This window comes from Coenobita brevimanus, chromosome 41, assembly GCF_032717465.1.
Source record: "Coenobita brevimanus isolate Jiangsu-jjx chromosome 41, ASM3271746v2, whole genome shotgun sequence".
NCBI classification, from domain to species: domain Eukaryota; kingdom Metazoa; phylum Arthropoda; class Malacostraca; order Decapoda; family Coenobitidae; genus Coenobita; species Coenobita brevimanus.
This window is the reverse complement of record NC_136994.1, coordinates 19,141,903-19,202,850: the sequence shown is the minus strand read 5'-3', so window position 1 is coordinate 19,202,850 and position 60,948 is coordinate 19,141,903. Positions and strand designations below refer to the sequence as shown.

General features: G+C 42.3%; 2 protein-coding genes and 1 non-coding gene across 5 annotated transcripts in view; 2 read left to right on the top strand and 1 right to left on the bottom strand.

Moving 5' to 3' along the window:
- The first annotated feature begins 966 nt into the window (after positions 1-966).
- Positions 967-17,062, top strand: LOC145397444 (solute carrier family 15 member 4-like). Of its 3 annotated transcripts, XR_013896989.1 has the most exons (15): positions 967-1,055; positions 3,505-3,632; positions 5,391-5,512; positions 5,743-5,837; positions 6,244-6,386; positions 6,842-6,963; positions 7,933-8,095; positions 8,331-8,493; positions 9,187-9,337; positions 10,430-10,588; positions 10,992-11,118; positions 11,674-11,755; positions 12,636-12,760; positions 13,703-16,172; positions 16,992-17,062. XR_013896989.1 is itself a non-coding variant. In XM_080270503.1 (14 exons), exons 2-14 carry the CDS (start codon positions 3,590-3,592, stop codon positions 14,143-14,145), a joined length of 1,938 nt encoding a protein of 645 aa, XP_080126629.1. In that variant the 5' UTR covers positions 967-1,055; positions 3,505-3,589; the 3' UTR covers positions 14,146-16,452. The 3 variants fall into 3 exon arrangements, 2 of the variants coding, with proteins under 2 accessions (XP_080126629.1, XP_080126630.1); XM_080270503.1 differs by lacking the exon at positions 16,992-17,062 and having other exon boundaries at positions 13,703-16,452; XM_080270504.1 differs by lacking the exons at positions 3,505-3,632; positions 16,992-17,062 and having other exon boundaries at positions 985-1,055; positions 13,703-16,452.
- On the top strand, positions 11,886-11,957 carry TRNAM-CAU (transfer RNA methionine (anticodon CAU)). The gene has a single exon. It is a non-coding gene; the product is annotated as a tRNA-Met (tRNA).
- A 31,289-nt stretch (positions 17,063-48,351) lies between the features above and the next one.
- The window catches only part of HDAC4 (histone deacetylase 4), a 93,965-nt gene continuing 81,368 nt past the window's right edge, over positions 48,352-60,948 (bottom strand). The window contains exons 15-25 of the mRNA XM_080270505.1: positions 59,530-59,656; positions 58,117-58,241; positions 57,025-57,241; positions 55,918-56,100; positions 54,740-54,903; positions 53,176-53,295; positions 52,602-52,724; positions 51,522-51,662; positions 51,016-51,186; positions 50,311-50,450; positions 48,352-49,302 (exon numbers count right to left, since the gene is read on the bottom strand). Of these exons, the coding sequence (XP_080126631.1) occupies positions 49,212-49,302; positions 50,311-50,450; positions 51,016-51,186; positions 51,522-51,662; positions 52,602-52,724; positions 53,176-53,295; positions 54,740-54,903; positions 55,918-56,100; positions 57,025-57,241; positions 58,117-58,241; positions 59,530-59,656 (1,602 nt within the window). The 3' untranslated portion in view covers positions 48,352-49,211. The remainder of the gene's footprint in view (positions 49,303-50,310; positions 50,451-51,015; positions 51,187-51,521; positions 51,663-52,601; positions 52,725-53,175; positions 53,296-54,739; positions 54,904-55,917; positions 56,101-57,024; positions 57,242-58,116; positions 58,242-59,529; positions 59,657-60,948) is intronic.

The following is a 60,948-nucleotide window of genomic DNA, read 5'->3' as shown; positions in this document are numbered from 1 at the left end:
CCACATGTCCGAGCCACCTCAAAAAATATATTTTCCTTAACGCTTTCAATCGTGTGGTTGAGTGTAGGCGTGTGGGTGAGTGAATCTGCAGATTTCAGCTGTTCACATTAATATACAGCAAAATTCATTAGTCTTGTGAAAGAACCTTACATCAGTAAGCCAGAAACCTTCGTAGTCTAATAATGCTAATAATTAATATAAACAAATCAAGCCATGTACTTCACCAGCAATAAAATATTGGGGTTGTGCAGGCAAAAGTTAATTAGTTTAAGCTTCCCGCCGATTCTTTGTAGCTTTCATAAACGCCTAAGAATACTCTAAGATAAGTGTACGGATGACTTATTTCAGTATGCTGCACATGTTGATTGATTTGATTTGATAATTTTTATTGTTGAGAAAGTTACAGAGTTCTTTTACAAAAAAAGAAGGTGATGAATCTTGCCATACACACCTCCTTCAGCAAGTAAAATGATATACTGTAGTCAGTGATTTAAAAAATATCAAAAGAGGGTGGTGGGTATATACATAACATTTTTAAAGCATTATAGGCCGTAATACCTAAGGAACCTATCACTTTCAAGTTAAGTACATTATTCCACAGAGTATATTACGACACATTGAAAGTTGAAACGGTGACTACACCGATGAATGTGTGTTTAACCATTAAATATAAACTGTATTGGCCAAAAAAGGTGTGTGGCAAGACTCACCGCCTTCTTTTGTTGGTTGTAAGTACTCTGTATACCTTTTACAACAATAAATATTTCATATCAAATCAAGTTTGTCAGCAATTTAAGCAAATATTTCAATCAGTCACCCATTCAGCTTTTTTTTTTTTTACAATATTTGACGCCCATATCAAAATGGAGAGAGCAGATTTATTGGATGTATGATATATTGTCGCAAAAATAATAAAAATTAATATACTTTCATTTACAAACTAACTCAGGTAAATATTGTGAGTATAAGCGACGTATGGCATGAAGTAAACAAGAGGAGTCACTCTCACGGGGTCTTTGCCTTGTGTCACTGATATTTCACTTCTACACCGTATTGTAAGTATATTTTCTTAATATCATCACCTTTTGGGGGATTTCTCATATATTTTGGAGATGCTTACACGTCCAGATAAAGTGAGAGGCTGTTGATTCGGCTAAATAACTCGGGGACAAAGAGGAGGCATTGTATATTTCCTGTCGTATCAAAACTCTTGTAAGATATTGAGTTGTAATAGTTTTGCCTTTTTTTTTGGGGGGATGGGGGCATTTGTCAGAGTTTAACGAAGGATAATGCATCCCACCAAAGTTTAATATAATGGCCGTGGGTTTATTGTCACGTGAGTTAAGTTAAATACAGTGGGGTGTGGCTTGAAAATTCTTGGAGTGGGCTGGAAGGATGTGACTAATGTGTATGTGGGAATTAAAGTTGCCAGGTGTTGGAGGGAGATGCATTCATATGGTGACATCCATAAAACAGCAATGACCAGTGTTCTTTTGCTGCCATGTTTTTTTTTTTTTTATTTACTGTTTTTTTTTTGAGTAATCATAGGCTTTATATGGGGTAGTAGAAGCATCTTACCAAGTCAGTTCTTCTTCCTGATAGTCTGTTATATTTTTCTGATTATTTCTAGGGTGGTAAATAAATGTCATGTATTATGTTTCCCCTGTTGTTTTTGGCTATGTGCCGCTGTCTCAGTTCATTTGATTTTTCAAGCGGAATGGCGGAAGGGAAAGTCCTAACCTTAGTTTAATTATACCCAACTCAACTTAACCTAACTGGACCTGATAATAATGTAATAAAACCTAACCTAACCGAAACTAGCATCCGGTTAGGAAACAAAATCCACCTTTCAGAACGTTAAGATTCTTCCATCACGAAATCACGCTGTAAACAGACAACCATAGTTAAGGAATGCGATGATGAAAACATTGGGAAATATTCAGTAGGAAAAGGTAATTCACCACCCCAAAAATAGGCAGACAGATACAGAACACAAATTGGAGGAATATGATTAAGGTGCTTCTACTCCCTCAAGTAAAGCATATGTTAATCTTTTTTTTTTATTGTGGCACTGATATAACCAGGTGGCTTTACTGCCTCTTAAGAAAACCATTAACAACTCCCCTCCGATATTCCAGTAGGAGGATGCTGGCCAACACAAGAGGACCAGCATCAGCCTTTAGTCCACAGGGTTCACATTACCCACATGAGACAGGGTTCACAAAAGCAGCAACCCAAGAATCTAATTAATGTATTTTTGTTGCTGTCAGATCATTTGATTCAACTTTGGTTTATGCTTAAATGAATTATTATGGAGATTGCAAGAATACAAATCTCATATTGTAGTGTAATATTTGTGATATTGTAGTATACAGGTATTGTTTGTGATATTCTTTGTGACACTGTAGTGTTTTATGGTAGTATACTTGGGTACAGTAATTATGGTACTAACCTTGTGCTACTAAAAACTACTGTGTTAAGTGAAAATCATGTATGTATTTTGTGTGTGTGTGTGTGTGTGTGTGTGTGTGTGTGTGTGTATGCGAGAGAGAGAGAGAGAGAGAGGGATAATTATGTTCCAGCAAGAGATTGATAATTAAAAAAAGATCATACTCCAGGCTACAGATATTACAGACTTGTTGTATCAGTTTCTATTAAAATTATATCAGTTTGTATTAATGTCCATAATCTGAAACTCATGGACCTCGGAAGGCTTCACATTGGTAAGAGAATATAGCCTAATTTGGAGTTTATCAGAGTGGCAGAGAGGAAAGTTATTGTAGCATTTGTAGTGGTGATTTATTTTTTATTCACTTTAGTACCTGAAGTGGTTATTATTATTATTTTTTTCCACTTAGTGTAGTGATGTGATCTGGGTGTAGTGTGAGGTGTGGAGTGTAGTGTAAGGTGTGGAGTGTAACATGGTGTTGTGGAGTGTAGTGTGGTGTTGTGGAGTGTAGTGTGGTGCTGTGGAGTGTAGTGTGGTGTTGTGGAGTGTAGTGTGGTGTTGTGGAGTGTAGTGTGTTGTGGAGTGTAGTGTGGTGTTGTGGAGTGTAGTGTGGTGCTGTGGAGTGTAGTGTGGTGCTGTGGAGTGTAGTGTGGTGCTGTGGAGTGTAGTGTGGTGCTGTAGAGTGTAGTGTGGTGTTGTGGAGTGTAGTGTGGTGCTGTGGAGTGGAGTGTGGTGCTGTGGAGTGTAGTGTGGTGCTGTGGAGTGTAGTGTGGTGCTGTGGAGTGTAGTGTGGTGCTGTGGAGTGTAGTGTGGTGCTGTGGAGTGTAGTGTGGTGCTGTGGAGTGTAGTGTGGTGCTGTGGAGTGTAGTGTGGTGCTGTGGAGTGTAGTGTGGTGCTGTGGAGTGTAGTGTGGTGTTGTGGAGTGTAGTGTGGTGTTGTGGAGTGTAGTCTGGTGCTGTGGAGTGGAGTGTGGTGTTGTGCGGGTGTAGTATATTGTAGTGTATAATGATAGGTGGGTGTAGGGATGTGGAGTGTAGTAGGCCTTTGTGTTTCAGGGTGTACTGGTGTAATGTGGGTGTAGTGGAGGGTGGTATTACCAGGCCAACCGTGTAGTTAGCCTAAGTTGAGGGAGACAGCACCATGCCTTCAGAGACAACACCACTGCTTGTCCGCCACCCCTCAGGTAACGTACACCTTCACTCTCCACCACTTGGGTACTGTAAGTCTTTAACAATACTCTTTTTACTCTAACTTGGCTCAAAATTACCATCTCTCTGTTTTGAATTAAATGTACACCTTGCTTTCCACCACTTGGGTACTTTAACAATCCCCATTTTACTCTAACTTGGCTTGAAATTGCCATCTCCCTGTTTTGAATTAAAGTTGTAGGAAGAAATAAATGTACACCTTTACATTCCACCACTTGGAAACTGCAACAATACCCTTTTTACTCTAACTTGGCCAAAATTGTTGTCTCACCATCTTGAATTAAAGTTATAACAAGAAATGAACCTAATAACACAGCATGATGTTCATCACTGTTATACTCCCTAGCTTACTCACTCTCTGTCTCACTTTCTTGAGTTTATCTGCAGAGTTTCCATTAGTTTGTACAAAGTGGTTGTGACATATGTGAGAGAGGGATGGGGAGACTAAGGATGATGTGGAGGGGTGGAGAGGTATATGAGAGATGGGGGTGTAAGTTGGGGAGAGGGCAGCAAAATGGCAGGGGGCAGGATAACATGGAGGTGATTTATTTTTGGCCACCCCTTATGGGATTCAGGTGACTGGCTGTAGATAGAGAGATATTTGTACAGTAGACTCATATTACTGTATCTGGAAAGAATGCAGAGTAGTAGTAATAGTAATATTTTCCTCTGCCATTGAGCAATGGGAATGAAACTGCAAAATAATGGGAATTTGTCATATGATGGACAAAATGAAGTTCTGTATGTGTTTCTACTACCAGACTCCTCATCGTGTAAGGCAGGGCTATTCAAGTACTCCAGAAGTAGGGCTGAATTATGAGTCACATGGAGAGACAGGCTGACGAATGAGGATATAAAGGAGCGTTGTGGTGTGGATGTGGATGTGATAGGAAGCATTATGAGGAACACACTGAGGTGGTTTGGCCATGTGGAGAGGATGGAGGGTGAAAGACTGACGAAGAGAGTGTATGTGAGTGAGGTGGAGGGGGGAAGAGAGAGGGGGAGGCCGAGGATGAGATGGAGGGATGGGGTGGAGAGGTATATGAGAGAGGGGGGTATGAGTTGGGAGCAGGGCAGTGAAATGGCGGGGGACAGGGCGACTTGGAGGCGATTTGTTTGTGGCCACCCCAAACGGGATTGAGGCGTCTGGCAATAGATAGATTAACAAGAAGGCCATACATTATTTTACCTCCATTTTTTCCCTCTGTTTAAACATTTATACATAGAAAGAAAGAAAAAATCTTTAATTACAATACTTTGTACTTGCATTTACATTTTCCTTTGAATGCATGAATAAAATGAAAAATGTTCTGTTTTATGCATGTTTATTTGTTTATTTCCATTCTTCTGGGTTGGTCAAAGGGCCAAACAAAAATTACTCAAGGGCCGGATTTGACCTGCGGGCCTCCAGTTGAACTGCTTTGGTGTAAGGAGTGACTACAAGTGATTTGCCTCAATATCACCCTCTCCTTTGCCAACAGACTGTCTTTTCTCCAGAACCTCCCCCTCTTATATACCTCTCCACCCCATCCCTCCAACTCATCCTCTGTCTCTCCCTCTTCCTCCTCCTCCCTCTTCCTCATTTACATGCACTTTTCTAATCAGTCTCTTGCACATCCACATCTACACCACAGCATTCCTTCACCACCTCATTTGTCTTTCTCTCTCCCTTGAAAAAACAGTAAGTGATTGTTAATGTTGTTGTTGTTGATTGTTAATGTTGTTATTGTCAGCGATGGATGCGCGAGAGGGTCGGCGGCAGACACTGGCGACAGTGGCCATATTGGTTGTGTTGACGTTGGAGAGACTCGCATACTACGCACTGGCCACCAACTTCTTCCTCTTCCTCAACAAAGTGGGTACAGAGAATACCTCTCTCTCTCTCTCTCTCTCTATCTATCTATCTATCTATCTATCTATCTATCTATCTATCTCTCTCTCTCTCCTCTCCTCTCCTCTCCTTTCCAGTGAAGTCAGACATTAATGTATATCTTAAGCATGAGTTATTGCTGAGCCACAGTTTGTTTATGCCAACATCTTGTTAACGTTTGTTGTGATGTTGAAATGTTTGCCGATCTTCTCCAGGGCCCGTGGGATGGACCAGCGTGGAACTCCCTTGATGCCATGAACGCGGTATTCGTTCTCTCTGGGGTCTCCTACATTTCTGCACTGCTTGGAGGGTGTGTGTCTCTTTATATCAGAACTAGACCTGTTTTACTCTAATTTCATCTTGTATTGCATCTTTCCATCTTGAATACTGAGTTATAACAAAAGATTAATGCCTCTATATGATACAAGTCATGAAGAAGTGTTGAGGAAAAGATGTTAAAGCCATAGTGTTGTCTTATTCTGCTACATAACTGCCTGAAATAAGCTGTAAAACAACAAATATCTGAACCAGGTTGAGGTAAAATGACTGTAGAGGCATAACCACCAGTGATTCATCCTGCCATCATCATTATGTAATGGAAAATAAGTTTAAGATAATGATGATGATGATATTGACATAATAGGAATGAGTGATAATGGTAATAATAATGATAATGGTGATGATAATAATGTTTACAAAATGAAATCTCAACACAGGTACGTATCTGATGCGTGGCTGGGTCGGTTTCGCACAATGGTTGTTGGTTTTTTCCTGTACATCTTGGGCTACATCCTGCTGACTCTGATGGCCATTGACAAACTGCCTCGTGCTGTGTGTGGACCCTCTGATACCGTTCCAGGTCAGTCCCACCCCACCTGTTATTGCAGAATCATTTTTACTTGTCCACATTTGGTTTATTTATGTGCTGTTAAATTAGCTGTAGTACTGGGATGCAAGAGGTCCATTGCAGGGCCAAACCTCCTCCTCCGCAGAAGGAGAACGATACAATTTTGAGAATTACCTTGTTATTTCCCATTATAGTTCCATTGCTAGCTGTAAAACTGATTTGCCTGTTTCTGTGTCGTAGAGTATGACCTCAGAGATAAGGGACAATTGGGAGGTTACTAGAAATTGAGTAGCATGGAGAGCTGCCAATAAGTGACCAAGGCTGATGCACACAAGCATGTTGGAGCCTTTATAAACAATACAAACTATACCAAACTGATTCCCTAAATGTACTGAGAACTGACTGTATATATCACAACTGTGCTTCCATGTTGATGAGAATTTTAACACGTCTCTCTTGTCCCTCAGAGGACCTCCTGGATCCCCACACCAGCCCACCGTGCCGAGCGGCTGTGTACATCTCTGTCACCGTGGTGGGTCTTGGCGTTGGCACTGTCAAAAGTAACATTGCACCCTTTGGAGCCGAGCAGGTGTGTATGTATTGTATACTACTACTGTACCTTTTTTTTTTATCATAAATTAGCTAAGATTTTCATACCTTTGCAGCTTTTTTCGCATAGCATAGTGACAGAATGGGGCAATACTGTGGCCTGTATATTCAACTGTTAAGGAGGCTCCCCAACACCTCTTCCCAAGTGATTTATTTTTTATTTTTTTTTTTATTTTTTTTTTTTTAATGCGAGGAAGAAGGAACCAAAGGCCATGAGCCCGCAGTAACAGTTCCCTCCAAGAGAAAAACAAAATACAATATAGAGCCAAATTCAAGATCCGATCATTACACCTTGCCATCCTCTTCCTTGCATACATAAATGATTCTAATATTACCATACTCAGCTTAAATAGCATACATAATTATATTAGCCAGCCATATCCAAAACTAAATTGATAAGGAAGAGGTGTTAGGGAGCTTCCCTATCCGACTAGAATGTGAACCTATTTCTATATTCTTTCCATAGCACTTCTTCATGACAAGCATCTGGCTTGATATTGAGGTATTAATCTCTTGTTACCTTAATCCAGTACAGGGTGGTCACAAACAAATTGCCTCCATGTCGCATTGTCTCCTGCCATTTCAATTCCCTCCCCCCAGCTTATGCCTCCCTCTCTCATATACCTCTCTATCCCATCCCTCCAACTCCTCCTCGGTTGTCCCCTCTCCCCGCTTTCCACCTCGCCCACATACACCCTCTTAGTTAGTCTCTCACTGTCCATCCCCTTAACGTACACCCACACCTCCCTCTCTCATATACCTCTCTACTACACCCCCTCAACTGACACCCCCCTCTCTCATATATATACCTCTCACTCTCCATCTCCTTAAGTTACACCCCCTCTCTCATATACCTCTCTACTACACCCCCTCAACTTACACCCCCCCTCTCTCATATACCTCTCCACTCCATCCCTCCATCCAGTAACCAAAGCCTCTCCCCACTCAGCTAAAGACAGCCAATCCTCAGAAGACCCGATCCTTTTTCAACTGGTTCTACTGGTGCATCAACCTTGGCAGTCTGGTGGGGGTGGGAGCCATCACCTTCATCGAACAGGACTCCCCCGGCGTCTGCACCAATGGATTCTTCTGTGGATACCTTATTGCTACCGGTTAGTTTTTATATTTTAGTGATTTTTTAAAAGTATAAACTTGTCATTTTTCTGTTGTTGATTGATTAATGATGACAACGACGACAATGATGATGGTGATGATGACAGCGACGATGAAAGTGGTGATGATGATGATGACGACGACAGTGATGATGATGACGACAATGATGATGATGATGATGACGATGACAACAGTGATGATGATAATGACGACGACGATGATTTTCTTCCGCAGTGTGCCTGGGTGTGGCGTTGGTGGTGTTTGTGGCGGTGTACCCGTGTTACCACATTGCACCACCAGAGGGCAGTGTTTTGGGCAACATCGTACGCATCATTTGGGAAGCGTTGTGTGCTGCTGTTAGACACTGCAGATATGGCAGTAGGGAAACTAATGTCAGGTTAGTAGCTTATCAGACCTTTATTCTTCTTCTTCTTCTTCTTATTATTATTATTATTATTATTATTATTATTATCAGCCATTATTCATCTGTCCATCCATCTTTCAATCCTGTGTCGTGCCATGAGGAGCATAGGAACCCAGGGCTAGGGAAGTTGGTCCTGACATTTAAGTTGAGAGTGAATTGTTATTATTAGTATTATTATTGAAGGTATGTCATTACAGTATTTTGATGCTCTTTAACGCACAGGCTTACATAACTTACTCTCTGTCTGTCTGTCTATCTGTTTGTCTGCCTATCTGTAGTCAAACACCTTAATCCTTGAAGGTATGGTCTCAAGTACATCACCTCCATGTCATCCTATCCTCCATCGGTCCATCCTTTCTTCAACTCAAACCATCCTTATTCATATACCTCTCCACTTCATCTCTTCCTTGGCCTCCCTCTCCCCCATCCCCCCTTCACCTGACATATGCTCTCCTAGCCAGTCTCTCATTCTCCATTCTGAAATATAACAAGAAATCAAGAAGGGCGTACCGGTATATTCTTTCCAGTCCACCGCCATCTTTCCAGCTCGTCCTTGGTCTCCCTCTCCCCATCCCCCCTTCACCTCACGTACACTCTCCTAGCCAGTCTCTCATTCTCCACACTGAGTCATAACAAGAAGTGCGTAAATTGATCTACTTATTCCAGCCCCCTGCACGTCGAGCCGCGCTTCCTAGACCGAGCCAAGATCCGATACGGCGGGTCTTTCCACGAGTCTGCAGTGGATGACGTGAGGGCGCTTGGGAAACTGCTGTCTGTGTTCACCGCCCTCATACCCTACTGGCTGGTGTACTTCCAGGTGGGCTGTCTGTGGCTTGTATTATCTGTGGTTAAATCACCTTATGTAATTTTTTTTCCTTATTACACTTTACCGCCCTCTTCTTTGTCATATAAATCCTTCTAATATTGCCATACTTTGCAGAAAAATAAGTAAACTCCCCAATACCTCCTCCTAAGCGATTTATTTTGCTTATTACACTTTACAGTCCTCCTCTGAGTTATATAAATCCTTCCAGGTGGGCTGTCTGTGTCCTGTATTCTTATTGATTAAGGAAGCTCCGTAACACCTTATCTTAAGCGTTTTTTTTTCCTTATTACACTTCACAGCCCTTGTCTGTGTCATATAAATCTTCTAATATTACCATACTCTCCATAAGGTTGAGTAAACTCCCTAACACCTCTTCTTAAGCAGTTTATTTTGCTTATTACACATTTCAGTCCTCTTCTGAGTTATATAAATCCCTCTAATATTACCATACTCTCCATAAGATAAATAAAACTCCCTGACACCTCTTCCTAAGCAATTTACTTTCTTATTACACTTTACAGTCCTCTTCTGAGTTATATAAATCCTTCTGATATTGCCATACTCTGCATAAGATTAAGTAAACTCCCTAACATATCTTCCTAAGTGATTTATTTTGCTTATTATGTTTTACAGTCCAATTCTGGGTTGTAAAAATCCATCTGATATTGCCATACTCTGCATAAAATTAAGTAAACTCCCTAACACCTCTTCCTAAACAATTTATTCTGCTTATTGCACTTTACAGTCCTCTTCTGAGTTGTACAAATCCTTCTAATATCACCATACTCTGCATAAATAATGTACAAGTGTATATAAACCAGCAATATCCAAAAATAAATCACCAAGGAAGAGGTGATGGGGAGCCTCCATACATGATGTGAATACAGGCTTTTAAGTTGGAGCCTCCATACATGATGTGAATACAGGCTTTTAAGTTTTTCTGGTCAATATATATATGTACTTTAGCTTTGTAATCATGCATACTTAAGCTAATGCTGTAAAAGTTAACCACATGCAAACTTAATCTAGTAATGTAGCCTATAACAGCACTCTGACATCATTACATCATTCTTTTGTTCACAGATGGAGACCAGTTTCCAGGCACAAGGTTTACACATGCGCTTCTACATACACGGCGACAAATCCACCAACGCAACGCTCACAGATGCAGCACTGGCAGACGCAACACTCACAGATGCTGCCCCTTTCCAACCCACGCTTCTTCGCGTCAACAGATTCAGTGTGAGCCTTACGTTGTTTATACAGTACATAGTTTTTGTGGTGAGCAGTGGTGGTCCGGTGGTTAACATCACTGACATTGAAGCCACTGATCTGATGCTGCCAGGGTTTGAATCCTGGTGTGGGCAGCTGGTGTCAGTCCACTCAGGTGTCCGTCCATCCTTTGTGGGTTAGTTGGTAAAATGAGTACCCAGGGTGACACCTTGGGGAGGCAGCTGTAGATGATGCAGTGGCCTTGAATTCCAGGATAGTGAATGAGTAACCCACCATAGTCTCAAAGGCACCATTGCTAAGGACATCATGGCTTCTGTCTTCTTCTTTACATTAGTTTTCTTGTTATAGCTTCATTCTAGTGATCTTAGGGGAAAAAAAAAAAAAAGCTCATTCTGAGATTGTATTGTTTCAGGTTCCTGCTGCGTGGCTGACCCTGTTCAACCAGCTGTTCCTGATCGGTGCCATCCCACTCCTGACCACCTTCCTGTACCCCATCATGGACAAGGCCGGCATCAGGCTATCCATGCTTTTCAGGATCGGTGAGAGACGGATACAATATTTGCATTACCACTCCACTCGATTGATATAATTTTCATTTCCTTCATGCTTTATGGATCTTACACTACCTGAAGAGGAGAGGAAATACTGCAGTTCTTTCACCTGAACTTGGCCTAAACTTTCCCTCAGGTGCAGTTTATTTTATGAGGTTTACTGGTTAATTAAAGCACCATTGGTAATTTAATTAACCATTTTGTCAGGCATACTAGCCCTAACAACGTGAAGTTTAATGGCAGAATAAGATAATACTAAAGCACTGCATCTTGTCTGTAGCACTTCTTCATGATTATCGTATGTTGTTGTAACCTGATGAGAATCCCTCTTTCCTTTCATCTAATTGGAATGATTTGATGGCCAGTTGTAGTCAAACAGCAGGGATGCCTTGACTAGTAACCAAGGAGATTTATTCCTTCCTCATAACTAAGGCCCAACAAATGTCATGCAACCACAACATAGCACAGTGATAACGTTGCAAGTATCCCAGTTCCATCAGATGAAAATAAGGCCACAGTAACTACCCTCCCCCCCACACACAGGTATTGGGATGGTGTTCAGCATTCTGGCGGTAATGACGGCCGGTGGGCTGGAGTCTTACCGCGTCTTCCTGTGGAGAACTGAGTGAGTGAGATTTTCTGTCCCTCTGTCTCTAGCCAGATGCCATAATCCTGTAACGGGTGACCTCAAACAAATCATCTCTGTGTTGCCTTGTCCCCTGCAATTTCTCTGTCCTCCCCCCAGCTCACAGGGGGGCGCGGTAGCACAGTGGTAGTGCGCCGGACTCATAATCGGGGGATTGCGAGTTCGAGCCTCGCCCGGGCTGCCGTGCCGGGAGTGGTAGCTCGCTCCTGTAACCCTAGCGGGGCTATATAGTCCAATACAGGGCTTAGCTCGGGGGAACTCCATTTCTCCCATTTCCCCCCAGCTCACACCTCCCTCGCTTCTATACCTCTCCACTCCATCCCTTTATCTCATTCTCAGTTTCCTCCTACCTGTCCCCCCCTCCTCCTCCTCACATGAATTTTAACTCTTTATTATTATTATTATATTACTGATGACATGGCCATGTGGAGAAGACAGAGGATGACACTTGGTGCAGAGGGACAGAGATTTCAGCTTTAGGGGTGGAGTTCTGAGAGGCAGATAAAAAAAGAAAGAAAAAGATTTGGGATTAGGTCATTCAGTGTGGCCTCAGATATAAGGTACTGAATAGAGAAGTTGCCAGAGATAGAGCGGTGTAGACAGCAGTTGTTAGGTGACCTAGGTTGATGCATGCAAGCACATTGGAGCATTTATAAGCAAACAAATGAATGAACAAACTGATATTATTGCTGTTTTATTTTTATTATTACTACAGTATACTCCCATCATCATTACTACTACAGCTGTTGTTAGTTTTATTATGATGATTAAATGTATTGCTAGTACCAGGTATTAATGAACTACCAGACTTCACTGATATCCACAAACATGTAAATAATTCTCATTCATCTTTCCGCAGCAACTCCTCTCACATAGAACAGGTAATCGGCAACGTGACCTACAACGGTGTGGACATCTCCATATTCTGGCAGATTCCACAGTATGTCCTGGTGGGGGCGGCAGAGTTTTTCGCCAGCATAGCGGGTCAGTGTAGTACAGTATTAGCTTATCTGTGGACTCTACGTCTCTCTCTGGCTGTCTGTATGCCACTCTGTCTCTGTGTCTGCCTCTTTGTCTGTTTGTTTTCTGTCTCTTCTCTGTCTGTCAGTCTGTCGATCTTTCTCTCTCTCTGTCTGTCTGCTTCTGTGTCTGTATCTGTGTGTGTGTCTGCCTCTCTATCTGTTTGTCTGGTGGCCTCTGTCTCTGTATGCTTCTGTGTGTTTGGTTGTCTCTTGGCCTGTCTGTTAAGCTGTCTCGCTCTCTGTCTGTCTGCCTCATTGTCTTTGCGAGTCTATTTCTTTCTGCTTCTGTGTCTGTATTTATCTGTCTGTCTGGCTTTCTGTCTCTGTTTCTCTCCTCCTCCTTTCCCCCTTTTCAGCACATCCCATAGTAAGTCCGTGTGGGAGCATCTGATTATTATTATTATTATTATCATTAATGTACTTTTATATCTTGGTGTTAGTATTATGCCAAGATGAGACTTAATGATGCAGAAGCTGTTCATTGGCCAAAAAAAAATGCTGTAGTTAAAAAAAGAATGGGAAGAGGTACTGCTGTATGCTTTTGTATAGTCGGAGGAGGTGTTTTGTAGTGTGTGTGTAGACCATCCTGCTTGCCTTGGTAATGGTGTCAATGTAGATGATCCAGTATGGCAAGTGGAAATGTTGGGTGGGAGAGAGACTCACGTTAGAGCTTTCATTCTTTATCTTCTCTAATGTTTTGGCCACAAGAGAGACAGGTTAGAGCTTTAATTCATTATTTACTCTTAATGTTTCGGGCTACACAGAACCCTGAAGACACACACACTCTTAAGATGAGTTCTGTGTAGCCCAAAACGTAAGAGAATATAAAGATTTCAAGCTCTAACCTGTCTCTCTCTCTCCCACCCAGTGTTGATCGTATTAAACACGTCATCTACTTCCGCAGGTCTGGAGTTTGCGTACTCAGCAGCGCCCCGAACCTTCCAGGGTATGATCATGGGGCTCTTTTACACCATGGAAGGGATTGGCTCGTTACTGGGCATCGCATTGCTTCACCTCGTTAGTCCATTCTGGCTTAACAACACCACGGACTATGGTAATATAAACGACAACCATTTGGACTTCTACCTGTATTTCCTGGGCATACTGCAGTTCACAACATTCCTGATATACTGTGGGTCACTCTACATGCAGCGTTTCAGCCTGCGACCCATTGCTATGCCACGACGCAGGGGCAGAAGGAGACAGGAGAACAGGGCATCCGGTGCACCTCTAATTAGTGATGGTGTGGATAATGATGATGATGATGACGATGATGATGAGGAGGAGGATTCTGGGGATGACGATGATAACAGGCCTGGATACAGTGGTTCAAATGTTCGGTTGTGATGATGATGATGGCGATGCATGCACGCTGAAAATAATGACACTTGATTAGACAGTAGTGGTTTATATATATCCAGCTGTGATGATGATAGTTTGGAAAAGAATGGCAGTAGATTGGACTGTAGTGACTGATATTTGACTGTAATGATGATAGTAATGGTGATGATGATGATCGTTTGGAAAAGAATGGCAGTATTTTGCACTAGACTGACTGATACTCGCGTGTAATGGTGATGCTAATGATGATGGTAGTGTGAATGAAAAAGAAGTGAACTGGGATACACTGGTTTGCATGTCCAATTGTGGTGATGGAAGGTGATGACAGTGATAGTGATGATGATGAAAATGATGTATAGAACAGAAGTACAGTATACAATAGTCCTTTTACCTTAACTTGGACCAGAGTTTTGTCCTGTTGCAGTTTGTTTTACGTAGCTCAGTGGCAGATGAAGGCGATACTAAGGCTCTACATCCTTTCCATTGCACTTCTTCCAGTGTGTGTCTCTTGTTACAGCCAAGCATGTAAAATGGATAAGGGTAATTGTAGGCCAGGTTGAAGTAAAAGGGGTATAGAATACAACACTTCTCATGTCCAGTTATGAGTCACTGCTTCAGTTATTGTAAATATTGAATCTCTTCCCTCCGCACTTTCTTCATTCAACCCCCACGCCAAGAGGAGGTCATTTGTATACTATAGTCAGTTTTTTTTCATTTGATAGAGATCCTAAACTCTTAAATTATGCAAAAAAATTATATGTATGTCCCCTGTGATATGCAAAAAATTAACAATCAATCAGAATTATCAGTTGAGGATAGTAATTGCCTGCCACTAAATCAAGATCTTTAACTGTTGAGGGTAGCAGGTAAAGAGTTAATCCTTTTGAGTTCAGTTTATGGCCAGGTGTTGTTAGATTGGGGAGTGGATTTGACTAGTAACCAAAGAGATTCATTCCCATCTTTTGAGCTCAGTTTATGACCAGGTGCAGTCAGATTGGAGAGTGGATTTGACTTGCAACCAAGGAGACTCATTCCTATCTTTTGAGCTCAGTTTATGGCCAGGTGTAGTCATATTGGAGAGTGGATTTGACTAGTAACCAAGGAGATTCCTATCTCTCTAGTGCCCATGAAATTTCACCCACTCACAACACAGTACAGGAAGGCCTATTCATGTTGTGGTGTGGCCCCGTTGCATCAGATGAAAGCATGCTGGCTAAAATTAATTCTTGCTGCCACCAAGCTATTTTATCCCGCCCACAAGAGCCCCCCTGTCCTTGAAGGAGTCATTTTGGTGTCCACTCTTGCTGCTGCCTCGTGATTTTATCCCGCCCAACACTCTAAACCTCGTATTCTCCCCAGCACCTTTTCATTAGCAATTTGTTTTTACTCATCCTGCCCTGGGGTGGGAAAGGAGGTCCAGATGATGATGATGATTTATTTTTGGATATGGCTGGTTAATATGCTTTTGTATGTTATCAGTGGAGAGTACGGCAATGTTAGGAGGATTTATATAACACAGAATAGGAAAGTAAAATGACAGAATAGGATAGTAAAATGTAATAAGCGTGGGGATGGCAGGACTAACCAAAAAAAATGTCCCCAAGTTGTACGGGTTTATGAAGGTTGTAGCTAACCCCTCCCGCTCCAAGGCTCCTTTTTGCCAGTTGAGTAAGCTTCCTTAGTGCTTGATGTTTGGATATGGGTGGTTACTATCATTTTGTACCTTACTTATGCAAAGTATAGTGATATTAGGATCATTTAAGCAGCACAACAGAGGATGATTGTAGTGTGTAACAAGCTGACTAAATTGCTCAGGAAGATGTGTTAGGGAGCTTTCTCAGTCAATGAGAATGCAGGTCCAACAGTCTGCCTCAAGCTGAATAAACTCATTAGGTGAATGCAAGGAGAAAAATAGGGGTGAACTGGTCTGGAAAAAGCAAGAATTAAAAGAGAAAAAACATCCTCTGCCAAAAGTGTTGACTCTTGTCTCTGCACCTGATATGGTGGTGTTCAGTCCCAGGTGTTTGTGTTGAGTCTTTTATAATGGTGTTGAGCAGTGTTGCTGGTGGGGCCGCACCCACTCAGCCGCATACCATTCTGTCTTCTTGGCAACCATAGAAAAGTACCTATTTAATGGGTAACATAAAAAATGATGCATTGGAAAATATTGTAATTTGTATGTTATTTTACATGTACACTGTGTGTAATGACAACAGTCATCAACTGAGTGTATATAGTTATATGAATCTAAGTATGTACATAAGGGTTATGTACTATGACACAGTTTACACATTTGCATCGTGTTGCGCACTCTTAGTCATATCGTGTGTTGGGTTGACCGCAACTCATCCACCTCTCTGACGTGCTGTTTCAGATGTTAAAACAATATTTGCTTGTTTGCGAGGAGAGAGTTTATTCCTGACCTTAGTGTTATTGAGGTTTACCTTGAAGATCCTGCCTCAGCATTACTAGTAGGCAATGACAGTATTCTGACAGCAAACACAGGAAGTAATTGAAATATCATAGTCCCTTTGTCACACGTAAGAGTTGAAAGACACTCAGAAAACATCTATGGATTTTGTTTTTGCATTTTCAGGGACATTGAGATATAGGAGATTGCTCCACTCATCATTGAGATGTAATAACTAAAACATTGTATTATGTGGGGATGTGGCAATGTAAGCCGCATCCCGCCACTGCGGCTACCTTGGCTGTGTTCATTCATGGTGGTTGTGACCGCAGTGTGTTTGGGCCGCATAGCATACAAAGAAGCCGCACTTCGGCAACATCGGTGTTCAGTCCCATATATTTGTGTTCTGTCTTTTATAATGGTGTTCAGTCCCAGTGTTCAGTCTTTTATAATGGTGTTCAGCCTCATATAGTGGTGTACATTTGGTTGTATTCAGTGTTCCACCTAATGGCCTCTGGGTTATATTGTAGGTGGCTCTGAACATTGCTTAACACCTCTTCTGATGTGATTTACTCTTCACTTTACACCATTTCTTTACACTTTTTCCCATGTGATATATTATTCACATTACACCATTTCATTACACTTTTTCCCATGTGATATATTATTCACTTTACACCATTTCTTTACACCACTTCCTATGTGATTTCATCTTCACATAACACCTCAATATCCTGTTGTATATTATAGATTTATACGATGTCAATATTAACGATGTAAATAAATAATAAACAATGCTAAAGTGTTTATTAAAGTTTTTATTATTGTGATTTATTTTGATTGCTATTATGCATTAAAATGATGTAAACTGGGCATCAGAGGAAGTGAAGGTGTAATAGGTAAAATACAGCATGTCCTGTAAGATTTCTTATATAAACTTAAGGATGCTGTAATACTGAGTAAATGATATATCAAGATGTCTGAACGTCAGTGGTAATGGCGCTACTTTATATATTAACCCCTTCTTTACTGCAGTACTGTTTTGTGGTACCTGTGTGCTGTGGAAAAGAAAAAAATTGTCCATGGCATGCTGCAGAAACCAAGCGTGGTACATGGTAAGGTTAAGTATTTGAATAATAAGGGTCTGAGAGCACCACATAATCTCAATACATGATGCCAGGTAGCTTGGGCACCACCCCTGGATCAGTCCATGATTAGGTCTCATGGTGAAACAGAAAGAAGTGGAAGTACACGGTGATATAGGCTCAGATGGTGAGATAGAAAATACCGTTAGTTGACAGTGATATAGCACGACATAACACGTAGGCAATAAAACAGGATAGTGGTGGTAGACGATGGCATGATGTAGGTATGGTTATTTATTGCAGATACCAGTACATATGTATGAATGGCACAGTAAAATTAAGTACATTATTTGTCAAATAGCCACTGTTTCGTCAATTTGTGAGGTTTTATTAACACCTCTTCCTTACCGGTTTAAATCGGCATATAGATCATGGGTTTCGTCCACCCTTTGCTATTGTTTCCCCTATAATTTCCCGTTTTCTAAGAAAAAGGCATTAGAGAGAACGGTCAATTATATGGTTAACTTAGGTATAATTCACAAACTTAGCGAGGATTGTCGTCCTATTTTAAATTATTATCATTATCACAAGCATTTTAGGTAGAAGAATTAAATATTACTGTGTCCGCATCATTTTCATAGAACTTTTTTATGATTAAAGCCATATTTTGGTGCTAATCTTTGACATTCCTCCATATTGCTCGTCATTCGTTGTGGTTTATATGGCTGATGTTCCCTGTTTCAGGTGTCACACTATCCATTCACTCTTTATAGCCTTCCACAATGTTTACTGGTCTACTGTTTCTAATATCCATCGTGTTTGTATGGGAATGGCAGGACAGGCTCGTGAAATATTGATCACAATGCTCGGCAGTCCCAGGGAGGCAGCCTTTTCCCTTGATTATTTAAGTGAATTTCACGCACTTGTCACCAATGACCCTTTCATGGTTGGAAGAACAATTACTATATTCCCGTTAATTTCATATTTCACTTAGATAAGAGTGAAAATAGGGACGTGAGAATGTTAATGGTGTCACTAGTAGGGCTAATCAAAATTCAAATCAGCGCGCTGCAAGAGTATTCGTGTAATATAGTGAAAGTGTTATTTTAGTAATATCTTTATACGACTGTCTTACTTTATTTTAATGGCACTGATAGAAGCAATATATAAAATAATAAAATCAGGGTTTGTGAAAGTGACGCTTACATTCACCACGTTCGGTTGCCCTGGACCTCAAGGGACGCCGGACGACAAAAAATGAGAATAATTTGTGTTTTTGGCGGTTTTGCCGTTACCTCGGGCTCTATATTCACAAGCAAAGGTAAGTGTGTGTCTGCTGATAACTTAGAGTATAGTTAGAATATGCTGTGATGGATATAATGGCCCAAATAAGCATCAAACCAACATACCCAGGCAGAGTTGGCGGGGTTACAGTAAGGCAACTCTTTGAACTACAGTAATTTAACACATCTTCCTTGATATTAATTATAGCCTGTCCATATTTTACCAGCAGGAAGAAGTGTGTGAGGTGGAAAGACTTCAAATCAAGCTTAGAAGGTGCCAGAAGAGGAGATATGACGGCGGCCTCCAAGATGGCGTAATGGAGAAATCATCACATCCTATTTCTCACCCTGATTAAGGTAAAATATCCGTATTATTTCTGCAATACATTGATCATAGTAGTGGTAGTAATAGTAGTACATTGCAGTCCCTAAAATATAAATTCCAGATTTCCAATGGCACTGGTTTTCCAAAATGTGTTTAACGTCAGCTTACAAAAAAAAAAAAAAAGAGAGAGAGAGAGAGAAAGGATATATATACTACCATAACACTCCTGGTATAGTGTCAGTTATATATATGTACCCGATTACCAGTCAGTTCAGCCAAAGCCTTATTTTATAGAGTAATTTATTTTTTCGGAAAACACAATGCTACCCCCAAACTCTTTTACAGGTGATATAACCACTACAAAAACCCTATATTGTATTGTATAACTATTCCAGTATACAAAAAGTAACACCAAATTGACTCTGATATCCAATGACTGGGTAAATGTATGTTTTATATTAAGTAGCAGAAGGGCCTGACCAATTCAGTTATTATTCCTCCTGTTTTTCTATATTTTCTGGCTATTATTATTATTATTATTATTATTATTATTATTATTATTATCATTATTATTATTATTTTCTTCCTGTTGGCATTAATTCTGCCAAACGGGTCCGGCCTTTCCTTATTTCCTGTTTCTTTTGTATTATTGCGAGTTCAGTTCTTATTCCTCCAGTTTGTTTTCTCTTTCTGACATTATTATTATTATTATTATTATTACAGTATTATTATTATTTTTGTGGTCAGCAATTGTTTTCTCTCGATGTTAACTCTTTGCCAAATGGTTGCAGCCTTTGCTTATTATCTGTTGAAGTTAGTCATTCACAGGTTGTTTTTTTTGCTTTGTAGATTGCCATAGATACAGGGTTTTATTAGATTCTACCTGTGAAATGCGTACCTGTCCTTATCACACGTACCGTCACCCTAAAGAAGCTACCACCAAGAGCAAATCTTTCTTCCAAGCTCCAAATGCACGTCTTACTCATGATGTTATATCTAAGTTCTCTGCCAGCGTATTAAGTTTGGATAATTTCAGTTGACTAAGTTTGGTTAGGATAGGATAGGTTAGAAAAGGTTAGGGTAAGTAAAGGTTAGTAAGCTGGGATATAGACTAGGATTAGGCTGATAGGCATTCAGGGGCCCTCTAAGGTTAGGTTTAGTAACAGTCCTAGGTAGTTTAAATGAAGTGGGGTAGGGAAAGGTAGGTTAGGTTGGGCTGGATCATTGAGTTTCCTGTAGATTTAAATATTTGATGCATTGACGTGGTTTAAATGAAGTGGGGTAGGGAAAGGTAGGTTAGGTTGGGCTGGATCGTTAAGTTTCCTATAGATTTAAATGTTTGATGCATTGACGTAGCGCATCAGCGAGATCATCAATGCATCCCATCGGTTACAGGCAGCCGCAGGTGAAGTGACGGCTTCCATCACTTCCCCACAATAGGTGTATGTTGCTTATTCCATTCACTTTTTGCAGTCAGACGTCAGCACTTAACCATCTCACTTGCATAATTATGTACCTCAGTTACTTTCCGTCTGTTCATGAGCTTGTAAGAATATACTGTAGTTGGAATTGCCTTGCCAGTTTGGTAAAGAATTGCCTTGATGTTTTTCCTGCTTGTTATTATCATGTTCGTTATGCCTCACCAATGTTTTATTATTTATTTCGAAGGCACTCAAACATATTCAAATCTGCCTGAATACATTTACTTCTGTATTTACCCATTCTGCTTCGTTTATGATTTTTAAATAATTTTATGGGTGTTAATGATGTTTAGTGTTGACTTTGTTTCTCTGATGATCTTGTTCTCTTGATGCTTTATTTCAAGGGCATAATGGCAGACCTACTAAACCTTACTCAAATTTTGGGTAGGGTAACTTAGGATAGGTTAACCCTTTAACCGCGGGTATTGTTTTGGTCTGACTGTCCTCTCCCGCGGGGGTTTCAGCCAAATGTAAACAAACCTTTACACCTTAATAACTCTGCACAGAATAAAGCTAGAGAAAAAAATAAGGTACCATTAGAAAGTACTAACCTTCAGCTTTCCATTGATGTAGGTTTCATGACTTTGTTGACTTTCACAGGACGGGCAGTGCCGTTAGAAGTGAGGGGTGTAAAATCACTATTTTTCGCTCACACATCATTACCTTCGCTCATACACCATTACCAAATGCCAACCTCATTCTGATAATAATACTATAAACATATATGAACACTGCACATACGATAAACACCCACTCTGTGTTCACTGAGGCAGGTAAAAGGCACTGTAATTACCTGCACTTCACTGCCACATCAGCGGTGTTGTAATCACTATTTTTCGCTCACACACCATTACCAAATGCCAACCTCATTCTGATAATAATACTATAAACATATATGAACACTGCACATACGATAAACACCCACTCTGTGTTCACTGAGACAGGTAAAAGGCACTGTAATTGCCTGCACTTCACTGCCACATCAACATGTGTTGTCACTCACACAGCTGGACAGATACTGATGCGCGCTTGGTCAGGGGTGGGGTGGGGGGCCCAGGGGGTGGGAGGAGGGGCCCTGGGGGGGGGAAGAGGGAGGTGGGGGTCAGCTGGAGTGAAAGAACTTAATAGCTACTCTCCCTTGAAACAATTGGCGCACGGAAAAAACGCGGGGTATTCAAAATATTCACAAACATTCGAGAATGACACCCGCGGTTTGGTCCAGTTTTTGCAACGTCATTCTGGAATGACACCCGCGGTTAAAGGGTTAATTGGGTAGGTTAGGTTAGGATAGGTTCATTTACTAGGTTAGGTTAAACTGTAAGTTAGTAGTTAACGTTACGTAATTTGTATAGTGTAATTATCTGGTACATGAATAAACAGATATAAAATTTGTGGGCACTCTGACAAGTGTGAGTGAACCAAGTCGTTCATGTGAGTAAATAAACTTGAAATGTGCGTGAAAGGACATGTGGATGGACTGACTGGTAACCCTACATACCACAGATTGTATTGATACAGTTCCAGTTTTTTTTTATTTAAAAAAAGAGAAAAAAGAAAGAAAAGAAAATCCTTTTGATTGTCAGCCATTTTGTATTTATGGATTAACACTGTAGTGGTAGTAGTTGTAGTACTGGTAGTAAGTCAGTTGTTGCAACCCCAGGCTGGTGTGAACATGAACTTGTTGAACTGCAGGTCAGAGAAACCTGTCCACCACAAATATCCTTTTGCTTGTGTGTGGCTGTCTGACCAGGGTCCATCCCTATAGAGAGGTTCAGGGAAATATGTTCCTGGTGATTGCCACACCTGCCTTGTTAACCTGAAGGTGTACAGCACCACCATGAATATACTCTGGTAATAATATACCAGAGGATGGATGCAAAGGATGTACAGGTTAGCTGTGAAGCATGTTGAGGTCACCTTCAGAGTATACAGCTTCTTCAGCTTAACTTAGCTTTTTATCATTTTACTCATTTCATAGTTTTATCAGTATTCAGCAGGTTTGGTGTGTGGGTTGTATGTTTCTTGTTTTATGGCATTTTTGTTGCAGTGTGGCTCAGATATGGCATTGTTGTTGCAGTGTGGCTCAGATATGGCATTGTTGTTGCAGTGTGGCTCAGATATGGCATTGTTGTTGCAGTGTGGCTCAGATATGGCATTGTTGTTGCAGTGTGGCTCAGATATGGCATTGTTGTTGCAGTGTGGCTCAGATATGGCATTGTTGTTGCAGTGTGGCTCAGATATGGCATTGTTGTTGCAGTGTGGCTCAGATATGGCATTGTTGTTGCAGTGTGGCTCAGATATGGCATTGTTGTTGCAGTGTGGCTCAGATATGGCATTGTTGTTGCAGTGTGGCTCAGATATGGCATTGTTGTTGCAGTGTGGCTCAGATATGGCATTGTTGTTGCAGTGTGGCTCAGATATGGCATTGTTGTTGCAGTGTGGCTCAGATATGGCATTGTTGTTGCAGTGTGGCTCAGATATGGCATTGTTGTTGCAGTGTGGCTCAGATATGGCATTGTTGTTGCAGTGTGGCTCAGATATGGCATTGTTGTTGCAGTGTGGCTCAGATATGGCAGATATGGCATTGTTGTTGCAGTGTGGCTCAGATATGGCATTGTTGTTGCAGTGTGGCTCAGATATGGCATTGTTGTTGCAGTGTGGCTCAGATATGGCATTGTTGTTGCAGTGTGGCTCAGATATGGCATTGTTGTTGCAGTGTGGCTCAGATATGGCATTGTTGTTGCAGTGTGGCTCAGATATGGCATTGTTGTTGCAGTGTGGCTCAGATATGGCATTGTTGTTGCAGTGTGGCTCAGATATGGCATTGTTGTTGCAGTGTGGCTCAGATATGGCATTGTTGTTGCAGTGTGGCTCAGATATGGCATTGTTGTTGCAGTGTGGCTCAGATATGGCATTGTTGTTGCAGTGTGGCTCAGATATGGCATTGTTGTTGCAGTGTGGCTCAGATATGGCATTGTTGTTGCAGTGTGGCTCAGATATGGCATTGTTGTTGCAGTGTGGCTCAGTGTGGCTCAGATATGGCATTGTTGTTGCAGTGTGGCTCAGATATGGCATTGTTGTTGCAGTGTGGCTCAGATATGGCATTGTTGTTGCAGTGTGGCTCAGATATGGCATTGTTGTTGCAGTGTGGCTCAGATATGGCATTGTTGTTGCAGTGTGGCTCAGATATGGCATTGTTGTTGCAGTGTGGCTCAGATATGGCATTGTTGTTGCAGTGTGGCTCAGATATGGCATTGTTGTTGCAGTGTGGCTCAGATATGGCATTGTTGTTGCAGTGTGGCTCAGATATGGCATTGTTGTTGCAGTGTGGCTCAGATATGGCATTGTTGTTGCAGTGTGGCTCAGATATGGCATTGTTGTTGCAGTGTGGCTCAGATATGGCATTGTTGTTGCAGTGTGGCTCAGATATGGCATTGTTGTTGCAGTGTGGCTCAGATATGGCATTGTTGTTGCAGTGTGGCTCAGATATGGCATTGTTGTTGCAGTGTGGCTCAGATATGGCATTGTTGTTGCAGTGTGGCTCAGATATGGCATTGTTGTTGCAGTGTGGCTCAGATATGGCATTGTTGTTGCAGTGTGGCTCAGATATGGCATTGTTGTTGCAGTGTGGCTCAGATATGGCATTGTTGTTGCAGTGTGGCTCAGATATGGCATTGTTGTTGCAGTGTGGCTCAGATATGGCATTGTTGTTGCAGTGTGGCTCAGATATGGCATTGTTGTTGCAGTGTGGCTCAGATATGGCATTGTTGTTGCAGTGTGGCTCAGATATGGCATTGTTGTTGCAGTGTGGCTCAGATATGGCATTGTTGTTGCAGTGTGGCTCAGATATGGCATTGTTGTTGCAGTGTGGCTCAGATATGGCATTGTTGTTGCAGTGTGGCTCAGATATGGCATTGTTGTTGCAGTGTGGCTCAGATATGGCATTGTTGTTGCAGTGTGGCTCAGATATGGCATTGTTGTTGCAGTGTGGCTCAGATATGGCATTGTTGTTGCAGTGTGGCTCAGATATGGCATTGTTGTTGCAGTGTGGCTCAGATATGGCATTGTTGTTGCAGTGTGGCTCAGATATGGCATTGTTGTTGCAGTGTGGCTCAGATATGGCATTGTTGTTGCAGTGTGGCTCAGATATGGCATTGTTGTTGCAGTGTGGCTCAGATTTTGAGTTGTTTGCATATTTCCAGTTTTGAAAATGGCATGGATTTTTTTCCCCTGTACATTTCTAGTTTTGAAACCTTGATGGTGATTATTCTATTGTGTAGGGTTTCTTTCCTTTGTAAGTGACAGGGGAAGGTGATCTGCAGCAGGGAAGGTCAATCCTGTAGTCCACTGTGTTCACATTCATATGAGCCAGGGCCGTTGAATGTAGTGGCAAGGTGCGTAGGTAAAATAATGATGAACATTTGATATTTATTGTGTTTATATTTTACAGGACAGAGCAGTGCAGGATGCAGGTGGTGCAGTGATGATGTAGTGGGTTGCAATGCTGTCATCTCAGGACCCATGCTGACTCACCTCAGGATGGAACAGCTCTAGGTAAGAATGGAATTTGGGGTTTCTTTTGACATATGCCACTCAAGTAAAGCTGGTCCATGCCTGAATTGTTGAGACATGATAGCCCAGCTGTGGCCTCCTGTTTGTATGGGGCAGAAAGGGATTAGTGGTGGATGGATGGAGTGAGTGTGCAGGTGAGGGAGGGATGGTAGACCAAGAGGACAGTGGATAGGTATAATTACATGAGGGTGTAAGTGAGGTGTACAGGTGGTGGAATCATGGCAACTAACAAGGGGTCAAGCTCATTAATTAGGCTATGTAAGCAGGAGGTTAGGCTAAGGGTTTGTCATCCATGTAAAACGTGATAATTAACTGATTGCCTTTATGTCCCAGAAATACTATTATGAAGCATGTCTTAAGAAATAAAAAGTGCAGATTGTTAGGCCATTGAGATGAAACCAGGAATCCAGGGCTTGAATGATGGGTGGGTGAGTATGTGGCCCATTTCACTGGCCAGGGGGTTGGTAGTTCCTGTTGTGTGCTTTATACCTTTGCCTTTATTCTGGAACCTGCCTGACACCATCTTTACATAGAATAAAAAAATAAGTTCAGGATGATAATGATGATGATGATGATCAGTAATTCTCTGGCTTTAATAGTTAGGTGGAAGATTAAAAGTTCAAGATGGCAAATCAGATGAAGAGGGATAATCGGGATGTTGTAGGTGAGCAGTGTGTGAGGACTGATGAAGGAAGGGTAGTGGTGAACAGTGAGGATGTTAAAGATGCGTGGAGAGAGCATTATAACCGGTTGTTGAATGAGGGATTTGACTGGGACAGGGAAGGTTTGGAGCCAGCAGATCCAGTGTTAGGCCCTTGGTCTTTGATTGATGCTGCTACTGTGAGTGAGGCAATAGGCAGGATGAGGGTGGGGAAGGCAGCAGGTGTGTCTGGGTTGACCGCTGAAATGTTAAAGGCCTCAGGAGATACAGGGGTGAGGTTAGTCACTGTCCAAATATGTATGATTTTATATAATGGTGTGTTGTCCCAGATGATTGGTTGAAGAATGTAAATATGTACAAGGGGAAGGGTGATGCCCAGGAAAGAGGATATTATAGAGGTATAAAGCTTTTAGGTAATGAAGGTAATGGAGAGAGTTCTAGAAGGTATGATTAGAGAAAGAGTGAATGTTGATGAGATGCAGTTTGGGTTTATGCCAAGCAGGGGGACCACTGATGCCATATTCAGTGTTAGACAGCTTCAGGAAAAATATATAGGACAGAAAAGGGAACTGTACTTTGTTTTTGTTGATTTGGAGAAGGCCTTTGACAGAGTCTCTAGAGAGGTGGTGAAGTGGGCAATGAGAAAGCTTGGCTTGGAGGAGTGGCTGGTTAGGGTGGTTATGGCCATGTATGTGGGTGCTCGCACCCAGGTGAGAGTGAATGGAGATTTGAGTGATGAGTTTTCCGTGACTGTTGGTGTGAATCAAGGGTCAGTCTTGAGCCCCTTGTTTATCATGGTACTTGAAGCCCTCTCACGTGACTTCAGAAATGGACTTCCATGGGAGATGTTGTATCCTGATGATTTGGTGTTGATTGCAGAGAATGAAAGGGAGGCGGAGGAAAGATTTAGGAAGTGGAGAGATGGTATAGGGCACAAGGGCTTTTGAGTAAATGCAGGGTTGGTGGCAGTATTGTCAAAGAAGAGGGAAAGTGGCCATGTGCAATTTGCCACAAGGGCATGGAAAGTAATTCCATCTTATGCAGTGTTTGTGATAAGTGGGTGCGTAAGAGATGTAGTGGTATTAGAGGTAGACAGCGAGATAATGCTGATTTTATGTGTGTGGCATGAAAGGATTGAACTTGCTGGTGAGTCTCTTGAGTGTGTGGCATAGTTTTGTTATGATGTTATGTGCTTGAGCTAGCTGTATGGCTAGGGTGAGAAGTGGTAGGAAGAAGTTCAGGGAGCTTTGCCTCTCCTGACATTGAGAGGACTCTCCCTACGTGCTAAGGGGTCTTTGTATGCAGCATGTGTTAGGAGTGTGATGCTATATAAAAGTGAGACCTTGGCAGTAAAGGAAGAGGATATTCGCAGGCTCAAACGTACAAAAACGACAATGATTAGGTGGATGTGCAGTGCGTTCCTGCATGCAAGGCCTGGGGGGGCTGGGTTTACAATGGAAGTGTTGAGAGATAGGAAGGGACTGGAGTGTATTGGTGTTGTGATGAGGAGAGGTAGATTGAGATGGTTTGGGCATGTGGAGAGGATGGGGGATGATAATTGGGTGCAGAAAGCAAAAAGCGTTAATATTGGGGGTGGGGTTGCGAGTGGTAGACCGAGAAAGACGTGGGCCGAGATCATTAAGTGTGGCCTCAGGGTTAAAGTACTGAACATGGAGGCTGCCAGAGATCGAGCAGCATGGAGAGCCACCATTAGGTGACCAAGGCCGATGCATGCAAGGATGTTGGAGCCTTCAGAAACGAAACGAAACGAAGATGATGATAATTATGATGATGAGCAAGTTTGTGGCATTAATACTTTCTCTATGTCCATTGTCTACCTTACCACACCCCATCCGTAGGTGGGAAAGAATGTCATGATGATATGTTTCCTTTTGTTGTACTTTGGCTTGCCTTGTGTTCTCTCTCTCTCTCTCTCTCTCTCTCTCTCTCCCCCCCCCCCTTTTTTTTTTTCCATGTTAGTGACTAATCTGTACAGGTTTTGTTGACTTTGAAGATGATGATGACTAATGTTACTGTTTTATCTTTACAGGTTGTGTTGCATGTCTTACGAAAAAGGACCCTTAGACCTGTATACACCTGGACCTGCGTGCCCACCTGCCCAGCTTGACTGACGTGTGGCATCCGAGGCGTTGGAAGAAGCCGTCACCTGCGTATAAATTGCTGTTTTATGTTGACTTTGTAAAGGATGAATCAACACTTAAAGCTGTATGCCTTTATTGAGACTGTATTGATGTTGTTGTCGCCCCAGTCTTCTTTGGATTTAAACTTGCTGGCAGAAGTTGCCCCTCCCTTGCAGTTCACCATCCTCCTGTTAGGGTATAGGGAGGGAGTTGAGGTAAATTTGTACGGTATATATAACGTGTATTGCCCAAGCACACAGTTACATAGTGCCAGCCCATGAAAGCTGCCCCTCTCACACCACCATTGCACTCAGAGAATTAAGAAACATTTTATTGCTACAGATCCAAGTTAACTTTGTGTATATTTGTGTCATTGTGTGTTGATTCATCTTCATAATCCATCTCGTACTTGTGTTAAATTTTTAGTATCGGCAAATTTGCTGCATTAAGTCTTTGAAGGAACACTCCAGCACTATGGTGAGTTATAACTTGCTTTTCTTTAGTATATGTACAGTATAGTAACTCTTTCTTTAGCAGTTATCTCCACATTACTCAGTTAATGCACCATTTTGGAATACCGTAATCGCTACTTACAGAAAAAGTTAAATATTAAGTGCAGTTGACCATAACCATTTAAACTGTAATCTCATGGATGCTAAAGAAATAGTTAACAGAATAGTATCGTGGTAGTATTAAGTGTTCAGGATAGGCCATTACTGAGATAACTTAGTATGCCTTCATCTGATGGAACTGGACCACTCACACGAATAAGTTTTAGCAACATAAAATTTGATGAACCCCTAGTTTTGAGGTAGGAATGAGTGTCCTTGGTTACTAGTCAAAATTTCCCTACAGTCATACTAGACCTGGCCATCAGTTAAGGTAAAGAGGTTGCGAATCTTTGCCAGCGTAGAGTATGTGTTATAGTTTATTCTTGCCACCACCAGTTTAACTCAGCATGGGAAGGAGAATGTGTATTAGTGAGATGTAGGGGGAGGGAAAGTCCAAGGATAAGATGCAGGGATGGAGGGGAGAGTTGGAGCTGAATGGCAGAGGACAGGACAAAGAGGTGATTTGTTTGTGGCCACCCTTTACATGATGAAGGCGTCTGGATAGATAGGAAGGGTCTGTGGTATTGAAGGGGTTAATGAAGGCTGTATGTACCCCTCTATTTCAAACACTTATATAGAAAATCACCAACCACTAAGAATGATAAAAGATGTGTTCAGCTGAAGGGGTAATTTTGTGATTGTGTAGAAAAAGTAAATGCAGGGACCAAGGCTTAAGTACCATACATTGCCGTGAAAGTAGGATTTTGTAGTTGTCCCAGGCTCATCTGGACATGAACCCAGTGGACTGCCGGCTGATGTTACCCTTTTCTTATAGTACACTGTTCACCTTTTGAAGGATAGGGAGTTGAGGGACGTTTTATATAAGCAGGCAGGGGAGTTGCCCAACCATATCAGTGTCACTTACTACAAGAAGGTGTCTCACACCAGCACCTGAGTTAGACATAAATAGCCTTAGGTAGAATGATGGTCTGGTTTCATCATTGTTGTGTAAAGCTAGACACAGTTAGTCATTGTTTTATGTTGGCATTGTCAGTGTCCACTGGCCATTTGAAGGCAGTGTTGAGGCAGAGGCTGTGACCTGTGTTAACGCCACAGGCATTACAAATGGTGATGCTGGGAATCATCTCACACACATACAACTGACCACAGGCTGCAGTGGTTATTACCTGTAGTTACTGTGCCTCACTGGGATTGATGACATACATGTCTACAAGGTCAATGATAACTCATTCACTTACAAGGAAGTACTTTAAGTGAGTGCTTGATGAAGCAGTTCCACTCCCCTGTGACTTCACTTGTACTGTTGTAATTCATGGCACACTTTTAGTTGCCATGAATGTTTATCTGAGTTGTAGGGTTATTGGTTTGGCTTGGGTGTGAGCTTGATGGCAGGTCAGACTTAGTAGCTGTTCATACCAGGCCAGTGGCAGCCATGACTTATCACTACAGTGGCTTGGTCATCTCCATACCTGATGTACTGTATTATGGTGTATACTTCTTTCATTTACACAACTTTGTAGAAGCTGCTATGGAATGCATAGCTGTGTCCTCATATGTCCTGCTTAATATGTTTTGTCATGTGAAAATCCTGGTTTTACCAGGTAAACCATTATTGAATAGCAAGAAATTTTTACTAAAGCACCCTGAGACAATGATAGGGATATTTCATAAGCGTTTATAAAGACAGATACAGTACTGTGAAGGTTTGAGAAACGGGTGAAATGGCAAAACTCAGTAAGAAGATAGAAAAGTTTATTAATAGAGTAGATTAGGTAGAGGGTACAATGTATCCACTGAGTGTCGTTGATTGTATTACTAAAATGGCTACTGAAGTCTTTAAATAGCTGAAACTGATATGAATTAACCCGCCCCGTCATACGGTGGTCACGTTCCTCAGAGCACTACCAAATATTTTATTAAACATAGAACAGACCTCTGGTAGTGAAGGGGATGAACAAAATTAACTGGTGATATCATGAATAAAGTAGGAAATGCATCCACGAATTTAAGCGGTCAGGTACTGTAGCCAGAGAGCACCCTCATTCAGAAGACTTACAGTTTTCTCTTTTGTTTCAGGTGGTGGAGTCCTTCATACCTTCATCCTTTCCCTTATACCTCAGCCCCTCTCCCCCTTCCACCCATCCTCCTCCACTCCAACCCTCGTCCATGTCCTTCTCTTTGCAGGTCCTGGATACTGCAGCCCAGCCCAGGAGCCTGTGATGCCAGTCACCATCCTTCCCCTTTGCACCTCTTTCTTTCTCCTGATGTGTCCTCTCTTGCCACTGTTCTGTCTCCTGCGCGTGTGACTTCCTCATTCCAGATCCTTACCTCCTCATCCTAAGTCCTCTCCCTGGTGTGTATGTGGGTCCCTTATTCTTCGTCCTTGGGCGTGTGGAGTGGTGGGGTCTGTGGGGGGAGGGAGAGGGAGGGCGGGAGGGAGGTGCATGGGAGGGGGTGGGTAGATAGGAACCCGGGGACAGTATGTCCTCTCCCTGATGGGTCGGGGAGAGGGGGGGAGAGGGCATTCTGCCCCTTCTACCTCCCTTCTCCTGTGCTTCCTCCTTCTTCTCACAGCTTGAACTCTTTCTCTTCCCACCCTGGCCAGCTCCAGGTCCCCCCCCCCACCCGGCACCCACCAGCCTAAGGTGTCAGTAGTGGTGGTGGTGGTGTGGCTGGGGGTGAGTGAGTCTGTGTGTGCAAGGCTAACTGTGGCCTACCAAGCACACACAGGCCTCACTCACCCCCAGTCACACCACCACCACCCATGACAGGGTAGGTCAGTGTGGTGGGGTGAGCTAGTGTTGAGTGGTGTGGTGGTAGTCCAGTCCTTGGGCCTACCACCACCCCCTCTCCCCCACTCAACACTAGACCACCTCACCACCCTGCCTGCCCCACACATGGCAGGGAAGGCCAGTGTGGTGGAGAGAGTTAGTGTTGAGGGTGTGGTGGTGGTGGTAGTACTACTGACTACTACTACTAGTAGTAGTAGTCAGTAGTACTACCACCACCACCTCCCCCCCCACCCACAACACTAACTCTCTCCACCACACTGGCCTTCCCTGCCAGCTGGTGGGTGTTGGGTGACCTGAGCTGGTCAGGTTCCCCACCACTCCACACATCCTTCCTTCCATCCTACCCCCTTTCCTTACCTTTCCAGCACCCAGGAAGGATTCTACTTCTACAGGTAACTATTTTATATATTACATTGTACTCCATTTTGCTGTGTGTTCCTTCAAAGATATGTAACAATTGTAATATTGTATGAGATGGATAAAATAAAATAAAAAAATGTACTTTATCTTTTTCTTAACAAACTGGGGAATTGGGGGAAGAGGGATCTGAGAGTACAGGACAAAAAAGGAACAACATGAAGGTACTGTACTTAAGATGAACACATGAGACAGAATATCTAAGAAAAAGATGAGATATGAGAAAAGCCAAAGAATACGCAAAGCGGAAGAAAGATTATCTGAGAAAAGCGGAAGAATACACAGAAGCGGAAGAAAGATTATCTGAGAAAAGCCAAAGAATACGTAAAAGCAGAAAAAAAGATTATCTGAGAAAAGCTGAAGGAAACATAGAAGCGGAAAAAAAGATTATCTGAGAAAAGCCGAAGAATACGTAGAAGCGTAAAAAAGATTATCTGAGAAAAGCCGAAGAATACGTAGAAGCGTAAAAAAGATTATGAGAAAAGCCGAAGAATACATAGAAGCGTAAAAAAGATTACCTGAGAAAAGCCGAAGAACATATAGAAGCACAAGAAGATTATCTAAGAAAAGCTGAAGAATACACAGAAGCGGAAGAAAGATTATCTGAGAAAAGCCAAAGAATACATAGAAGCAGAAGAATACTTAAGGTGGAAGACAATGTGAAGATACAATAATGACTGAAAACTTATTTTTACTGAAGAGCAAGAGACCAGAACAACTGTTGTACTTAAGAGAAAATACAAAGACAATGATGATACGAAAGATGAAAACAACTTCTCAGGGTTCAGAGGAGTATATAATCATCACAGACAAAGGCACTAAACTTAAGACATAATTAATTTACATTTTATTAAAGCACTGGATTAATTTATATTATGTACATACAACTGCATACATCACCTAGGCTGGCTGCCCTTGAGATTTTTCTTTTTTTTTTCTTTTAATGCTAGGAAGAAGGAACCAAAGGCCACGAGCCTGCAATAACTATTCCTTCCAAGAGAATAACAGAACACATTCTTCTTTAATCCTTCAAAATCTGACTGACTTTTAATTTATTCTTGCTGATGCTAGACAACTTTATTCAATTTAGGAAAGGCCTTTCAAAGTACTGGGGTTTGTTAATGCCATATTCAACCCATTCAATTTCAAGAACCAATACTATAGTCTGACAGCAAGAATAAAAAAATATTCAACATAGGAGTGAATGGGTTGCAACAAACACAAGACCAGTTCAAGATAAAACACATCTTGCCCCTCCTTCCCAGCTTTACACGAGACCAGTTCAAGATAAAACACATCTTGCCCCTCCTTCCCAGCTTTACACGAGACCAGTTCAAGATAAAACACATCTTGCCCCTCCTTCCCAGCTTTACACGAGACCAGTTCAAGATAAAACACATCTTGCCCCTCCTTCCCAGCTTTACACGAGACCAGTTCAAGATAATACACATCTTGCCCCTCCTTCCCAGCTTTACACGAGACCAGTTCAAGATAAAACACATCTTGCCCCTCCTTCCCAGCTTTACACGAGACCAGTTCAAGATAAAACACATCTTGACCCTCCTTCCCAGCTTTACACGAGACCAGTTCAAGATAAAACACATCTTGCCCCTCCTTCCCAGCTTTACACGAGACCAGTTCAAGATAAAACACATCTTGACCCTCCTTCCCAGCTTTACACAAGACCAGTTCAAGATAAAACACATCTTGCCCCTCCTTCCCAGCTTTACACGAGACCAGTTCAAGATAAAACACATCTTGACCCTCCTTCCCAGCTTTACCAGTAGCAAGAAAACATCACGCAAGTTATCTGTAAAATACTAAGGACTTTAAAAAGGTGACAAAATGAAGAATATAGGTGGTTTTACTTATACCCAAACATCTTTCCCTTAATATCAGTGTTTGTATATATATTACAGCTTATTAATGTTGTTCTTTGTTATTTATATCTGGATAACGTTACCATTACATACCACAGATGAGTATTAATGTGTTAACAGATGAGTATTAATGTGTTATAAGCAGAAATATGCAGGTAAGGAAGAGATGTTGGGGAACTCCTACCTTACGAGAATGCCAGTCTTTACACACTGACCTTCAAAATTCTCTGTTCCACCTCACAGGTCACATAATCCACACAAAGACATCCCTGCACACCATGGAACAGACATCTACAATCTAGGTAACAGTTTCTAATTTATTCTTGCTATTTCTAATACATTTCATACAGTAAAGGAGAAACTTTTCACACTAGATGGGTTACATACAGCTTTAAATAACTCATCAGTACAAGTCCCTTCTAAGGTGACAAATTACACCTGACAGAAGCCCAGTGAAGGAGAACGTCAATCAGAATGCAGATGTTAAAAAGGATGCAGCCCATCACATGCATCTCCCATACTGTACTTAAAAAAACAAACAGGAAGTTACAGGAAAGAATGTAGTTTTCTGAACATAGGGTACCTCGCCTTGACAGTTTAGGCGGAGACAAGCCTTTGTACCATCTCTTCCTCTCCATTTAAAATGCCTGCTATATTTTAATTTTTTTTTCAATGCTATCATTTTAATATCAGAGTGTACAGTGACATACAAGAGGATCAGAGTGTACAATGACATAAAGAGGATATTAATGTCTTTAAAAAATGAGAGAGGTTACAAATACTAGTCAGATCCCAAAACCCAACAACACATGGCAGGAAAGAGCACATCACAACACACCACACCAGCCAAAAGCCCTCCCCAGATTCCTCCTAGAGCATGTGCAGTTAGGGACAAACATTCATTTAATATTTCACCTCTTCCACTTGCCACTTTCCTCAGCTGTGAAATTCCTAAGACTTGGTAAACTTCTCTACCACAATATTTCACCACCTCTACTTCTCACCTCCCTCTACACATACCCAGGTACCTTAAATCCTGAAGTGTAGGCCACAAAGAAATTACTGCCATGTGTCCATCCTCAGACTGCTCTCTCTTCAACTCAGTCTCTCGTATATCTTACACTGTTAGCTACGATGCCAAACCTGAGAGACTTGGTATGTTTCTCTGTCCATGTAGGATTCTCTCTGACTTGATGCAATAGGGAGGACAGTGACAGACATACCTGTACCCTAAGTGTGAAACAGACAGTAGAGCAGTAAACTTTTGTCCCTACCTGTACCACAAGGAACAGTATACCCCCTGGGTCCACACACAGGTGCTCATAAAGGAACAATTCAGTAAAGCCACAGGAAAGTTTCATGAACATACAGGCAGTCAATAGAGTATGGTACGAGGTTTGGTATATCTACTTTCAACAAGGTACGTATGATATAAAATGTAAAATGTCACAGCTTCCCATACACTTCTGTAAATTAATTAGAATCAAACTGCCAAATCAACTCCAAAGGTACCAACAGAATTTCAGTGGCCAAATTCTCAATACTGTAATTCACTGAGGACTCAATACCAAGAAAATATGTGAGCTCTATGATGGCTGCCTGTATACTGTTCAAACTCTATAATAATTTCTGCAACTCCCTCATCCAAAAACTTCCATGCTATTCTTCGTAACATCCATGTCCTCAGCAGTGGATGTGTAGTTCCTGAAGGCTGTAGTAATGGTGTGTGGGGTGAGATCGAAGTTAGCGTCACAGCATCACACTGTTAACGGCCGCACCGGAAAACTTAAAACACGTAATGCCACCTTGGGAGTAAGCCTGACACCTTTTACTTGTCACTGCATATGTTATCCTCATTTCAAGCTTCCACACCAAGTAATGGGTTAATATGGCACTGGATTTTGTAATTATGATACTCCTTTTTCACATAATGGCACTATCAATATTAATTTCTGACCACAGTTTTTCTAAGAATGGTATTTTCAGCACCACTACACACAGTTCATCATAAATGCTTTACACTCTTACTTCAACAATTATTACTATTCTATTAGCTTTCTTTTTCCCTCTGGCACCACCAACACTTCACACTTTATCAGTTCTGCTTTATCTAACTATCTATTGCCAGAAGCTATGATCCTGTAAGAGATGGCTGTTTGACAGAGTTATGGTAGTTGTTTTACAGGGAGGGGCACTAACCCTCCACCAACCCACTTGCTGACATGTAGGGAGCACATATGGGTTGGTTATATAGGCTAGTAAATGGTTTCCTGGTTTACTGGAAACTATTAAGCTTGTCATTCAATGTAAAGCCACCGCCTTTCTTGTGAGGGTGGCATTTGAGACAGGACGGTTGGGGATGTGGCCAGGAAAAACGGAAGGAAGTCTTCATTACGTTGTAGTGGAGAGGACTATATCACCACGCGCTGTGCATCGTCCCGACAACCATGAATGCTGGCACAACAGCTTTTCAGCTTTACTGTTAGTGCAATCTTGTCATCCATGAATAGATCACATATTATGATGTCCAGTGATCTTTCATCCTCCATCCACACAGTGTAAAACAACTGCCTTCAAATGATACAGCTTCTTTGGCTTAACTGCATGAAGAAACTGCTTCAGTGTAAGCCTTGGATATTCTTGCTCCACCACTGGCAGCTTCACTCTTCCTGCAATATTTTCATCCACGAATAGATCTCATATGATGTCCGGTGATCTCCCTCCATCCACACACAGTATGGTACAACAATGTCAAGCCACCGCCTTTCTTGTGTGGGTGGCATCTGGGACGGAACGGTTGGGGCTGTGGCGAGGACAAATGAAGGGAAGTTCTCGTTAAGTTGAAGCGTCCAGATTGACTCTACCGGATACGTTTATGTGAAGCTAAACGTGGTGATGCTTTTGGCGTATCCATTAGAGCCAGGATTCCGGGGGCTTGAATGATGAGTGAATTCTTCAGAGTGCTGATTTCTGAACATTTTATGATGTCCAGTGATCTCATTTTGTTGCAAGTCCTTCATGTCACGGGACGAAAACTGTTGACTTGATGATGTACCATCCATGACCTCAGCATTTGTACTGGCCATTGACACTGCATCACCCTGCCGTAAATACTGATGTTAAACCCCTTCTGTTATTATCACCAGGGCAACAAGCAACATCATCGCACGGCCACCCAGTACAGGCAAGACCAACAGCATATCACAACCTTCAGCCATCTCTCAGCGCCACCCTCCACCTCTCCACCACCATGCCACCTGTAAAATCATTCAGGTGTAAGTACAGTAAATCAATCATTATCCATACACAACAGCTTACTCCAGGATCTTTTTAACCACCTGTACACAATAAATTGAACAATGTAAATAATTAAAACCCATGAGATTGGTTTTACAAGGTTCTTTCAATGCTGCCTACACAGATATATTAAAAATCAGCAAGCTCAGTCGGTAGAGAGGTGGCCTGCAGTTCTACCGGACCCAGGTTCAAATCCTCGCTGGGGCAGGTAACAGTTTAAGGATTTGGATTTAATATAAACAGACTTCACCGATCTACCGGAAGACTCGCCGATGTGTTGTAAAAATACCCCCACTAATACCAATACACCAGTCCTGTATGAGACAGCCCTAGCATGTATTCAGTATGGAAGGTGGGCGTTAGCGCCGAAGTGGTGACATGTTGAGGTGTATAGTATGAAGGAGGACTACTGGGCCTTGGAAGCTGACTGTGAAGCCTATGCCCAGAGTCGGACACACACACACACACACACACACACACACACACACAAAATCAACATCCAGACTTAATTTACCAAACCTAAATGTCTCTGTGCCACAATGATTATCCCTGCTTTCCTAACAATACAATATATCACCTGCTTTAGGCATTTCCCACCCAATGTTACTGTATAAATATTCAAACTTTACCGGATACGTTTATGTCAAGCTACACAACGTCGTGATGTTTTCAGCGTATCCGATAAAGCCAGGATTCCAGGGGCTTGAATGATCAGGGCAGGGTGGGAAAGGAGGTCCGGATGATGATGGTGATAACAGATTAATTTCCTTGCGACACCAGGAAGCGTCACTGAGGATATGACTGCCTCCTGTGCAGTATTTTTTGAAGCTGGTGTGTAATCCCCATCCCCCTCCCCATCCCCAGTCCACAGGTAAAAGGTCAACTTTATGATAAGCATTTACAAACAGTGAGGCTGACTGGTGGAGAAAACATGGGCAAACAGAGCTGGATGTGTGAAGAATCTAAGCACAATGCAGTGACAACAGTGCGACCCAAAAGTAGTGTCACAGTACGGTATGGAACAGGTGCATAATTAACAGGATGCTTGGCCAACAGATGTGTTTAGAGGTGATGCACATAACTAGGGTGTGGCAGTGTGGACATGTTGACAGAATGCGACAATACTCGGTTTCTTTTATTGACGCGACGATGCACTTCACAGGTTGGTGATGATCGGCTGAACGCAACATGTCCGAATACCATTTACTAACCCAAATTTCCCCCTCAGATATATGTTGCCAATTAATACTGCTAACAAGTAAAGAGATTATGAAGTATTGTTGCATTCAGCCAATCATCACCAACCTGTCAAATGCATCTTCGCCTCGATTTAAAAGAAAGTACAGGTGAAGTGATGTACTAACCTCAGCCTGGAGGGGGCAGCCACTGATGTCCCTCAATGCAAAATGTGGCATGAAGTGCTGTGGGTGAGGCACTGACTGGAATGTTGCAAATCATCATGCTACATCCATGAGGTAAACACAGGTACTGGTGATGGCTGCAGTGTTTCACCCAGCCATGCAACAGCTATCAGGTGACACAGCCTGGCCCTGCAATAACAGAGCACTGTATTACAAACTGAATATACTACATCATGAACAAAACCCTATGTAGCTTAGACACACATAACACTCAAGGTAAATGATGCCTCATGAGTTAAAGTACTGGCAAGTGTGAAGATGGAAAGCCTTCTAAATATATCTCAAATTCACACCACCATTAATACCAGATTATTGTCAAGTCTCCTTACTATCCTTACATGACCTTGCAATTCTACCTAACAAATCAACTCATTAGGTATTATGCTACATTTCACTGCACATCCTGAACACTTAACCCTCTCATTACTTCACGACGCAGGCTGCGTCCAACCACAGGCAAGTACTCCGGAAGTGGGTTGGCTTGGCCTTGGCCGATTCTTGGGAGAGTCCCGTTTCCATGCTCGTGGTACTTCTTAAATGTTTTATCCTCACATCCTTAGGTTTGCTTCTATCTCCGTGATTTTTTATTCTTCTTCATCTCAAATAGTTGTACCTGCTTATGGTGATGATACAAAACGTTTGGCGAATATAAATTATGTGGTAATTTATGATGTAATTTTCTTTCCTTCGTGCTTTCTCATAGAAATATATGTTTTATGGTAATTGTGACTGAGAAAGAGATTTAGGACATTTAAATAGCTACATTTTGGTACATAAACATTTACTGTAGGACAGTTTGGGTCGGTTTTATGTACGCAAATGGAAATTATCTTACAATTGTGCTGCAGTGCGAGAGGGTTGTTTTGCTAAATTATTTTTTCCCCTGCCTTTATGCCTCTATCAGCCTGATTTTTTATTCGTGTAATCTTGAATAGTTGCACTTGCTTATGGTGTTGATGAAAACATTTAGCGAATATAAAGTAGAGTAAACCCTCGATGTCACGAACCCCAGTACTGCAAATTTTGGATACAACGAATGGCCAAATTGCGACCGAACTTCCTCTGGATACTGCGAACAAAGGTCGCTAAATGAGGGGGAAGTTCAGGAATCATCCCAGTGACAACAGTATCCCTTCCTGACACAGTACGTGTACTGTAACAGTACTACATTACACTGTGCTCTTATTATAGGTATTGTATTTATATGTACAGCTTCACACAGTATTGTATATACATGTACTGTACAACTTCATAAACCATCAAATTATCTATGTAAACCTTCATAGATAGTTTAGATTATGTTTGAGAACGTAGGACCGAATGACTTCCCTTATATAGCGAACTGAGTTTGGTAATCCCTCGGAAATACCAACCCCTCGTACATAGCGAACTTTCGGATAGAGCAACCCACCCCTCCTCCCAATTAGTCTGTTATGTCAAGGGTTTACTGTGTGGGCTAATTTATGATGTTTTTCCTTTCCTTCTTGTTTCCTCATAGAAAAATATGTTTTATAGTAACTGGTACTGGGAAAGAGCTTTAGGAAATTTCATTGGCTACATTTTTAACTTTTACCGTAGAACAATTTGGGTCGGTTTTACCTACTGCAAAAGGAAATTATCTTACGATGGCGCCGCAGTGCGGGCGCGGTGTTTCACACAGCCAAAGTTGTAATATTCAGCAAATGCAAATTATGCTCTAACTTACGATGTTTTTATTTCTATAAAGCAAAAAAATCAAGGAGCAGTTTTGTTTGACGCATCTTGCGTTATCCAGTAATGAGCGGGTGAGACTAGGTTTGACACAGCGTTCATCTTCCAGTAACCAGCAGGTGACTTTTGCATCGCTGCCCTAAGTATCAAAAGGGTTTATACTGCAAAACACATCCTAACCACTTCATACTGCAAAATATCCTAGCCACTTAATACCACAAAACAATGTTAAGTGAAAGCATGTTAAACAAAGCAATTCAGTCCTTTTCTTTATAGATGAGCTTCACATTACCTGCCACATAAGGGACCTTTGTATGTGGCTTGTGTTAGCAGTGTAATGCTGTATGGTAGTTTGACCTGTGCAGTAAAGGACGAGGATATTGGCAGGTTCAAACGTACAGAGATGCCTATGATTAGACGATGTGTAGTGCATCCCTGAATACATGGCCTGGGGGGGCTAGAATTGAAAATGATAAGTTGAGAGGAAGGATGGGACTGGATAGTACTGAGGATGTGATGACGAAGGGTTGACTGAGATGGTCTGGGCATGTTAAGAGGGCAGATGATGACAACTGGGTGCAGATGGTGAGAAGTGTGAACATCGCAGATAGTGTTGCAAGAGGCAGAGACCAAAAAAGGACGTGAAACGAGGTCATACAGTGTGACCTCAGGGATAAGGAACCAAACAGGCAGGCTGCCTGATATTAGCAGCATGGACAGCCGCCATTAGGTGACCAAGGCCAACGCATGCAAACATGTTGGAGTCTTTATTACGGTAACAATACAAAAACATGAAGCCTTTAAAATTACAGAATACAAAACGGAAACTGATGTGTCCTTCAACAACACATTTAAAAAATAAATAAACAAAGCACTGTACAATTTAGGGGGCAGTAAACAATTGCATTTCTATTTAATAACCATCAACTTCACCATTTGTATCTTCAACCCTTTTCATACTTAGGGTAGCGGTGGAAAAGTCACTTGCTTGTTACTGGACGACACAGGCTGCGTCAAACCTAATCTCACCCGCTCGTTACTGGACAATGCAAGCTGCGTCCAACAAAATTGCCCCTTGATGGAAAGAAGAAGCATCGTAAGTTAGCCCATAATTTATATTCGCTGAATGTTTTTATCAACACCATAGGCAAGTACAACTATTAGAGATTACGTGAATAAAAAATCAGGCTGATAAAGGCATAAAGGCAGGAGAAAAAATAATTTAACAAAACACCCTCCCGCACTGCTGCACGATTGTAAGATAATTTCCTTTTGCGGTACATAAAACCAACCCAAACTGTCCTACAGTAAATGTTTATGTACCAAAATGTAGCTATTGAAATTTCCCAAATCTCTTTCTCAGTCACAATTACCATAAAACATATATTTCTATGAGAAAACATGAAGGAAAGAAAATTACATCATAAATCAGCGCATAATTTATAATCGCCAAACGTTTTGTATCATCACCATAAGCAAGTACAACTATTCACGATTACAAGGAAATAAAATCACGGAGACTGAAGCAAAACTAAGGCTGTGAGGCTAAAATGTTTGAGTACTGCGAGCGTGGAAACAAGGGGCTCTCCCAGCACTCAGCCAAGGCCGAGGCGGGTCATATCCTGGGTGCTGGCCTGAAATTGGATGCTGGCTGAATCATCCGGTAACAAAAGGGTTAATTTGACGTGTTGAAAATGTGGGTCAAATTAACTACTTTCCTTACATAAATCTGTTCCGGAAATGTTAAAAATTCATGATGCAAAAAATGTAACATACCAATGAACCTTACAATACCACATCCATAATCGTAAAATAAAAAATATATATACAGTAGGCATCTTTCAGTAAATCATGGTCTTGTGGCGTTCGGTGTCTCCCAATCTAAAAAGGAAAAAATAATAAAAAAAAATATTCATATATAATGCTCCGTGTACTGCTCCGCCATGTTTTCTGGTCAGGGTATAACAAGCGTCTGTACAAACCTATTTTTAGGCATTTTCATCTTATAGTGTGCTTCTCGTGGCCTCTCTCTCCTGCTGGACGTACTGATGCATCCTGTGGTAAAATACTAAGCCTATAATTCAAGACATCACAGGCAGTACCATACCGTTAACATGCAATGGTTGAGCGACCGCCATTACACGTCCACCTGTAAAACAACACAATTTCTACTGTTGCTTCATCGCTACAACGCTAAAAAATGACACTAACTCACCTCTGTGATGTGCAGTACTGGTTCCTTGGCTCAAATCAGGTATAACACTAATTAGATGGGTCATTTTCATATTAATTAGAGCCGCCCCGGACGCCGCACCTCCCGATGTGACGCCGAGTTGTAGAGAGAGAGGATGAAGAAACATGCTTAAGGTAATATATGAAAATTCAGTCCATTTATCTAACAATGCATGGAAAAAATAACTTAAAAATAAATCACTAAAATCTACGCATTTTAAAAGTATTTATAGTTGTACAGTACTATCTGGTTTTCTTTATCACCACGGTTATGTAAATCAGACATTGAATGATGTACAACTTACCATGGTATATACCTACGTTAGCAAAATAACTTAATACAACTCATAAAACATCAGATATAAGAACTCAAAATGCCCACCACTTAACTGCGTACCTCCTGACGCTTCTGGCTTCACAGAAAACGCGGGTAATTCAAGTGAGAAATATAGAGTGCTTTCCCATAAACGTTTATTGGGTTCATTTTTTAGAGCTTTTCCTCTCATACGCAAAAAACGACAAATCAGTCTCATCTTACCCCCTTTGCAGTGTTGAGGCCAAGGCAAGGCTATCGTAATTCAGTGTTATTTCAAATTAACTAACCAGCTCACTCACCTTTCTGGCACTACATGACCGAACTCTTTGGCGTACAGTGGAAGCTATGCACTGCCGTCACTCTACCTAGGGCTCTCTTACCATTACCCCTCACCCTGTTACACTACCATACACTCTTACACCCCCCCACTACCACACACACACCCTCACACCCCCCCCACTGCCACACACGCCCTCACTACCACACACACCCTCACACCCCCACACTACCACACACACACACACCAACACACCCTTACTCTACCACAAACACACCCTCACCCTCCCCAACCCCCCATACACACACACACAAGGTACTTAGCCGTGGTGCTCAATTCCGCAACTTCGGCCTTAGAGCCTGTGATGGGTTATGCATCCACTACCCTGAGACACAAGGCCACTGCACCATCCACCTTACCACACTTACCTCCACGAAGTACTGGTCCAACTTCACATCTAGCAACACTGATTCCTTTGCCAACATGGAAGAAATTTTAAAAGCCACGAATCAGTTGCTTTTCCCTTCCACTACCTCTCCATCGTATCACTCTCGACTCACATTATGGGATAGCTTAGTGGTGGGCAGAGTAGTGATCATTCCTTCCTAGTTAAGTGGCACATTAATCCATTTACTTACGATTTTCATTTATCAGCCCACACTGGCACTAATATAACCGGCCCAGTTATAAGGACGTTCCCTAACTCCCTCCCTATCCCCTAAAAGGCGCATGGTGGAACGCAAATAAATGGCAATATCTATCTGCACGCCACCTGGCCCACATTCAAATGATCTTGGCGACACAACAACCCGTATAAGTGGGAAGAGTGAGTGTACATATGTAACTACAGCCTCGTGGTCCAAATTCTGATACTGCTAATGCCCATACAACACCGTAATTCAAAACCCCTTCCCATAGAGCACTTCTACAGTCTCACTTACCTCTCATCATTCCAGATTCTCACAGCATCAACCACTGTTCTTTGTTCTTCACTAGCATTCACGTCTGTTTGTCTGTGCTGCTGGGTGTTCTTCTCACTCTTTCCTGCCAGTTCTTCGTTATTCTTGTGTTCACGGATAAACCACACTCTTCGAGATGAGCTGCCTTGCATGGGGTAACTGGCCTTGGGCAATTATCTTTTCTTAAGGTCTTGTGGTAAATGGGGGCGACCATCATCCACTCACTCAGTGTAGTGCTACCTTTAGGAAACTGCAGAGAGTGACAAGTCAAATAGTTTCCTGTAACCCAGGGAACCATTACAATGCTGGGTGGTAACCATATAACCAAATAACAGGGCAATGTGGAGCCTACTATGGCACCCCTGTTAACTGAGTGGAAGCCTGTCACTCAGTGCAAAGACAGCTGAAGGTATCACTACATCATGTGAGTGGATGGTAGGCACCTCCACCTACCACCAGTGTTCCTTAAGATCTTTTTTAGGGTTTTAATGAAGGACAGTCTGTGTTAAGTGTGCTATGGTGTGACAGGAGGCATTATTGTAAAGACGTTTTGGATTGTAAGTTTCAAGTATAAGTGTCAGCAGGATAAGGATCAAGGTAAATAGTATGAGTTGAACATGTGAGTTTTAAGTGTGAGTTAAGTGTGTCCCAGTGTTAGCAGTGTCTGGTATGAATGATGTGGAGTGAGGAGCTACGTTTTATTGTATGTTGTTAGAGTGAGGTAAGTGTGTTTGTAGTGTGTCAGGTTTGCAAGGATAAAGATGAGTTTAATGAGTTGAACATCTGCCAGTTTATTATGTGACACGTGGCCATACAGACACAAGACACGTGGCGGCCACAATGTTTGCTGTGGCGACGTCTGCTTGAGCTCACACGGGAGGTGGCGGCAGACAAGGGGCTCTGTGGTCGTTATTTCCCACTGCTTAAGCTGGCTCCCCAACACCTCCACCTCACCCATTTATTTCCACACAGGACACATTAGCGATCTCGTGTATGTGACTTACGCCATCTACGTTGACGCTACCGGGGTGTAAATGACATACAGGAGAACAGTAAGGTGTACTGAGGGAAATACATCAGTAAGGGGGTGGTGTGGGAAGGCCTGCTTAGGTAACAGGAATACAGGCCTGTGATTCTGACTAGTGCTGTGAGCATGTCAAGTACTGAACTGTGTGTGTTCTGCCCCTCATCCACCCACCCTGCCCCACCCCGCCCCATCCAGCCCCACCCCTGGCCTCACCGGGGTGGGGCTGGATCACACTGAGGTGGGGCGGGGCAGGACAGGGCAGGAGCAGGACCGCCCGGCCATCCCGGCAACATGTAAGGCTTGTAAGTAACATGTTTTTGTGCACTTAAGTGACATGAAATTACACCATCAGGTGAAGTGAACAAATAAATCTGAAATACATAATATTGAATATATATAATATATATATGTATATGATACATTTATCTACTAAAGACTATGAATACTAACAACATGTTCATAGTTAACTTCTGTCAACAGAAGAGCTCTGTCAGGTGGTTGGCACAAGAATTGATTAAGATGTCATGCTGGTGTTGAACGGAGCGTCCATCTCCGCTCCGCCACATAACGTACAAACTTACTCTCTGCTAATATGTAATGAAAATAAATGTGGTTCACCAAGGACCACATTCTCAGAAGCTACAGAGGCTTAGTACCACAGCTGCTTAGCCATTTATTGGCAACACCACAGCTTAATATTCCCCTGCATGATGTCTGTACCACACGGCAAGAATATCACACCACAGAATATTAACATGGCATATGTGCAAATAAACTGCTTTGTAATATTACCAGAGACGCATTGAAGGACACTCCCACCACCCCTCTCTCACCAGTATATCTGTGCACTGACCATGTTAATATTTGCCTGTACAATATTTATGCAATCCTTGCTGGTACTGAAGGGATAAACAGCATACAGGAGGGCATTAAGATACAGTATGGAAAATAAATCACTAAGGAAGAGGTGTTACAGGCCTCCTAAGCTATTGAAAATCTGGGCCCAATAAATATGTCCGGATGAGGCTGAGGTTTGCACTCCGGGAGACAGGGGAGGCATCCAAACACCTCCTCGTCAGCTACTTATCCTGCACATTACACCTGATATTCCCTTGTATGTTATTTGTAGCATTTCAAGGATACCAAGGTGCAGAATGAGTTGCTATGGAAGAGGGGTTAAGAATTCTCCTCAACCTCTCAGAATTCGAACATACGGCTCCACCCAGTTAATCTATCAACACTACAATCTTACGAAAATTAAGACACAGCGTACGCACATCGTAAAAATGAAGACACAGCGTACGCACATCGTAAAAATCTATCTAATCTTTGGTAGCGAACACAGCCGGCGCCTCTGTGCACCAGCCACACGTCATCACATCATCATCATCACATCATCACCACCACCAGCATCTCTCTCTCTAGTCCCTACCCCCCCTTCATCATCACCGAGCAATGCTAAAGCCATCATCATCATTATCATCACCAGTCACACATCACCACCATCATCATCATCATCACATCATCTCTCTCTTGTTCGTACCCCCCTTTCATCACCACCGAGCAATGCTAAAGCCATCATCATCATCATCATCACCAGTTGCACATCATCATCATCACCACCAGTTAAACATCATCACCAGCAGCAGCCATACAGTACACCATCATCAGTGTCTTATCATCATCACCATCATCACATCACATCATCACCAGTCATACATCATCACTAATCAGACATCATCATCATTATCATCATCACATTTCATCACTACACCCCTCATCATCACCAGGCAATGCTAAAGCTATCACCATCATCATCACTCACTATCATCACCATCACTGGGATAACACTGCAGTAATCATCATCACACACATCACAAATCATCACATACTGTTGGATATTACATCACCCTCATCATCACTGTTTTTTGTCCTGTTCCCCTTCATCATCATCATCACCATACACCACTATAGTCATCACCATCATCATCATCATCATCAACAAACACTACTACAGTCATCACCATCATCATTATCATCATCACCGGGACGAATAGGCATCAATCATCACCATCACCACCGGGAAACACTACATCATCATCACAATCACCATCATTATCATCACAATCACCATCATTATCATCACAATCACCATCACTACCATCACAATCACCATCAATATCATTTACACCATCAAATCTATTTATCTATCTATCTATTGCCAAATGCCTTAATCCCATAAGGGGTGGCCACAAACAAATCATCTCCACGTTCCTCTATCCTCTGCTATTTGGCTGTCCTCCCTCCAATTCAGTCCCTCTCTCATATATCCCTCCACCCCATCCCTCCATCTCACCCTTGGTCTCCCCCTCCTCGCCCACACTCTTCTAGTTAGTCTCTCTTTTTCACCACTAGTACTACAAACCACTATCAAATCTACTTTTCACAACTACCATACAACAAGGCCTCATTTCTATCTATCTATATATCTATCTGTTAATCTATTTTTCATCTATTTTCAAATTAAAGGAAGCTCAGATTGATTAATGAACAGCAATGGACCTTAGCAATTTCTGAGAGAGAGAGAGAGAGAGAGAGAGAGAGAGAGAGAGAGAGAGAGAGAGAGAGAGAGAGAGAGAGATCCATTTGTACAATTAACTCCACTTCTAACGTCTACAGTGTGTTAGACTAGAGTCCACTGCGGCAACTTTGTTTACATCTTGCATCGGCTGTATACAAGAGAGGGGGGTTTGAGCTGGGGGGATGGCAGCGAAATAGCAGGGGGACAGGGCGACATGGAGGAGATTTGTTTGTTGCCACCCCTTATGGGATATGAGATAGAGTTTCTGTAGTTGGACTGCTCTAACGCACTTGTTTCGAGAGGGTAAATATGAGGCTGTTAATTAATACAACTACCCTACTATCACCACCACACATCCTCACCACATCAACACTACATCACTCACTATCATCACCACCATCAACCCTTCCATTCACTTTCACTGGTAATTCCATCATCATCACCACACATCCTTCCACTCACTTTCACCAATATCATCCTCACCATCATCACCACCATCATCATTATCATCACCACCACCATCATCATCATCATCACCACCACCATCATCGTCATCACCACCACCACCATCATCGTCATCATCAACACCACCACCTTCATCATCATCATCACCATCACCACCATCATCATTATCATCATCACCACCACTTCATCCTTATCACCATCATCATCACCAACCTCACCACTACTAACATCATCACCATCATCATAACCTCACTTCACCATTAATAAGAGATGTCACCACAAATGTCAATCATCACCATCATCACCCTCACCACTACTACCATCATCATAACATCATTTCATCAGTAACACAATCGCACTCATCACCACTACAATCACCATCATTTTCACCACTCTAGTCTCTTCATCATCATCACCATCATCTACAACTGTTTATATCACCACCACTGCCATTATCATCACCATCATTTTCCGCTGTTCATCACCACCATCACCACTACCGTTCACCACTATCCTTTTCAACTGTCACCACAACCCACATCACCATCATCACCACTATCATCATCATTTTCTACTGATCACCATTATGTTCCACTGTTCATCACTCCCATCATCACAACGATTTTTACCAGGTCACCATCATCACCACTCAGCCAGCATCACCACCTCTCTTCTCTGGTCAGTAATCATCACTATCATCACTTTCACCATGGTCACTTTCCCCTGGTCGAATGTAACAAGTCATCACTATCATGTCTTTAATCACCACACTAACTCATCACCAACATTGTATTCACCATCATTGTCATCACTTAAGTATTTCAGCATTATCACCATTACTGTCATCATCATCACCATCATCACACTGCTGTCCTCTTTACTGTCATCACCACTACTGTCACCACATCGCTAACCACCACCAACAGTGTTCATCACTATCATCACCATCCCCACCACTAGTCCTTTTCATCACTGTTCTTCCCCACCATCACCACTGGTCATCACCATCATCATCACACGCCACAATTAACACTAAATATCACGGGTGGCGCGACCTGGTACCGCATCAGGTCACTGCGGGTCGAGGGGCGGGGCGGGGCGGGGATGAGGCAGGGTGGAGGTGAAGCAGGGTGAGGCAGGTCGGGTCAGAGGGAGTCCCCCAGGTGAATTACTTGACCTCCGTGTCCTCCTCCATGGGCTCCTCCTCGTCCTGGGTGTTTTCCGGGGCGGGGCCGGGCGGGGCGGGGGGCTCGGGGCTCCTGTGGGCATGAGCAATGCTAACTTGTTTCACCTGAAGTAGCATTTTACCTGCCCATACTCCAAACTCTATGTGAATGCTATCTATCTTGTTGTTTCATGTGAAGTACCATCCTGCCTGCACATACTCAAACTCTATGTGAACGCTATCTTGTCGTTTCACCTGAAGTAGCGTTTTGCCTGCACGTATTCCAAACTCTATGTGAATGCTATCTATCTTGGTGTTTCGTGTGATTTAGCATTTTCACTGCTCATATTCCATCATCATTCATCATCATCCGGACCTCCTTTCCCACCCAAGGGCAGGGTGAGGAGTAGCAATGTCCAGACAGCCCAAAATTGCCCAATCCAATGGGCCACGCTTCCATTCACTCATCATTCAAGCCCCTGGAATCCTGGCTCTATCGAATACGCCAAAAACATTCACCACGATCTGTAGCTTCACACAATCGTATCTGACATAGTCAATCCAGACGCTGCCACGTTAAAAAGGGGTGACAAACTTCATGTAAACGCTGACTATCTTGTTGTTTCATGTGACGTAGCATTTTGCCAGAACGTATTTCAAATATTATGTGAATGCTAACTATCCTGTGCTTGTATGTCTGCCACAGTTGCTGCTTTACATGCTGGCATCCCTCAGCTTAAGTCCTATCCCCAAAAAGGAAGATGGTGGACTACTGGAAAAGGGCAACTTCAGCCTGCAGTCCAATGGGTTCAGGTTTCAGAGGGTCCTGGGGGCATAACTATTACTACTACTACTACCATACCACCACTGTTACTACAACTACTACAACCACCACTACTAGTACTACTGTTTCTAATACTACAACTATCACTACTGCTAATACCCGAGTGTAAAACAGATTTAATGTTTTCCTAACCAGGTGTAACAAACGAAACTCTCTTTATTCCACTCTTAGTCACTCCATTACTGACCATACGAGGTAATGTCACAAATATTTACTACCATTACTGAACATATGAGAACTTCACAAATATTTACTAACCTGCTGTGAGCATTCTGTGGGTCTACTCTAAGCGACGCCATGGCCGAGACTGTCTCCTGCTCTTCTTCTCGGCCCTGCGCCTCTAACTGGGACATGGCCATCATCCCACTATGTCGACGTACCACCGGCCAGTGGCTGCTCTGTGAACCAAAACGTGCGTATGGTAATCCTTCATGTGAAAACAGTTTATCATTCTTACATACACAATCACCCTTCTCACATGCACACAAATATCCACTATTCACACACACACACACACAGTTAACCTCCACAAACACATACACAACCACCCCACACAGTCATGCACATAGTTACCTTACACACACACACACAATCATTACTTCAAACACTTTGTTTGTTCATTCATTTTTGAAGGCGCCAACATGATTGCATGCGTTGGCCTTGGTCACCTAATGGCAGCTCTGTATGCTGCTCAATCTCTGGCAGCTTCCCTATTCAGTCCCATATCCCTGAGGTCGCACTCAATGACCTCGTCCCAGGTCTTTTCTGGTCTTCCTCTCACAATCCTACCCGTAACATTAACACTTCTCACTTTCTGCACCCAATCATCATCCCCCATCCACATGCCCAAACCATCCACACACACACACACACACACACACACACAATCATTACTTCCAACACAGACCTTTTTCTATGCACACACACACACACAACATCCATAATGTCAAACCAGCAACCAACCTGGACGGCAATAACATTCTGGAGTGTGTCAAGTGCGTTCTGGCAGGGTGGCCGTGCTGCTTCGTGCTCCGGCAGGGGTGGCAGGTCCTCACCCAGCAGTGCACGAACACACGCCTCTGTTGCGTCACAGATGCTGGCTAGGTTGTACCCCCCTTCCAGCGCTAACACCACCTCCAGAGAGAAATGAAAGTTAGGATCATACTGCTGGAGGGGTACATCTCTTAGTGGCCTATATTCAATCAGTCAACAGCCAGATGCCATAATCCCATAAGGGGTGGCTGTTTGAGTTAGTGGTTTTACAGGGAGGGGCACAAACCCTCCATGAACCCACTTGTTGACATGTAGGGAACACATGTGGGTTGGTTATATGGTTACCACCCGGCATTGTAGATGGTTTCCTGGCCCATACTTTCATCAGGTGAGGAGGCTCCCTACCACCTCTTCCTTAATGACTAAACAACAAATCAACAACAGCAACAACGAATCTCTCTCTCTCTCTCTCTCACCTTTCCTCGGGCCAGTGTCATAAGTTGCTTGGTCATATACGCGAAGCATCCTGGCGTAACCTTGTAGCCTCCCAAGGGTGAAGGGTGACCATCTGCCGCATCATAACCCGCACTCACCAGAACCATCTCTGGGTCAAAGTCCTGGGGGGGTGAAAAAAAAAAAAAGATCATTAGTTATCATCATCATGTTATCAATATTATCAACAATCATCATCATCATCATCATCATCAAAATCATCATCATCATTATCATCAAAGTTATCACCATCATCATCATTACTGTCACTCCTAACACCTTTCCCTCCAATGACAAGTATCTATCTACTCGCTAAGAGGAGATTTTTCCAACTGGCAGGGTTAAACTTGGCAAACTCTCATCCCTTTTCTGTCCAACTCTCTAATGCAAGAGTTAACCGTTACTCCTAGTCTATTATTTATGGAACATGTCAACTCTGGAACTGTCTCCCTCTCTCTGTATTTCCTGCTTTCTATGATCTCCAGTCTTTCAAATGCAGTGTGTCCAGGCATCTCGAAATCTTAATTTGGCTTTCTGTTGCAGGGAACAGTCATTGCAGGCTCATGGCCTTTGGTTCCTTCTTCCTCACATAAAAAAATATATATATATATATTATTGCTAAACACAAGAGGCCTTCCTTAATCAGTGTAAAATTGTCTATAAATCACTACACTGGAATAAAATGTCACTAAACTATCTATCTAGCTATCTACTGCCAGATGCCTTAATCCCATAAGAGGTGGCCAAAAAAAAATCATCATGCCACTCTGTCCCCCACCACTTCGCTGCCCTCCCCCCAGCTCACGCCCCCCCTCTCTCATTAAACGGATAAGGTTAAATCTACTTTATCACTGACAGGGGGGATAGGATAGAGTGCTACAGCCATCCTGCAGGAAAAATAGTGAAAAATTATGCAGTACTAGTCATTTTATCGGAAAAAGAATGAATTACAATAAGGGGTACACAGCTGGTCATTCTACTGGGAAAAATTATACAGAACTACAGTCATTCTACGGTCATGATGCAACTAGTCATTCTACGGTGATGCTAAGGGCCACACGCACCTTAGCAATGGGCATAACAATAGACCTAAAGGCTGCCAGGTACTCAGCGTCGCCCATCGGCGGTTTGAGTCCGCCCGAGAAGGCTATGTTGACGTTGAAGCCATAGCCGTCACCATCACCAACCTGTGTGAAAAGGCCATTATTATTTTTATTACTGCCATCATCTACTGTTATTATTATTATTTTCATCATCATTATCCTTGTCATTTACATCATCATCCACAGCTCCTTTCTCTTTTTCTCCCTCTTTCTCTGTCTACCCCCACTCTCTCCCTTCATTCCACCTCCCCTCTCTCTCTTTCACTTTTAATGTCTATCTGTCTAGCCTCTCTCTCTTTCTCTCCCTCTTTCTCTGTGCTGTCTGTCTGTCTTTGCTTACCCCCCCCCCTCTCTCTCCCCTCACTCCACCTCCTCTTTACCTCTTTCACTCTTAATATCTGTCTGTCTGTCTATCTAACCTCCCCCCCTCTCTCTAAGTGTCTGTCTATCAAAACTATTTCTCTCTCTCAACGTCTGTCTGTCTAAACCCTCTCTCTCTCTCTCTCTCTCTCTCTCTCTCTCACCCCCCACTTACCTCAGTTGGTGCGCCAGTGCCGGGGAAGAAGCTACCATCGTCGTAGCGGTGGATGGACACGTACAGGACATGTGGGTCATCGTAAAACATCGACTGAGTCCCGTTTCCATGGTGGACATCCTGGGGGGGGGAAAAACGGAGGCAGGTGCTGGATGAAATGGAAAAAGTAGTTTGGAAAAATCAATACAGTAAACCTCACTAGAATAGGAGCCTTTGATGATACAATATATATCAATGTCAGTCACCACCACCGCCATCATACATCATCACCACCACCACTACCACCACCATACATCACCATCACTATCACCACCACAACCACCACCAAAAATCATCTTCATATTCTAGTAGCACTCTACTTTTACAACTCAGCATTCAAGATGGAGAGACAGCAAATTTGGCCAAGTTAAACTGAAAACACTGCAGTAATTATGACACTTGGAAAACTCACCAGCATATTCTAGAGACACAGCACTGCCGGTCTAGCCTCTCCCTCCTAATTCTCACACCAAAAGCATTACTATTCATTACCAATTTCTTTCTTCAGCAGGTAACAAGAGCCACTGTGGATTAATTTCAGCCCACACAAAGCCTTCCTCTGTACCAATGCCAAGCCTAGTAATTTATTATTATTATTTTTTATGAGGGAGAAGAGAACTGATGTATGATTACTTACCTTTATTATTTATGCAATAGATAGAGAGATAGAGATTATTTATGCATGTACTATAGTGCGAAGCTTGATTCTTTGCTCTTCAGAAAGCCTTATCACAGAGAAAAGAAATATCGGTGCCCGTGTCTCCCTTCTTATACTGTTAGAGCTCTGAGGCTGCTTGTAACGTGGCGGATGTTGGGATGATTATATGAAGTCTGTGCATCTCATTATGGCGTGGTGAAATGGTCAGTACCTTATGTTTCCCTCAGTTTATGGAACAAAATACCAGCATGGACTACCTAACCTTACCTAATATTCAAGACAATACAACACAGTCATTCACTCCCATCTTGGTCAGGACCAACTTGCCTAGCCCCAGGCTCCTTCACTCCTCATGGGGCAACAAAGGATTGGATGATGGATGGATGGATGGTAACCTAATTCAGCCATAAATACAACACTATCTACCTATAGTCAGATGCCTTAATTCCATAAAGGGTGGCCACAAACAAATCAACTCCAATGTTGCCTGACCCCACCATTTTGCTGCCCTCCCCCCAGCCCACACACCCCCTCTCTCATTGTCTCTCTGCTCCATCCCTCCATCTCATTCTCAGCCGCCTCCTCCTCCCTCTCCCCCCCTCCACCTCACTCACATACACTTTCTTCATCAGTCTCTCGTTCTCCACCCTCTCCACATGGCCAAACCACCTCAATGTATTTCCCCTAACACTTTCTATCACATCCACATCACAACGCTCCTTCACTTCCTCATTTGTCAGTCACTCTCTCCATGTAACTCCACAACACAAAGCTGCCAAACTCAACCCACTCCAACATAACCACAATCACCAATACCCACACAGCCACACCCAACCATCCCCAAACACCCAATCACCGCTGACTCACCCAGTCGACAATGAGTATCTTGTCCATGTTGAGCTTTTGGTGGAGCTGTTTTGCTGCGATGGCAATGGAGTTGAAGAAGCAGAATCCCATGGCCTGCTGGTGCTCCGCGTGGTGTCCCGGCGGCCGCACCAACGCAAACCCATTACGCAGCTCGCCCGTCGCAACTGTGGGGGAGGAAGATTAACTGTACTCTTTTTAACTTGGACTAAAATTACCGTACTTCTCTTATTTTCATCATCCATCCATCCATCCATCATCCAACCCTACACTGCCCTATGAGGAGTGTATATGGACTAAAATTCATGTATTCATTCTATTTTTATTTGGACTAAAATTGCTGTACTCTTTTCTCTTTAACTTGGACCAAAATTACTGCGCTCTTTTTACTTTTGTTTGGACTAAAAATCCTGTACTCTTTTTACTCTAACTTGGACTAAAATTACTGTACTCTTTTCACTTTGACTAAAATTCCTGTACTCTTTTCTCTTTAACTTGAACTAAAATTACTGTACTCTTCTCACTTTTATTTGAACAAAAATTACTGCATTCTTCTCACTCTAACTTGGACTAAAATTACTGTACTCTCTTCACTTTAACTTGGACTAAAATTACTGCCTCTTCATCATGAATAGTGTGTTTTAACAAGAGCTTAGCACTAAAATGTGATGCCAGTCACAAAGAAGTGCCATTAAATGGATGAAAAACAATATCAGTGTCTTTTTCTGCCACTAAAGTACATGAAATACAATACAGGGATAAATATATGGGCCATGCTAAACAAAAACAATCAATCAATCAATCAATCACCTCATCAATACAGAACTTGGGTAACTTGAAGAGACCCATTCTTACCATCATCCTAACCTGTTTTTCCAATGACCCAAGTGATTTATTTATTTATTTATTTTTTCATTTGAGGGGGAGACTGAGGACGAGATGGAAGGATGGAGTGGAGAGGTATAAGGGAGAAGGGAGTGTGAGCTGGGGGAGGGCTGGGAAATGGCAGGGGGACAGGGCAACATGGAGGTGATTTGTTTGTGGCCACCCCTTATGGGATTATGGCGTCTGGCTATAGATAGACAGTTTTTTTTTCTTTCTTCTTTCCTCTTTCTCTTTTTCTTCCCTTTTTTTTTTTTCCTTCTTCTTATTTTTTTTTTTTAATTAACCCACCCACCCACCTTTGTATGCCAGGTCTATGACACAGCCGGCAGCCATCTTAGCTGCGGATGAGGTGTGCATGTCGTTCCAGGTGGTGTCGGAGTCCACGCCAACGCCGCCACAGTGGAGACGCACGAAGCTCTTAATTGGCAGCTCGGAAAACTTGCTCATGTCCAGCCGCTGCCGATTCAGTGGATTGGTGCCTGGGGGGAGAAGGATGAAAAATAAAATAATGAATGAATAAATAAAATAATGTTGAGTCAGCATTGTTAGTCACTTGAAGTCAATAATAAAAAAAATTAAAGTACTGTTGAATCAGCATTGTTGGTCACTTTAAATCAATTAAAAAAAAAAAAAAAATGTTGAGTCAGCATTGTTAGTCACTTTAAATCAATAATAAAAAAATTAAATACTGCTGAGTCAGTGTTGTTAGTCACTTTAAATCAAAAATTAAAAAAATACAGTAAAGTGCTGTTCTTTGAGTCAGCACTGTTAGTCACTTTAAAACAATAATAAAAAAAATAAAATAGAGTCAGTGTTGTTAGTCACTTTAAATCAATAATAAAAAATAAAATACTGTTCTTTGAGTCAGCAATGTTAACCACTTCTCTCTCTCTTTTTTTAATAATATTTTCTGCCTCCAAGTCCAGAGAAAATTACATAAATGACGCATAAAACTGGAATTATGCTATCATGCAGAACTATATACGCTTTTACTCATTTTAGATGCTGATAGCCCAATGTATATATTTAAATGGTGTTGGTGTTGTGAGTAGAGATATAAAATTACCTGAGAGAGGGGGAGAGAGAGAGAGAGAGAGAGAAACCGAGTACCCTAATGCCCCTGTACATAACCTTACACACTCCCCACAAATGAGAGAGAGAGAGAGAGAGAGAGAGAGAGAGAGAGAAACCCAGTACCCTATTGCCCCTGTACATAACCTTACACACTCCCCACAAATGAGAGAGAGAGAGAGAGAGAGAGAGAGAAACCCAGTACCCTAATGCCCCTGTACATAACCTTACACACTCCCCACAAATGAGAGAGAGAGAGAGAGAGAGAGAGAGAGAAACCATGTACCCTAATGCCCCAGTACATACTCTTACACACTCGCCACGAATCTTACCAAACAGTAGTGTATGCGCCTCACTATGACAGGACTGTATCTCCTCCAGGGTCGCTCTCCGTGTGCGCAGGCGTTGACAGGAGCGGATGAGGCCGGTCTCCTGTAGCCGCGCCATGATGGACTGCAGCCGGCCTCCGTGCTCGGGATGCTGGGAGTTGTCGCCGCACACACACTGGTGCTTCAGCATTACATTGTCGTATGCGAAGCCCGTACAGCTCTGCCACGAAGGATTATACGTTAGAGATTATCAATACTGGATGTTCCGTAAGTACAGCATCATGGGAAATTATACAGCATCATGGGAAGTTCTACAGCATCATATGAAATTGTACATTAGTGATTATTAATACAGGATGTTCCATAAATACAGCATCATGGGAAATTATACAGCATTGTAGGAAATTATTCAGCACCATAGGAAATTATAGAGCATCATAGGGAATTATAGAGCATCATAGGGAATTATACAGCATCATAGGGAATTATACAGCATCATAGGAAATTATAGAGCATCATAGGGAATTATACAGCATCATAGGAAATTATACAGCATCATAGAGAATTATACAGCACCACAGGAAATTATTCAGCAACATAGGAAATTATACACCATCATAGGAAATTATACATTAGAGATTATTAATACAGGGTGTCCCAAGAGTACAGCATCATAGGAAATTTTATGGAATTGGTTCATACTGATCCCCATTGTTTACAAAACATATGTCCAGTACCCTATGATGCCTGACTTATGGATCACCCTGTAGTTTGGGCATGTGGAGAGGATGGGGGATGACAGTTGGGTGCAAAAAGTGAGAAGTGTTAATGTTGGGGGCAGGGTTGTGAGAGGTAGACCAAAAAAGACCAGGGAGGGGGTCATAGAGTGTGACCTCAGGGATACAGGATTGAACAGGGAGGCTGCCAGAGATCAAGCAGCAAGGAGAACTGCCATTAGGTTACCAAGGCCGACCTCATCCTCTCACAGTCCCACCCCAAACATTCAAAATTGGGATTAAAGCCATACAAGGTTATAACTCCACCTGGGGCATGCTAACCATTACACCACCAGGTTCTCAGGTGGCCATACGCTACCTGTTTGTTGATGGTAATGGGTTCCTGTGGCGAGCCCTGGGGTGAGAGGGTGACCAGGGGGGAGCTGACCGTCCGGGAGAGTGGGCGCGCTTGGTGGGTGCCCGACCGCGACGTAAACGCTGAGTCTGCCCAAAGGAAGTGACTGTCATTTGCTGCAGACGTATTATGCACACCATCAACATCATCATTATTTCATCACCATCACCACTTCATTCTCATCATTTCACCAGCATCAGCATCATTATTTCATCATCATCACCATCATTATTTCATCATCATCATCACCATCATTTCATCATCATCCGCATTATTTCATCACCATCATCACTTCATTCTCATCATTTCATCATCATCATCAATTCATCATCACCATCATTTCATCACCATCCGCATTATTTCATCACCATCATCACTTCATTCTTATCATTTCATCATCATCATCAATCCATCATCATCATCATCATCATCATTTCATATCAACATCAACATCATCACTGTCAATCTTTAGCATTTTTTTCCATTTCATGAAGCTCCTTAATGCATTTCAACTTTTGACTTAAACCCTTACAGACCTTAACCCACTGGACCACAAGGCATCTTTTTATTGACCCATGAATGAAAAATCAACACCGGGATTGTACTCACCCATATACAAAATAAATGTGTCTCCAGAGGCTAAAGAGCATTATTCTCTCTCTCGCTCTCTCTCTCTATCTATCTTCTTACTGGATCAAAATTTGAAAAGAAACCAAAGTATAAACAATCTTATAAACAACTTATTCTTCCAAAAATTTATACATCATTCTCTCTCTCAACCAGACTGAATTTTGAATGAGACCAAAGTATAAACAATCCTATAAACAACTTGAGCTTCCAAAACTTTAAACAACATGACCTTCACAGTTTTCAAAATTTTCAAAAGATGCTGGTGAGAAAGGTGTGATTTTTTTTGAAGATGAGAAAATTCTGGCCACATCTGACTGGATTCTTCTGATCGACTAGACTTCATGGAATCTTTCTGTTACTCCTTTTACTTTAACTTGTCCTAAAATTACCACTGCATCTCCAACTTGGCCTAAAATTGCCATCTTTCCATCTCTAGCTTGGCCTAAAATTGCTATCTTTCCATCTCTAGCTTGACCTAAAATTGAAATATGATGCTAGTCATGAAGAAGTCCTATGGAAAAGATGCAGATCCACAGCATCACCTTACTCTGTCACTGAGCTACATGGAATAGCTGGAAGAGGATGAAACACTAGGCCAACTTAAGGTGATAGAACTATAGCGTATAAAATATCTAGCTGTCCATCATTCTATCTATTGCCAGACGCCTTAATCCCGTAAGGGGTGGCCATAAACAAATCGCCTCCATGTCGCCCTGTCCTCCGCCATTTCATTGCCCTGGTACTTACTGCTTGTGGAGTGTAATGGAGGGGGTTTGCCGCAGAGGTAGTCCCGCTGGCTCTGTTGCAGGAATAATGAACGTTGGTGCCGCGCAAACATTGAATCATCCATCTTGCGTTCCGTTAAGTCAATCACCTGTGGGAGTAGCAGGGGGGGGAGTATTAATCTATCTATCTATCTGGGGGTTAATCTATCTATCTATGTACTGCCAGACACCTTAATTCAGAAAGGGGTGGCCATAAACAAATCGCCTCCATGTCCCCTTGTCCCCTACCATTACGCTGCCCTCCCTCCAGCTCACAGTCCCCTCTCTCATACCTCTCCACTCCATCCCTCCATCTCACCCTCAGTCTCATCCCCCTCCATCTTCATTATCTATCCATTTATTATTAACATCTTTACTGTGACAGGCCAAGGTTGTACTGTAGATGACAAAGGAAGATTCATAACATATTTTCCTAAGTGATTTATTTTACACATTACACCCCGACGTTTTCTCATTTAATGCCATCAGTGTTAGTGTGAGTCACTCAGGAGTATATAGAGGTGTACTGTTTCGTTTTTTGTTTTGTTTTTGAAGGCTCCACTGTGCTTGCATGTGTCGGCCTTGGTCACCTAATGCCGGCTCTCCATGCTGCTTGATCTCTGGCAGCTTCCCTATTCAGTTCCTTATCCCTGAGGTCACACTCAATGACCTTGTCCCAGGTTTTTTTCAGTATACCTCCCACAACCCTACCCCTAACATTAACACTTCTCACTCTCTGCACCCAATTATCATCCTCCATCCTCTCCACATTCCCAAACCATCTCAAGCTACCTCACCTCATCACAACTGTAAAAAGTAAATCACTATGGAAGAGGCGTTACATCTCCCCAGTATCATCAAGGCAAGACAGACAAACATTATGAGAGAGAAACATCCCTATGACTGAAACCCTTACAGATTACATCTGACTGGTGCATCTAAACTCACTAGACCACATGGCATCCATTTGTTGGTTAAACAATTACTGTCCTATGTAATATTGTGATTCCTTTCTTAGAGGACACCACCTGGCTTGTCACTCAGCATAGGGTCAGGTGAAGGCAGCACTACAAAGGGTGAGTTGATTAAGAAAGTTGTATACTCTAGCACTAAATGATCTCACTCAAAACTCAGCACATCGCAACACACGTTAATTATAAAAACTGGCTGTACAACTGCAGTACAGTACGTTGTAACACTCAAACACTACATTACCTTGCTGTTAATGACAGCACTAAGACTTAGCTGTAATTCTGAACAGCTGCAAATGTTGGGGGGGGAAAAATGCCTGTACTCTAGCTTACTAAACTAAAAATCAATATAAGCTTAGTAAAAAAAAATGACTTATTAATCCAGTGTTTATGTGAGCTTATGAAGGTTATTGACATCCCTTCCTTACCAT

Excerpts from the sequence above, each read along its gene's own strand:
- LOC145397444 (XM_080270503.1), top strand. The coding sequence starts at position 3,590 with ATGCCTTCAGAGACAACACCACTGCTTGTCCGCCACCCCTCAG. Across the intron at positions 5,513-5,742 it reads TCTTCCTCTTCCTCAACAAA|GGCCCGTGGGATGGACCAGC; the intron begins GTGGGTACAGAG and ends GATCTTCTCCAG. Across the intron at positions 6,387-6,841 it reads ACCCTCTGATACCGTTCCAG|AGGACCTCCTGGATCCCCAC; the intron begins GTCAGTCCCACC and ends CTTGTCCCTCAG.